Source organism: Ictalurus furcatus, chromosome 1 (assembly GCF_023375685.1).
Source record: "Ictalurus furcatus strain D&B chromosome 1, Billie_1.0, whole genome shotgun sequence".
Lineage (NCBI taxonomy): Eukaryota > Metazoa > Chordata > Actinopteri > Siluriformes > Ictaluridae > Ictalurus > Ictalurus furcatus.
The window spans coordinates 24,733,116-24,805,204 of NC_071255.1; the positions used below are offsets into that span (position 1 = coordinate 24,733,116).

Here is a 72,089-nt window from a genome sequence, read left to right on the forward strand (position 1 = left end):
TACCCTAATTACACATGATGTCATTACTCGGGTGAAAAGTAATTACAGAGTCCTGTTCATAATTTGCTATTATAAAACAAAGTTATTAGTTATTCAGGAGGTGGGCCACAAATTACCTGGTTCATTACATTTTGTTATTTCACATTAACAGGCGGAACCCTCTGAAAGCATCCTAACTAGATTATTACACTTGGTGCATCACTTAAACTATCCTCTAGATAACTGTACTGCACATTAGCAAGCCTTGTTGAAATGGCTGCTGTGTATTCTATTTGTAAACTCATTTATATGACTCTTTGGCATACACAGAATGGATATTCTTGTTTATACTCCAATTAATTTGTTCCTTATTTCATATTGCATTTTAATAATAATCAGTTGACAGCCTAGCTCTTAATACAGCTAGCATAGCACAATACAGAAGGCACATTAATAATTCTGTTGCCCGTCTCCTTTCTGTACACACGGTGTAAGTAAAGCAGTTCCCATAGGGCCGTAATGCACGTGGTGTTCCGATCCCTGAGGGACCTCAGTCACACTGCCGCTTCAAGGTTCACTGCTCATTTTAAAACGAAGTAAATACACTTCTTAAAATAATATTTGTTAGATCTGGCCATGTGTGTGTGTGTGTGTGTGTGTGTGTGTGTGTGTGTACACTTGCAAATGCAGCATAGAGAAAGTGAAAACTTGAGCTTTATCCTTGCTTCCTCATTCAGCATCACATAGCATAATTAATTACCATTTTTTAAATAAGACTTTAATCCTGATTAGTTGCTTTGTAAGTGTCCAAAAAAGTGGGTTTATACTCTTGGTATGATTGATTCCTTCATGCTCCAAAGAAGTGTAAATTTACACAATACATTTTAGTTGCTGATCAAATTTTCTACTGAAATAATTGCAATTATATTTTGGGAAGGATAGCACAGTAGTGCAGAGGGTAGCACTGCTGCCTCTCAGCTCCAGGGTCCTGTGTAGAATCCAGAACTTGGGGTGTTGTCTGTGCGGGGTTTCAGATGTTCTCCCAACGTGTGCGTGGGTTTCCTCTAGGGTTCTCCAGATTCCTCCCACTGTCCAAAAAAATGCAGGTAGGTGGATTGGCTATGCTAGGTTGCCCCTAGGTGGGAATGAGTGTGTGAATGTGGATGTGAATGATGCCCTGAAATGGATTAGTGTCTCATCCAAGATGAATTCTCCCACCTTGTGCCCAGTGTTACCAATATAGGCTCTGGATCCAGCACAACCCTCACCAGAATAAAGTGGTTACTGATGAATGAAGATTTTTGTATTAGAATATATTTTATTATGTATTTATTAAGTGTTTTTGCGTTATCTTTCAACACAACTTAGTTATTCGTCCTGTGAAGGTACCTGATCAGTGAGTTTCTCTTGTTATATGACACTCAAAAGGAATTAAACTCGGACATAATTATTGTTTTGTTCATATCTTTTTGAACAATAGTGCAGATGGATTTGTAAGATGGCAGTAGAAATAGTAGAATGATAATATGATATTTATTATATGTTATGACGATATATGAATTTCATATTCTGCATTAGATATAATTGTAATTCTTTTGTAACTATTCATACTCTTCACCATGTTCTTCTTCTTCTTGTTTGTGTGCTTATTATTATTACTATTTCTCTTTTTATTATTAACAGTAAACATGACAGTAATACTTTAAATGAATCATGGTATTAGACGGATCCTAAGTTGAGAGGAAATATATTTTTCTTTAAAAAAAGGTTCAGATGGTACTCTATGTGGGCACGTTTAGAAATGGAAGGATTCACTGTGCAGATTTATCTGTCGCTCCAGCTGTTGGCAGTGTGTTAGCACAAGGTGGATGCGTCATGAGGATCTCAAACCAATCACCTTCACGCCACACTAACTATTTGAGTTGGATCAAGCTGAATATTAACACTGAGTTTACTTTCAATGCCAGCTAAGCGTGTCTGCCAAGCTGGGGACAGCAGACATTAGCATCACAAAATATTTCCCCATTGCCTTTGCATGGGAAGTGTATTTGTGCAGTTTTCCATTTTTTTCATAAAAGTCACTGTAATATCTTTAAGATAATGAGGCATGAAATTGACTCCCATTTTTGCGTGACCTGTGTCTCCAGGTTCAATCCTTCACGTCCATAATGAATAACCACAAGACAGAAATCAGACTATGCGACACCAAATGGAAAAAAGCAGAGAATTCAAAGAATGTTCTACAAAAATGAAAAAGTCATTGTATGCTCTATCAGAGCACTCTAGCAGTAATCTAATTATCAATGCAAGTTGTTTGACAGTTCTAAGTTATAACAGCACTAGCTTCTGTTCCAAAGATGTGCCCATATGTTACCTCATATAATCATATCAAACCCCTGAAATGAATCTCCCAGTGCAGGCCTGGTCAAGATCAACCTCTCTCTTAATCCATTTATTATCTCAGCCACCAGATTCACAGGGATCAATGTACAGTCTTTTTTCCGTGAGCTCATGGTCACTGTGAGAATAGAGACATAGATTGACCGGTAAACAGAGAGCTTTGGCCGCAAACTGAGCTCCTGCTTCAACACCACAGACTGGTACAGTGACTGTAACACTGCTGTCGCTGAGCTGATCCATTTGTCAATCTCATGGTCTCTTTTTCCACCACACGTGAATAAGATCCCAAGATACGTAAACTCCTCCTCCAGGGGCATGGGCTGAAGGGAGAGGGGAGAGGTCTTGTACTAGATGGAGGAGTTTTTACTGGTCATGAGCAATGCATGGTGACTGAAAGAATAAGGTCACGTGTGCAGGTGTTGGAAATGAGGTTCCTCTGCGGGGTTGCTAGGCTTATTCTCGGTAAGCAGCTCAACAAATTAGAGTAGAGCCGCTGCTCCTCCAAATTCAGAGGGTCCAGTTCTGGTGGTTTGGGCATCTTAAAAGAATGCTACCTGGTCAGTTCCCACTACAGCTGTATTATCCAAATCCCACTAGACAGAAATCCTGAGGCAGACCCAGGACCCTCTGAAGAGATTATATATCACAGCTGGCTTGGAAATGTCTGGGGATCCACCAGAAAGAGCCGGAAAATGTGGCTGGGGATAGTGAAGTCTGGGCTGACCTTCTCAGCCTGTTGCCACCATGACCCCCCCACCAGGAAACATGGAAGGAAAATGAATGAATAAATGAGTGAATTGTGGTTACTGTGATGATCATGAGTGATAATGAGTCTTTATTGGTCACATATACATTACAGCACAGTGAAATACTTTTCTTCGCATACCCCAGCATGCCATCAAGTTGGGGTCAGAGCGCAGGGTCAGCCATGATACGGCGCCCCTGGAGCAGAGAGGGTTAAGGCCCTTGCTCTGGCAGTACTGGGGAACCCCCAACCTTCCAATCAGTAACCCAGAGCCTTAACCGTTAAGCCACCACTTCCCCATGAGGGTGAGTGTTCATAGTTACACTGTTTAATTCCACTCCAGATCAGCAGTCACAACACTGTATCTTTATTGGGCAACTAACAAGAAGCTTACAGCCAAATGTCATTTAGATGATAAGGAAGTGGAACAGAGACACTGTTATAGTTACCAGTCTTGTCAATCTTGACAAGACTGGGTTAAAGCACACAGGCTATTTGTCTCGGTGCTATCAGTTAGCTATCATTCCGTTATCACACAATGGAAGTCAAGCTGTACAGGAAAGTTGATCTTTGTCTCAGCTTAAGTAGGTAATGAACTTTTTCCAGTCACCTCTAACAGTTTACTGAGGGAGCTCATTGACACTGCAACTAGCATTGTTCTGTGCACCAAAATACAACAGAACTTTAAAGTTATTGATCCTGAACAAAAGATCAATAACTTTGTAGAGCACAGTTAGAAAGTGAGGTAGTAGTTTGTAACAAGATACCCGGAATGGGGAAGAAGGCTAATCTAAGACACCTGCTGTTATAGTACATTAGGATATATCTTACATTTTAGGTGTCTTAAAGTGACATTTATCTGTATAGATGAAGCACACTGCTCATTATCACAGCGAGTACTTTTCACATTTCCTCCTTGTTTGATCCCAGTGGAGGCTGGGAAAGTATTCACAGCTGAAGTGGCACTGATGTCATCTCAAATCTGTCTTTATTTCTGAGGATGCTTGTTTAATAAAGCTCAGCGGGGAAGAAAGAAATAGCACACTAATATGTCGTATCATAAATCCAAATTAGGTAAAATGAGGCTCTCCCACTGAGAAGGCCACAATACAGATACACATGCAAGGTAGAGTATGCAGTAGGGTAGGGTCTGCCTTGTATAAGTGACATTAATTTTGACCAGTATTTTTTATTTGTTTGTTTAAAAGAGCTGGTCTTTTCATATAAATAGTAGACTTACTCCCATCACCTAGACCCAGTCCTTTTATGGGAATCATTATAGCTGTCTCGTTTTGAAGGTTATTCGTCTTATGTCCTTGGCCATTTTGCTCAGTTTTCATGGCCTTGCAGAGGGAGACAGTAATGAAAATCACTGGTAACCTAATAACAAGCCTCAATCCCTTGCAGCAGAAAAGGGTTAGATATTTTACATGGTTTCAAACCCATAACCGAGACAAAATTGGCAAGTGAACATGAACAATACCAATTAAGTCTCAAATAACTTTGTCTCATGATCTATTTCACTCATTAACCTTTCAGTTGGATGAGAGGGTAAGTGAATGAAGTACGTGAATAAAAATAATTGAATAAAAGCCCAGTACAAAACATCATTATAATAAAATGATTCCCTTACACAACACATACACACAATATTTGGTGACGCCTCCCCTGCAGAAAATAACAGCACTGAGCCTCTTTCTGTACATATCTAGCAGGTTTGGACACTTGTAAAGGGATCTTGAACCACTCCATATAGAACATTTCAAGCTCTTTTACAATATATTCTCAGGTTTGAATATGTGGACTTCCTGCTTCAATTTAGACCACAGGTTTAAACCCAAAGACTGAGGTGGTCATTGCAAACCACTGATTTTGTGTTCGTACAACCATCTCTGTGTTGATTTGGCTGTATTTATGTGGTCACAATATGCTCATGCTCCATCTTCTTGGCAAATTTTCAACTTCTGAAACTTTTTTTATGGCCCTGGTTGTGCTTGATTGTTTTTTGTTTTTTATATATACACTGTGCAGGTGCATCTTGTGTAACTACCAATGGGAAAAGATAAAAATAGGGCTGCTGTAGGCTGACAGTAATAAATAAAGAACAGCAACTTTAAAAACTTTAAATTCAATTCACCATATGTTTGCAAGAGAAATGAAGTTCTCATGAGAATGATTTTGGTTTGAGGTGAGTCATTTCAAAAGGGAGTCAAGGGTAAAAATTTTGAATCAGCAAATTTTTTGAGGCATTGAAAGTGAAACGTCTATCATTATTGTATTCCTCCTTGTGTGAAATGACCTTTACTTTGGGCTACTGTCAAATTATTTTTGTATATGTACATAATGTACAGTATAGCATTTATACACCAGGCCGTGGGGCAGGTGGTAGAGCGGGTTGTCCACTAATCGTAGGATTGGCTGTTCAATTCCCGGCTCACATGTCTCCACATGCCGAAGTGTGTTTGGGCAAAACACTGAACCCCAATTTGCTCCCGATGGCAATCTACCACCTTGCATGGCAGCTCTGCAGCCATTCGTGTGTGAGTATGTGTGTGTGTGAATGGGTGAATGAGACCCAGTGTTAAGCGCTTTGTAGAGCTGCTGAGGTTAAAAAAAAAAGCGCTATATAAGTGCGTTTACATTTCCATTTAGTGCGTTTGCATTTATCATTTACATACCTCAGCCACCATCAATACTTACGTACTCACCTTACAGTATTACGCTTAGAAAACCACAGCTACAAACAGCTGTTTAAAGCATTTTTTTTTTTAAATGCATTTATATAAACTGACAGTCTGAAAGATTATTTAGTCTATTTGGAATTTTAATAGGCACTATAAGGAGACTGCGGTCTCTAGTGTCTTCCACAGCACTTCTAAACTTTTCCACACAATGCTTTATTGTTCGCCCTCTAATTACACCTGCTCAGGCAAGCATGGCCGAGTTACGCTGTTCCAACTTGTTAATAAAAGTCTACCGTCTGTCTCTTTCCACACAGCTAGTGCAGCAGGGTCAAAATGGTTGTGGTAGAAACAGAAGACAGTGAGCACCTGTAAAGACTCTAGAGAGGGAAGCCCAGGTTCTCTCCTGTGGGAAAGGAGTGATCCAGTCTCAAGGGGTCATCAACCACACTGTTACGTTCAGCACAATGAGCCATTGTTTAAAATAACCACCAGCCTCTACTAATCAACCTGGCTTTATGCTCACTTAGTAAATCAAACAACAAAATAACAGATCAATATTGCAGAAGGAGGGTAAGCATGGATATGTTGTAAATAAAAGATTTTTCAATAATAAGTCAGTTAAAGTGCTATTCAGATTTGTATTAAGTTGTGTAAAAGTACAGTACTAAAAAAAAAAAAAGCTGAAGGACCTATAGTCAGCTTGTACATACTGTAAATGACCTGAATTGACATTTTCACAAGGAACTTGAATAATTATCAAATGAAATGTTTGATATTTGGATATCAAAACCACTGTGAAAAAAATACATAAATAGATGCGAACATAATAACCACCATATTTTAAGACAGAACGAAGAGTCAAGCTTTAACAAGCTTTAGGGCATTCTTCAAAGAATAAGCTGAAGGGCCTACTGGCAGCTTATTCAGATGACCTTATTTGTCAGTTGTTAGTGAATGTGGCTCCAGGGACAAGCTTTAAAACAGCATTTCTATAAGCCATGAATGTCACTCATTTTCGGCATGGGAAGGAGGCAGTGCTCCACAACATAACACTATGGACAGAGCAGATTGTGTTATGCCTACAGTTTAACCAGCTTTACAGAGGATATGGGAGACTCCTGGAAACCAGCAAGAACACAACACATGTAATAAAGAGGTCTGACTCACAGCCTGAGTAATCATAGATGCCCCCCCCCAAATACTTTTAGGCCAAAGTCATGCCAAAACATCGGATCAGTCATTACATTTAAACTTGACATGTGGTCCCAATCTACAATGTCCAAACAATCCAGCAGACAAAGCAGGACTCATCAAGTATTAATCATCACTAAGCACTGACAAAGAGTGAATTGTTATCTTTAGTTAAAAGCGTCACATAAACATTTCAGTGCACCACTAAAGAGCATGGAGTAGGAGCAATTTAAGACCAAGATGTTTGTGTGTGTTCACCCCTTTGTGTTGTCTGTACTATTACTGACATACCTCCTTTGAGAACACTCTTTATGCAGTTACATTACGTTTTCCCTGTTTGCCTGATTTTATCTTGGTGATTTTATTACCTTTTTTTTTGTAAATTTTGGGTACAATTCATCTCCAGATTACTCACCCTTATACTTATCTCTATACATTTATGAGATGACATAACTGGACACATTTACTTCACCTAGAGGCCACATTTAAGAAATGGTGAAATGAGCTAAAAAATGTATTATTAAAAGAGCACCCACTATACTCCTTCTTGATCACAACCAAATGCATTTCATTTTATTTAATAACAAATCCTTCACTGCTATGTTTTACTGTTCAGATATGTTTTACTGTTTACACACTATTAGGAGCATATGAATTCTGAGTCTAGTTTTGGAATGGTGTGGTGTGATTTAAATAAAATTATTGACAGGATTGCAAATTTAAAATGCAAATTTTAAAAGTAAATTTAAAATTGGGGAAACTGAAATCCAATAAATTATTTATCCACTAAGCTTTAATACTGTGTGAGTATTTCAATAAAAAAATATATATATAGTTATGCATGTTTATAAAATTTTATTCTGTATCTGGATAGTGGCTGAAACACGAGCTGTGCATCAGTGTCCATTACTAACACTAGCCACGTCAAGGGCTTACATACAAATGTGGAAATAAGATGAAAATTTAGATTCAATGATCAGTCAAACCCTTAAGGACTGTTTTTCGAACATATCCACTCTTCCCCCATGCCTAAACAAAAGCTGTTACAGGGATGCTGAAAATATATATAGGAACTGTAAATAAAACACCAGTAAAATGCTGGCTATTAAGTCTATTTCAGGAAGCAGCTCCAGTTCCACTGTGTCTACCTGCTCTGGTAACGGCCAAATATTATTCGGGTAGCATGTCTTATAAAATTATAGGTCTGTAGTTACATCGCAGGCCTTCAATCTATACACATTACTAATAATATACAGGGTACAAAACAGAATGAACCAATTACAAATTTTACATAAAATGATAACTGTTTATATTATAATAACACATAATGCTGAATTGGAATTGATGTTCATGTATTTGTACAGATGTATCTGTGTCTGTGTGCATGTTTGGGTCTGTGTGTGTGTGTGTGTGTATGTGTGTGTGTGTGTGTGTATGTGTGTGTGAAAGAGAGAGAGAGAGAGAGAGAGAGAGAGAGAGAGAGAGAGAGAATATGCCTAATCCCTGCTCCTGTTCCAGCAGCTTTGGATTCCTCTCTGGAGTTCAAAGCACCGGAGGGGAGATGAGGGCTCAACGCAAGACCTTTTTATTCAGCAGAATATATTCATAAGAAAAGTTGAGCCATGTCCATGGAACAAATGTGAATATAAAAATGGACAGCTGTGATCATTATATGCAAGTTGTATGATATTATAACCACTGTAAAAGTACATAAACACATGCAAACATGGTAACTTATTATTCAAGGGAAAAAGTCAAGCATTAATGAGATTTAAGACATGTATAATTCTTCATTTCAGTCATTTTGCAAGCAAAACTTGCATCCATTAGAAAGATCCTTGCATCATACTTCACACTGTCCCAAAATCACGTGTAGATTTTTTTTTAGAAGAAGAAACACTTATGTACCTTTATGAGTTCTTGATTCATGCAAGCATTGAACAACATCTAAACAAGACACACCATAACATAGCATGCGGCGTGTACCGAGGCAGATGCCAGTTAATCTATCTGGCATGGCAAAATGCATATTACGGTATAAGCTTGTGAAAACTATACAAATGTAGAGCTGAGTCACTGTGCGTAAATGTGGGAAACACTTTTCCCTATCTTCAACCAAGAGCCACACCTCCTTACACATCCGAGTTAAGACTGAGGTTGGCCAGGCGTGGATCCGAGTTGATCTCATACCTGTAATGGTAGCCCTCCATGTGGTCCCTGCATGCATCACGGATATTATAAATCCATCTCTTGATGCCTTTTCTGTTCAGGTAAAGGACTAGCAGGAATATGACCCCAATGAGGGCCAACACCATACCCAAAAAGACATATGAGGTCTCTAGGGTAGCCTCCATGTTTCCAAAGTCAGTGCACGGCAGCTCTGAATGCTTCAACTGCAAGAGCTGAGTGGTTCTCAATTTTTCAGGATGAGTGCAGGTCAAGTTCTGCTTGTCCACAACAACATCTGAGCTCTGTAACCACATCACCATGTCCTCAATGTTGCAGTCACAAACCCACTGGTTTTCCAGCAGGTACACCTGAAGCCCAGGTATCTGGTTGAACTCCTTCAACGTCCCATTAGACAGCTTTTTCAGAGCATTGTTCCGCAGGTCCAAACTAATAAGTGCTTGGTTTTGGAAAGTCACGTTCTTAATCGAAACTAGTGAATTGTTTCTCAGATCCAAGGTAGTGAGGTCAGATAAGCTGATAAACATGTCATCTGGAAGGACGACAAGGTCATTGTTTGCCAAGCTGAGATTGGATAGTTTAGGAACGGAGAGCTTTAGAAGATTAGAAAAAACATCAGCGTAGGAGAAATTATACAACGATCTGCTCAGGTTCACGACCTGGACCATGTTGTTCTGTGGAAAAGCATCAGGGCTAAAATTGAAGATTTGGTTGTTGCTCAGGTCAAGCAAACGCAGTCTTGGCAAGTTGTAAAACGCCCCAGGGTCCACTTGCTCTATTCGGTTTTCAGACAGATAAAGCTCTGCCAAATAGTCCAGGCGAACAGGAAAGGACTTGTCAGATAGATGGGAAATATCATTTCCAGTAAGGAGAAGGTTTGTTGTGTTGACGGGAATTGGCTGTGGGACGGATGTTAAGTTCAGGCGTGTGCACTGTACTGTAGTGTCTGTGCACACGCATTTGTGAGGGCATTCCAGAGACGCAGCAGTGCCAAAGCATGTAAGGAAAAGCACCACACAGGGAGTGGAGACGCGCCGCCTGGCCTGATTCTCCTTCACTAGCAGCAAACGCAGCGAGGCTCCTGCACGCATTTCTGCCCGGCTGTACACTGTGTCAAGAAAAGTACCGCTGCACTGAAACTAACGCTTGCACAAATTCAGAGAAGTCTGAACCTTACACCTTGTGTGTTTACCTGGATTTCCGGTGGACACTTTCTTTCATTCCTTCCACTTATTTTCGGCACACTTTTTTTTGTCTTACGTAGTTACAGAAAGAAGCCAAAAGCAATATGCAAATTGCACAGGGACCTGTTCAAACGACTCTCAATGTCACATACCCGCCGTGAAGCCTCCGCTGTGTCCAGCTCCAGAACTGACGGCACTCATTCCTGTGTTCAAGCACAAAAAGTTCAATCTCCAACAGCCTACTTGTCTCGCGCCGGACAAAATTCACCTCCAATACAGAAACTGTTCAGGTTTTAGACGCTGTGTAGCGGTGATATGTATCCAGGAACTTTTGATTTTTTCATGTCCTTGATGTATTCTGGGTTCTTTTCGGATTTTCATGTCAGCGCCTTTGGACACATAGCAGACTCGTGCTGAGTTCAGATTCCTGCTCCGCTCCCCGAGTCGCGTCCAAACCTCTCAGTGGACTGTACCATTACGACACGGTGCGGGGGAGGACGACGACGCCGGCAACGCCACAAGAACCATAATCCACGCAAAGCAGCTAGTGTGCAAGTGAGGTGTAATATATTGTATGTGGTTACAGAGGTTTGCATCCTGTTCGTCTTTACGTCTGTTTATTATTTATTTGTTTGTTGGTCCTTATGAGTGATTGTTCCTTAAAGAAAATCGTTTAACCCGTCGGAAAACAAACGTCAATGCTCTGGACACGGGCCTCCCTGCTTTTCTTTGTGGTGTGTATTTAGCAGCATTTGTTGTCTTACTGGGGAAAAGTGAACGTCAGAACTTTTTCAAGTCTGAACAAAAAAAAAAAACCCAAACAGTAGAAACCCTCAGAATTTGTAATGGTTATAATGGAAACTGTAATGGTCCCTCTGTAATGGTCTATTGGTCATTTGTTGCCTTCTGTTGGTGGCATGTTATGTCTAGTGGATACCATTAAGGATCAATAATGTTAATGGTTTTAATGGTTAGCTGAGGATTTGTAATGGCATTTGTAGTGGAAACAAATATAATATTTCAGTGATGTTTTCTTTTGGGGTTTTTTGTTTGTTTGTTTGTTTGTTTGTTTGTTTTAAACAGGGATGTTACTGAGCCCTTGCAGTGGAATGGCTTGATAGGAGCAACAAGGTTTATGGATTAATGTCACAAACAGAAAGTTTACTCCAAAAAATATTCAGGTAGGTAAAATGACATTTTATAAAGTTGTTATGACTAATATACAGTACAATGCAAAAGTCTTCAAAAAAATGATGAAATTAAAAGTTTCTACAAAAAAAAACACTATAAAGTGCAGTAACCAGTAATAAATAATAAAATCAATATTTCATGTGATAACCCTTTACTTAAAACAAACAAACAAAACAAAACCAGTAGTCTCAGGTAGATTAACTGAGAATCTGCCACAGTTCTTCTAGAGACTCTGATTGTTGCACTTGCTTCTTAATTCACATGCAAAACCCAGCAGCCTTCATTATGTTTTTTGCATGAGAAGGCGTCTGTTACGTGATATGTTGTTTTCTTTATTGACATACAAAGTTTTTTTCTGTAACATTTAAATGTTTTGTTGGAAAAGTAATGGTTGGAAATATCAAATGTTTTTGCAACTAACTCAACAATGCAGAAGTCATTAAATAAACATCTATAACAAAATGTGCACTGAAAAATGAGGTGCCTAATACTTTTGCAACAGTACTGTATAACACATACTTATGATGCCTATATACATAAAAAGTATTCTGTAACAAAATAAGTTGGTTCAAATAATGAACATATATTTATAATTTAATTACTTCCAAGATTATGGCAGAATTCAGGTTAATTGGGACAGTCCTAAAATACAATAAGCGGAGAGAAGAAAACTGAACGGATGTAATGCATGCATGCATGAATGGATACATGAAACACCCCACAACTATGGTTATCTGATCCACTGATGAATTTAATGTGTATTAAAAGATGTTTGTATGAAACCTCTTAATAAGTAGGGGAATAAGCTAAACTGGAAAATACAGACTGTTACTTAAGCCATATGTACTGTGTTCATATGATTGATGTCAGTGTGTGTGTTTTTTTAATCCTGTGTTATGCTATACTGCAAGAAATAAAAAAAAATTAAATTTACTTATCCTTTACTGGCATTTTTACTGTCATTTTTATTCAATGTGTTCATACAGAATTGAAGAACAGACTGCTTATGAATTTGGATTATACTGAAGATTTTCTAAACTATTTTATTGTTGTTATTGCTGTAACAGTAATTCATAGGCCCCTTTAATACACGTTTATAGTCACTTTGACTTAGTCTGCTGCGTCATACAATATTAGAATATGTTGATGGTGAATTTGCTATTAAAATTTGATTAATTAATTCCATGAATAAGCATGTTAAAAATGAACTATGTTTTAAATGTCATTGAGGATGAAAGTAACAGACTATACCAATGACATTGTGTGTCCCAAATGACCAAACATGTCATTAAATTAGTTTTCAGTCAGTGTTGACAAAAAAAGTAAACAATGTTTCTTCAGAATAGAATATAAACATTTTTCCATCATCACCCTGAAATCATGTGTTGGGTGTTTTGTTTTATTAATGGCAATAAAGCTTAGAAAATGTGGAAATTCAAAGACTATCCCACCATACTGAATTCACCCTTCTGTGTAATTGTGTAAGGTAAGCAAACATTTCAAAAACTGCAGAAAGTTCATTAGCTGTGCAAGCAAAGTGGAAGCTGCAGGAGATGACACCAGCTGATATTCAAAACTAACAGAAGCTGTTATGTCACCAATAGTATAATATATATTTTGGTAGCATTTATTATTATTTAACTTTGCATGTATAATAACCCAGGGAATGCCTGGGTTATTTTATCTATTTTATCTATGAAAGCAATTATCTGCTAATACTTTTTTAGTCCAGGGTTTATGCAGTTTCAGGAAATTAACATTCATAAAGTAAACATATTAAACACTTTCTTGCTTCATTCATTAAATGATTAGACAAGTAAGTTAATACTTTTTCCAAAAGCAATTGAGTGTTTTTTTAACACGAGCAATTTAAACAGTTGATTTACTGCTATTACTCCCACACTCCGAATACATTCGGCATTCTGACTCATACTGTTTCTAACTCTGGCTCAGTTACCCTGAGTGTCAGACTAATGTCAGTAGATCAGCGCTGGTATAAATAAGGACTCTCAAAGTAAAATTTTGGTCCTAAGAGTCCAAAAATTCTAAGACATCATTCTTAGAAATTGACTCAAATATGTAGGCCTAAGAAGAAGAGTGTTTCAGAGGGGACTCAAACTGTTGTGAAGAGTAGTGCAATGTAGCACTGAGACAGCACTCTTGTAAATATGTAAGTATTGCAATTGATGCAGAGCTTATTACAATATTATGCTTTTTAAATTATAGTAATCAGTACTCAAATATCTCCAGCAGCACTTTAATAAAAAAATGCAATAATGTCTAAGGCGCAGGGGACACCAAGGGAAGATGTCCTGGGCTGGGCCGGGTGAAGGGCCCAAGATAGTTTAATTATCCAATTTAATTCAGGATAGGACTGTCTGAAATATATCTGTTTGATAAAACGATGACCATCAAAGTCTATATATTGTTTGCAGCTCATCAAGTAAGTTACTATTTCCTATATTTTGTAAAATGGTTCCTTCTGTTGAGTTTACACATTCACTGAGACTTTTGAGGCTAATTACAGACATTTTATCTTATGGGGGTCTCTGGCTGTTAGTCAGCCTACTTTAATTTGTGCAAGTTTGCCTAGATATCTCGTACGTCAAGTGTACAAAAAAAGAGAAAAGAAAAAAGGGTGAATATATGTATACACATAGAATGTCAAATTATATTAGAGTTATAGTTGAGGACTGAGGACCTTCTTAAATGGTTTCTCCTGTGCCAGCAATATGCATGTTGGGCCTGGCACAACCATGAAGGACACTCAATTAGAAAGAATTATGGAATATTATACATTATTCTTCACTAACCGCTTTATCCTGGAAATGCTCTGCTGGAACATTCGATCATATAAAGCACAATTTCAGCCAATGAGTCTAACCCCATCTGTGGCAAATCCAATACTGATATTTAATAAATTTTATGTATTTGCTTAATACAGTCAATTGTTACATGTAGAAATAATTGTCTGGGGCTTCTTGTGATTTTTAAAATGCTGTGATCTACATCTAGGACATCTACATCGAGGAAAAATTGCCACCCAAATCCACTCTGTATGCTGTCCTATTATTCCAACTCAGTTATAGGGGTTGTATATGGTTCCAGTTTAGTTTTTTGTTTCTTTGTTTGTTTGTTTGAACAGAGACAATACAGTAGCATGTCTGCATTTCATTTTGAAAATACATTTTCATAAAAATATATGGAAGCTGTAACTAGACACCATCACTGGAAGAAGGTTTAAATCCATTATCACTGTCACTGTGGCTTATTAAATGCATGTTATTAATTATTTATAACATTATTTATTAATGTTGGACTTCACATATATAGGGCTATGTGACTCTATTCACTAAGAATTGCTCAGAAAGCTTTTATAACATATTTTTTACTCCCAGTGCTTACCTAGAAATTTTTTGAACCTTTATACATACTGGACCCACTCTTGCTTTACTGCTCCACAATTGCTTGGCCCTGTAACTGCAGTACATCTCTGTCACACAGCTGTGGGTGGGCTCAATTTACACCCAGCTTGAGCCCTGAATGATGTACATGCCAAGGCCAGGCAGTGAATATGCTATGAGGGATTAAAAAAAAAAACAGCCACATTTTTCACCCCTTTTATATTATTGTATTTTATTTATTGCACACAACATTTATGATTGTGCTGATTTCTTTCAGCGTCACTCCAAAGGCACCTAGAAAACACATATAATAAATATCTTAGTTAGGTTTTCACAGTTGACTGAAAAAAAACTAATATGTTTTAAATCAACTAACTACAGGCCCTGAAAATACCCTTCAAACTATGTTAGTATGATGTGTAAGATGATAAGGTTAAGGCTAAGCTTGGATCTGCAGCTTATGTGTTCAAGTTGCAATAAATTTTTAGCAGTGCAGCATTCTCCTCTGTGAAATATTCTTCTTCTTCTTCTTCTTCTTTTTTTTAAAAAAAGAAAAAGTTTTCACTTCTGTTCATAGCGAAAGTGTTATATTACCAGTGTTTGCAAACATTTTGTAGTCAAGGACCCCTTTAACTGTAAAATAAATTCCACTGACCCCTGCAGCACAGATGTATTTTACAAACCTATTCAAACGTTTTAAATATTAGTCTCATTATTTAAATTTGTACAGTAATATACCCAGGGCATCCCAAAAGTCTCCATACATAGGGGTCAGTACCATGTTGGTTGTGCCTTCATCAGTGGCTGTTTGTAGACCTTCAGTTCTCTGGTTGGTCTGCAACACTTCCAGTTATTGACATTTGGATTAAACAAATTTAATTCAAGTGACCAATCAAAGAGGCTAATGACTATAAGAACTTGTAATCATATAGCAGTTCTCAAAGTGGAGTCCCCAGACCCCAATTTGAGAATCACTTGTCTATGTCCTTGTGTTTATTATCTTATTGTAATGTGTAGTATCGATAAGCACAGCAAACGAATCGAATTCCTTATGTACTCTAGTGCAGTGCTTCTCAAAACTGTCCTGGAGGACCCCCTGCACTGCACATTTTGTATGTCTCCCTCATCTAACACACCTGCTTCAACTCATTAGCTCATTAGTACAGACTGCAAGGCCTGGATTGGGTCTGTCAGATAAGGGAAACGTACAAAATGTGCAGTGCTGGGGGTCGTCCAGGACAGGTTTGAGAACCCCTGCCTTAATGTACTTGGCCAATACAGCACCGTACTGACTCTGAAAGCATCAGGGCTCCATGTGTGCGGTGGCCTACAAGTGATGACGTGTAAAGGGGCACCGGCGCGCGCTATCAGTGAGGCACACACACGGTAGGAGAGGTTTCAGAGAGACTATCTGCGTATCAACCTCATGCAGGACGCAGATATTATTGGGCTGAATATGCATATTCGTTTGCCTTAATTAGCGCAATATAATACGTATATTCCCATAAACATCCCATAGCTATATAGCGAGCTATCACCGACCAATAGAAATTGACGATACATGATTCCGGGAGCCAATCAGCGTTCTCCACCTTTCCGGGTACTACCAGGCTAGCTCGCCTTGACCGTGGCTCTGCAGAATATCTGTACAAGCAGGACTATTTATTGAAGATGTGCCTCCAGGATTTTCATGCCGAGTCAAGCTCAAACACTGCTTCCTATTTCATCTAGCGGCAGGTGAGACAATGAGATGGCCGTCAGGTTGTCTGGTGCTCTGAAATCGTATAAGCTAAGCTGGTTTTAGCTCGCTAGCTAGCTACTCTGCTTAAGTTTTATTTCAGCACTTCTGAGTTTCCAGCTGAATTCATAAAAAAAGACATGAATACAAAATACAGAAAATGTCACACACCCATAGCCAATGCTGGATTAGCAAAACCAGTGAGCTAGTGCTGCTAATAATCCAGTGAACAAGCTGGTTAGCTAAACATACTTTACAAACATACATTACCCTGATAAGTAATAAGCCAAACAGATATTTGTTAACAAGAATGTCGGTTAATATTAATTAGTAAGAATGTACAGCTAAAACTTGACACCTAAAAGTAAGTGTGTTAGCAAGATGTGTGTAGTTTGTTGTTTCTAAAGGTGTATTGCCTTCTGCCATAGCAGCTGACTCCTTTGCAAACTATATCAAACTAACAACTTCTCAGAGAGAGAGAGACACACACACACAGAGAGAGCCAAAGGCATTTAGATATTGCAAAACTTTTGGCTGAAAAGACTAAACTCTACAATAGACAATAACTTGTATCTAGTACTCTGTATTTCAAATGCTCTTTATTCCATGTGAAATATGTTGAAGTATATGTGGTCAGAAGGTTTAAACCATCATGTGTACACAAGTACATTCTCTTTCTTACATGCAGCAACTAAACCTTAGGATTTGGGTACTAGCTAATTAATTTCACCTCATGGAATATACACACAATCATAGATTCAAACACAATGCAGGATGTTTTAACTTGAAGAAAGAAGCTTGGAGGTGGTTTATGACAAGTAGAAACTTCATAATGTTCTGTGACCTTTTAAAACCACCAGAATGAAAATGATTAAACTCTTTCTTGAAAAACAGCTCTTGGGTGTTGGCATTTGAAATGTTTATGCTGTGGTAAACTATTCAAAGAAAAATGTCACGAGTATCCAGTGTTGATCAACCATTTAAAAAAAACAAAATAACACACATGCCAGTGGTGAAAATGAAAGCAAATATTTTCATTACAAAATTCTTTTTGCACAAACAAAAAGCATTGCCTGAATATAGTGTCTTCACAATGTACATGTTGTTGTCACAATAAATTTAGATGTATTACATGCATTTAATTTAAATGCAGACTGATTACATATAAGTGTGTTGTAGAGAGAGTGCCTGCGCAAGTTGCACTCATGACCATAAAAAGTATGTAGGCTAAACCTGTGCTAAGAACATCATAACTTGCCTAAAACATCCCGGAAGTATTGTTTCACTGACAAGTCTTTTTACATACAGTGCCTGCCACTAATATTGGCACCCTTGGTACATATGAGCAAAGAAGACTGTGAAAAATTGTCTTTATTGCTTAATCTTTTTGATCTTTTGTTCAAAAAAAGTTCACAAAAATACTCTGCTCTCATGGATATCAAACAATTGCAAACAAAACACAGCTTTATCCAAAAATATCTATGTTAAATATAGGTGTGCAACAATTATTGGCACCCTTTTAGTCAGTACTTTGTGCTACCTCCCTTTACCAAGATAACAGCTCTGAGTCTTCTCCTGTAATGCCTGATGAGGTTGGAGAATACACGGCAAGGGATCTGAGACCATTCCTCCATACAGAATAGAGTCCATGATGCCATGTATCCTAACAAAGTGTCCAAGTCCTCTGGCAGAAAAACAGCCCCAAAACATTAAAGAGCCACCACCATATTTATCTGTGGACATGAGGTACTTCTCCATATGGCTACCTCTCTGTGTGCACCAAAACCACCTCTGGTGTTTATTAACAAAAAGCTCTATTTTGGTTTCATCTGAACATAGAACTTGATCCCATTTGAAGTTGCAGTAGTGTCTGGCAAACTGAAGATGCTTGAGTTTGTTTTTGGATGAGTGTAGAAGCTTTTTTCTTGAAACCCTTTCAAAAAAGTTGTGGTGATGTAGGACACTTTAGATTGTAGTTTTGAAGACTTTCTGACCCCAAGACGCAGCTAACTTCTGCAATTCTCCAGCTGTGATCCTTGGAGATTTTTTGGTCACTCGAACCATCCTCTTCACAGTGCACTGAGACAATATAGACACACGTCCTCTTCCAAGTTGATTCATAACATTTCCAGTTGACTGGAACTTCTTAATTATTGCCCTGATGGTGGAAATGGGCATTTTCAATGCTTTTGCTATTTTCTTATAGCCACTTCCCATTTTGTGAAGCTCAACAACCTTTTGCCGCATATCACAGCTATATTCCTCATTCTTACCCATTGTTATAAATGACTAAGGGCATTTGACCTATGTTTTGGAAGTCATAGTTGAACAATTTCCTGTTCCTAGTCACCCGGGTGTACTAAACTTTTTTTAAATATCAATGGGAATATACTTCAAATATATTTTTATCATATGAATTCATAGGGGTGCCAATAATTGTTGCACACCTATATTTAACAAAGATATTTTTCTGGATAAATCTGTGTTGTGTTTGCAACTGTTTGATATCCATGAGATCAGAGTTTTTTGTGAATTCTTTTAACAAAAGATCAAAAGTTTAAACAATAGAGACGATTTTTCACAGCCTTCTTTGCTCATATTTATCGAGTGCCAATATAAGTGGAGGGCACTATATTGACTAGGCCTATATTTTAATGTTCTTGCATTTTTAACTTACTCAGTACTTGGTTTCAATTCGAGTTCAGTTGGAGAACATAAGAAAGATGGAAATGTCTGTGACGAAAGACAACTAAGCCAGAAAAAAGATAGATATGCATTTTAATCAATATTTTAAAGAGTCAGTGGTAAGATTACTAACTGTAAAAACCCTAGTCCGTAAAGGAGTAATAGTAATGCCATGCTTATCAGCCTGATGTTGTAATGTTACATGAGATGTTGATTTGTCTTTATTAAGCAACTTTTTAATTAGAGAGCTAAATATCCAGATAGCACACCCATGTTTATTAACTAGTTAATTTAACTAGGGCTGCAGTCTGGCGGAGTAGCCTATATGTAAAAATACAGACTAAACCTAAACTCACAAGTTAAAGAAAATGTAGCAATGACTGAGTGTGGACTAGCATTGAAGATAGCAAGATAGCATTGAAGAGTCTCTTATTTTGAAATTGATTATTTATAAGCTGACAAGTGTGACATTTTCAGACAACTTAAATGTTTTTAGTTGGTAAAACGTTGAGATTTGTTTTATTGCACTTGTGTTACTATAATAAATGAATATGTTTGACAACACATTTTGGAGGAAAATTTATGTAGTAGATTAGAAGTAGTACTAATTTGTTCTTTTTTTTCTCCACAGGTAACATTTACAATTATGGAGGTTTAAAAAGGTAATGTGCTTTGGGGGGAAGGGGCTTTCCCCCTCAAACTGGATGAACTGTTTGATGGACTTTTCAGGTGGTTTGAGAATTTGCCTTTTGCACACTAAGCTAAACTAGAGAGCTATTACAAAGAAAGTATTTTTGCAAAACTGTGAATATATGTTTGTAAAATTTTGTACAGAAAAGAACTAGCCAAATATTTATCAGTTAATGATGCCTGTGATGCTTCTTCTAGCACTGTGTTGTGTGGGTCACGTTGTTGATATGGTGGACTGAGGCAAGGTTGACATTCACCCTGGGGTTGCTAGGGTGCGGTGGAAACCCAACACTTGCACAATTCTAGCACCCCAAAGTTTGGACAGGGAGCACTTTTTTTTTGTTTGTTTTGTGCTCGTGTTGTATGGCAAGTTTAGGTTTTCAGTACAGTTTTATTCAGGACTTGTGGCATAACTGATTGTTACTTGTCTTATTAGCAGGCAAGACTGTGGCAGAGTAGGGCATATTTTTAATTCGGTGGGGGAAAAGAGTATAATAAGGTGTTGTGGGAAAGGTAGTAAGATGAGTCTGATAACCCCAGAATGCACACCAAAATGCCATTCACCACGTCATGCCGAGGTGATTGTGGCTGCTCTGACTGGTGGCTCAGAAGGACAGCTGAAGACCTTCCTGTCAGCTTACTGCCATAATGCTGCCACTCTGAAGGATGAGTTTGGACGCACAGCACTCCATCTCGCTGCTTCACTGGGAAAACGAGCCTTGCTTGAATGGCTTCTGGACAGCAAGAGTGCTGACCTGTTGTTGAAGGACAAGGAGTCAGGATGGACAGCTCTGCACCGCAGTGCATTCTATGGACATATTCACTGTCTCATGGCCCTTGTCAAGGTGAGCTTCAATTGGAACTTGGTACAAATCTAGAATTTTTGAGAAATTAAACAAAATGTCTGTATCAGAATGATTTGTGCTTTGCATGTGCAAATGCCCATGTTAATGACAAACTGAATGTAGGAGTGGGTGATCTGATGATTAGCTGCTGTGTAGCAATATGCTATTTTCGATGATTATATAATTATATAGTACTGTCACAGCTGTGCTGTTATAGGAAATTTATCAACTCCATCTGACCAATCAGATTTGAGAATTTAACTAATAATCATTGCATATTGTATTTTTGGCTTGCAGCATGGCGGTTCACTCTCTATTCTGGATAAGGAGGGACTCTCTGTTCTGGATATAACTATGAAGGATCGCCCAGGTCATGTTGTGTTTCAGAACAGTGGTAATTAAAATTAAATCATAATCAGTGAACTTTCTCTATATACACCATTTTGGCATTTTTTATAGAAAAATAATTTACCTGCATGCTATCCTATATAACAATCGCAATAAAGATCAAATCATAATTATTTCAGTGATGCTTCACTCCATAATGTTAATACATCATACATTGTGTTGTGTAACATTTAAAGATTTGGGTACGCTTCTCTGCTCTCATCCACCAGATCCCACTGAGGTGTACACCTGGGGTAACAATACCAACTTCAGCCTTGGACATGGAAACCAGGAGAGTAGACACAATCCTGAGATTGTGGACCTGTTTCCCAGATCTGGGGTTTATATTAAGCAGGTAATTTTTTAACAAATTCAGGAAGATGACATTTTAAATTCTTGCTAAGTTATTTATGGATGCTATATTATGACATTCCCTCTTTAGAATTCCTTCCCTCTTTTTATACAAATATCTTGTATAGAAAATGCCTTGCTGTCAATTTCTGGAGTTGTACCTTTTTTTTTCTCCATATATATATATCAACAAACAATCGACCCCAACTATTCACCTTTGAGATGCACTAATACTAAATTTCTCAGCTGATACGATAACAGATTATTCGGAGTGATATCAGCCGATACCGATAGTTCTGCCTTTTATACCTTCTTTTAAATTAATAATAATTAATTCCACAATTCTGAAAGAAATGCAAATAAATTAAATAATATATATAAATACAGATTATTGGCCCATACATCGGTGCATCTCTAATTCACCTGTCCCTTGAGAATATTTTTTAAATGATTGTAACCTGGTTTCAAGGTTAGAAACTGTAGATTAACTTCTATTAACATCTCATTTTTCTTATAAGTATTTCAAAGTAATGCTTGTGCTGAAAGATGATTCATATTTACAGAGACAATAAACAGCAGTTTAAAACAATTAGACAGGCCTCATTAGTTCCACTAAGTCTCATCTCACAGATATGTATACGTTCATTTTCTCTATTTTCAGTAATCACAGGGACTCATTTACAGTTATACAGTGTGTGTTTGTTTGAAATTGGCTAGTATGACACATAACATAGCTCATTATCCTCCTTTCACTGCTAGGGTTTTAAGTGAAGCAAGTTGATATGGATGTTGATATGATGGCCACTCTGATTGCTGCTAACATAATTTTTGTTATAATATTTTTGTTGTTCGATCATTGAGCCTGAAAACTGATTTATGTCGTTTGAATTGATTACATTAAAGATGCACTATGCTTTTTAGTGTACATTCTGTTGTCCACTGAACATGGCAAGTAGGGGTATGGGACCAGATAGCCATGATTCTGTTACTCCTGCTGCTGAATAGCATCATTTTATTTATTGATTAACTGAATCCTTGAAGTTCATTTGATACTAGTGCCTACCATAACTTTATCCTGTATAACAGAAGCACAAAGCTGTACTGTGCCGAGATTAGGGATGCGTAAGTCTAAGTATTGGTATCGGGGCTTTACTGGCCTGACACTGACTCAGATTTCCCACATGAACAAAAATTGCCTTGGATAGGTCACAAAATTTTGCAACCTGAATCTAGTAGTAGATCAACATTTAGACCTCTGATATTGGTATTGTATTGAAATTAGACAAATGTGATCAGTTCTTTTTTAACAGAGCCCTTGCCGGTGCCCTTACAGAACAAACCTGCTCAAGAAGCACTAGATAGCACAGTTTTATTTGAAGTTCTTGATAAAATTACTTGATTAATTTATAAAGGAGTGAGCATTTACTTTTAGGCTACATTGACATTGCTCCATTAAGTACAGTTGTGTAAACTTACATAGAAATGAGCGCACATTTGAGCACACAAAATGATGTACAAACAAATCTGCCTCTGTTGTCCATCAGAACGAGCTGTGGTTTGAATAACAATAATAATAGCGAATTGCTAACATAGGTAGCAGTAAAAAAAAAGTCACAAAAAATGTATTTATTTTTCCTTTTAATTAAGATCAAATTCTCAGAATAAAAATTAAATATTAAAAATGACATTTTGTACTTTAAGCCATGGCACTTGTACCTTACTTGCATTAACTTGACTTGTGTAGACTTTGGTGTACAAGAGGAAGCACATGCATCTCCATGCTCTTGAGCACTGAAGAGTTCTCGCACACGATGCTCGCTTCGCTGCTCCACACATGTGAAAATCTTTGTGAACATGCAATCACCTTGTTCACTGATACTGCTGTGCGTGCTCAGGTCGGCTGCGCTTATGTTGTTTAAATGCCATAAAGATAGAAACATGGGGGTAATTGTGATTTAAACGTTTTCACAGATTTGACATGATCCTGTATTTGATTAATTTTTTTTAAATATACATTGGCTGCAAACAGCCTCCCCCATGTTTTGTGGCTCTCATTGGTCACTTGGTTTAAAACCAGAATAGTTCTATTTTTTAAGTTGTACATCCTATATTGTACATACAGTGCTGTGAAAAAGTATTTGCCATCATCTTGATTTCTTTTGTTTTTGTGTAGATACTAAATTGTTTCAGAAATTAAAACCTAATTAAAATTAATTAAGATTAAACAAAGGCAACCTGAGTAAACACAAAATTCAGTTTTTAAATGATAATGTTATTTATAGAAGCAAAAGAAGTTTTTCAATATCAACTGGGCCTGTGTGAAAATGTATTTGCCCCTCGGTTACTAATTCCCAAAATCTATGAATCGCCATTCATAATGGGGTTCAGCTGGACTAGACACAATCAGGCCTGAATACTGCAAACCCTGTTCAATCAAATCAACACTTAAATAGAACTTTTTCAACAGTGTAAAGTTGGTTAAAGGTCTTACCCAGTTACACTCTGTGTTCCATCATTTCAGAAATTATGAGGAAGAAGGTAAGTAAATAGGTCAGTCTGGGATGGGTTATAAAGCTATTTCAAGTGAGAGCCATTATCTCCAATTGAAAAAAACAAACTCGGCACAGTAGTGAACCTTCCAAGAAGTTGCTGACCTTCCAAAATTCCTCCAAGAGCACAACAATGACTCATACAGGAAGTCACAAAGAGCCAAGGACAACATCAAAGGACCTACAGGCCTCTTGCATAAGTAAAGATCACTGTTCATGACTCCACTATCAGAAAGACACTGAGCAAAAATGGCATCCATGGAAGAGTGGCGAAGTGAAAACCACTGCTAAAACAGAAGAACATTTAAGGCTCGTCTGAATTTTGCCAAAACACATCTTGATGATCCTCAAACCTTTTGGGGGAATGTTCTGTGGACTGATGAGTCGAAAGTGGAACTGTTTGGAAGACAAGTGTCCTGTTACATCTGGCGTAAACCAAACACAGAATTCCACAAAAAGAACATCATACCTATGGTCAAGAATGGTGGTGGAAGTGTGATGGTGTGGGGATGCTTTTGCTGCTTCAGGACCTGGGCAACTTGCAATAATTGAGGGAAACATGAATTCTGCTCTGTACCAGAAAATCCTAAAGGAGAATGTCAGGTCTTCAGTCTGTAAATTGAAACTCAAGCACAACTGGATTATGCAGCAAGACAATGATCCAAAGCATAGGAGTAAGTCCAAGTCCTAGAAGTAAGTGAAAGTCTGATCTCCAGTTATCAGAAGTGTTTGGTTGCAGTTATTGCTGCTAGAGATGGCACAACCAGATTTTAAGTTTAAGGGAGCAATTAGTTTTTCACATTGGTGATAGGTGTTGGATCTTTTTTTTTTTTTTTTTTTTTTTTTTTTTTTTTTTGCTTCAATAAAAGAAATAAATAAAAACTGTATTGTGTGTTTACTCTGGTTGCTTTTGTTTTATATTGTATTTTGTTTAAAGCTTTAAAACAATTTTTAGTATGAGATATACACAAAAACAGAAGAAAAAGACAGTAGGATACTATTTGTATAGACTAATCCACATCAGAATACCGCAACATCGCACAATGCCCAGTCTCCCCAAGCCCTTTCAATCAGCTCAGCTCAACAGCCGCATTTCTATAGGGCTTGGTCAATAAATGTCCTATTACTGTAGGGTATTTAATTGAACTAAAAGTTCAGTTATATTCATGTGTGGGAACACTATTGTCTTATGATGACTGGTTGCTGATTAATAAGGAAACTGTTGCTGGATTTATTTATTTTTTTTACACTTGTTTTACTGTCAGATTTTTCCTTTTGTAATTTTGATAAATAAGAGCATGTGTACTTGCACTGTTAAACAGCCTGTTAGTGACTCAGTTTCCTGCATGAACTGACTCTGCAAATGACTGAATACGGTTCATTTCAAATGGTTTCTGTTGGCAGATTTAATTTCTGAAAGCTGCTGACAAGAACATTCAGACAAGGACAAGAGGTGGCTGTTGCTCAGGTGGTAGGGCGGGTTGTCCGTTAATCGTAGGGTTGGCGGTTCGATTCCCGGCCCACGTCTCCACAAGTGTCCTTGGGCAAGACACTGAACCCCAGGTTGCTCCTGATTGCAGGCTAGCGCCTTGCATGGTGTGTGTGAGTGAGTGAGCAAATGAGACACAATATAAAGCTCTAAGGTTAAAAAGCGTTATATAAGTGCAGACCCTTTACATTCATGTTGACGTTAGTTTAACAATGTTCAGTCTGTAGGGGATCACATTCCCTTTCATCAGCTCTCTGGTGCCCTATACATGTCACCAAGTTTCTGTTCTCCAGGTGCTTATAGTTAAACATTAATTCGCGATTAACATGCTCAAATTCAATAAGCTCAGCATGTGTGACGAGAGACTGTTCTGTATGTGTGTAGGGGGCACTTTTGCCCATGCACAGGATGCTATACAGGACATCTCATTACTTGTTTGGGCTTTGAAGAGCTTCTTGCATTAATGATGAGGTTGGCTTTGTTTCCTCTTCTCCAGTGCACTCTGAACCTCAGCAGACAGAAGATGGAAATAAATGGGCATGAAAGAAAAGTCTAACCTGCGTACATATTGAATAGACCACAGCTAGAACATAGTATTCTGCAAAGTATCTGTCTAGATTCCACTTAAGGGTTTATGGCCTCTTCCTGAAACTAAACACTCCAGCATTGTAATAGTGCAACATTGTTTTTCAGGTTGTGACGTGTATAATTATTCAAGTCACCAATTTATATAATTCTGTTGCTTTTTAATGTATAACTTGAGTGTTTTTGTTTTCCCAGGTGGTCGTGTGCAAGTTCCACTCTGTCTTTCTTTCTCAGAAGGGCCAGGTTTACACTTGTGGTCATGGACAGGGAGGACGTCTTGGACATGGGGATGAACAGACGTATTTGGTGGGACTTGTTTCTTTATGGTGTGTACTGTATTGTTATTCCCTTTTGCTCTTTTTTTTTTAAACTGTGTTTCTGTTTTAGGTTCCCCGTGTAGTGGAGGGGCTGGTCTCTCATCACTGCTCTCAGGTTGCTGCAGCCAGAGATCACACAGTAGTTCTGACTGAGGAGGGTTATGTTTACACTTTTGGTCTTAACACATACCACCAGCTGGGTCTGACGCCTCCTGCTGCCAGCCAAGTGCCTAAACAGGTGAGCAAACTGCATACCTGCTTCTGTGAGAAAGCCTTGTGTCAGGATATGGTTCGAAAGGATGATGAATGTGCATATCTGAGCTTTCATTTATTTTTGGATGCAGGTGACTTCTAAGTGTTTGAAAGGGAAGAACGTGGTTGGTGTTGCTGCTGCAAGGTTTCATACAGTTCTGTGGACGAAAGATGCAGTCTACACTGTGGGACTGAATGGAGGACAGCTGGGTAGGAAACAAATTAGAGAAATGACACGCAGTAATTGTTTATTTGGATGATGTAAGACCATGGCAAGACCCAAAACGTTTAACCTTTGCAACACGTATATTTTTCAGTAATTTTTCAAATTTAATGTGAAGCATTGTAATACTTTTTCAAATATTTAACAAAATGAAGCATTCCCTTAAGTTAATTGTCTACAATATTCTTACTGAACACTAATAAAAAAGCCCAAATATTTCACATACAATACAGTAGAGCCTATGATTGTGTAGGCTGTTCCTCATATAATGAGCTCTGGTCTGAATCTGTGTACACACACACACACACACACACAGGCTACCTGCTGGACCCAAATGGAGAGAAGTGTGTGACTGTGCCCCGGCAGGTGTCTGCCCTACACCACAAGGATGTCACCATTGCCATGGCTGCAGCCAGTAATGGGGCTACTGTGTGTTTGACGGAGAAAGGGGATATCTATTTGCTTGCTGACTACCAGTGCAAGAAGTTGGCCTCCAAGTGAGTCATTTTGCGATGCCTCTGTCTCCTTGGACTAAAAACCTCAAGCCTGATGGGTGTATTTCTCATTAAAACATCAGCAATGTATTGTGAAAAATTTTGTTAAGTGAACCGATATAATAAATCTGGACAGTCGTGGTCACGCATCATATTATCTCCATCGTAATCTTTAGTTTTGCTGGTTTTGACTGATAATTATTAAACTTGATAGTATTATAAAATTAATTAGTAATAACTGTCTTGTTTTTTTTTCAGTCAAATATTAGTCCTTTTGTAAATACTAAGATTAGATGTCCTTTAGGCAGCTGAACATCAAGAAGGTTCTTGTAACTGGAGGCACTTTGGACCATCGGGTAGACCCGCACCTCCTAAATGAGAGTGGGGGAGAGAAGATGTCTATCTTAGCCCTGGATGAGATTGGCAGGGTGAGGTTTTTTTTAATTATTATTTATTTATTTATTTATTAATTATTATTATTATTATTATTATTATTTTAATAAATATATACAATGGTGTAAGCACTTGAAAATATATTGGGTGTGCTTAAAATAAGAAACTTAATTTGTTACTGTATGTACTGTATGTACCTTTTTTTTTTTTTTGCCTCTGTCCATCTTTCCCTGGTCTTGTTTTCTCTCAGGTGTACTGCTGGCGCTCTGTGGGCACTTTGTTGAGACAGTGTAGGTGGGCCTATGGGCGACAGGTCCTTATGTCTGACATCGCCATTGGCAAGAACAAAATGATGTTCGTCACGCAGGATGGAGAGGGCTTTAGTGGCCAGTGGCTTGGTGAATACAAGAAGGGTATGGATAAAAAAGGTAAAAACCTGGAAAAAGCACTAAGTTTGTACTTCTTACAGATATGACATACTCTAGCCTGTGAAATGATTTGATGTCAAAGTAACTGTTGCAATTTGTCTGTTTGTAGAGGTTTGCAGTCATTCTGAGAGTGGAAGTGTGTATGAGCGCATTCGACTGGAAAGGCTACCCTACATCCATCGAGCTGTCAGCATTACCATGGACTCTAAGGGCCGTAACTTTGGGGTGCTCCAGTCAGATCCCAAAACCAGGTACATGAATCTAAAAAGCATACACATTTTACATTACATGAATATTACATATGTATCCTTTTATCCTGTGTCTTTCGAAAGACATGGAGAACATTCTGCCAGTGTACAATCTTGAGCATTCTTTATTATGCTTTGGCTTAAATCCTTCTGTAATTCCAACTTTTTGCTGGTACACTCAGCAGTTAAAATGTTGGTGGGGAAACATTGATGGCGAAGAACATACAGTGGGTTCATGCTATCTCAGGTCCTCTAGAGATACTTATAAAATAGCAAAGACCTGATGTAATCAAAACGTCATTTCTTCTAGAACAGAGAATATCAGGTTGTCCAGCGCTATAAATTCAGTGTGTTATTAAATTTGTGGTATTGAAACATCTTACTTTGCTCTGGCCTTGCAAAACATCAGCTGAGCAAGTGTTCCAATTGACAATATGTTGCTTTTGCTCATATTAAAGAGCTTGAGTTTTGCAGAATTTTTAATGCAATAACTCTCATTCATGTAGAGATGCTGTTTAACCAAAATGCAACAATTGCGCCATCAAATATCAGTCTGAAGCTTTATCAAATCAAGTCACTATCATTGTGATTTCTATGAAGTTATACTTCCGTTCTCATTAACAAGTTATGGTCAAATACATACTGCTGCATGAGTTATACAGGACATACAATTTGACCTTGCAACCTTACACATAGCACATACATAGTACACCCATACACATACATTCATGTGTCTGCTACTTTTGGAAGCTGAACAGAGTCTTGTTTTTCCCCCCCCTCTCTGTAGCATATATGAAGTGCCCACTGTTTCAGCCTCCTTGTTCCCTCAGCATTTCCAGCAGCTCCTAGCTGAAGCCGATGAGACAGACAGCATTCATGACGTGACCCTTCAGGCTGGTGATCGTGTCTTTCCAACTCACAAGTACATCCTGTCTATGCGTTCAGAATTTTTCCGCAAGCAGCTCCTCCCAGAGGCCGGGCAGGGAGACGAGGCGGATGGGGAGGTAAGGAGAAGTGTGGACGCTGTGGGTTGTGACCTTCTGGTGCTGGATAAGATCTCCCCTGATATGCTACAGCAGGCATTGCACTTCATCTATACAGACTCATGTGAGATGCTAGTGCATGGAGCAAGGCCAACAATCTCACGCCTCAGCCATGGCCCTGAGCAGGTGCAGCAGCAGCTAATATGCAACCTGCAGGAGCTGAATGTCAGTGGACGCTCTGCTCTGGAGATCTACCGATCGCTGCCTGCCTCGGTTCCCGCACAGGGAGAAAAGCCGAAGAGCAAAAGTGCCAAATCTGGGAAGAAGGACAAGGGCGACAATACTAATGAACCTAGCCACAATCCTGTAAAGATGCTGCAAGGAGTAGCCAAGAAACTGGGCTTGGGTGGTCTCTTTGCAAGGTGGGATTTGAATTTACTGTATTTTCTGTAAGAAGCACATTTCCTTGCCCTCCAACAGGTCCAAATGATTATTTTTTACGTTATGGTAATTGCAACATTACTGTAACTTGCAACATTTTATTAATATTTTTACATTAGGCAATCAGGATGATTATAGAGAGGTGCGCTATTATTAATTTGGTACAAATCTATCATTGAATACACCATAGCCACTCTAGTGAAACGTAGAATTATAGTAGCAGCAGTGATGAGACACAGCAATTCAAATAAAAACTGACATGGGTTCCATCTCAAGAAACCATATACACTGACCCACAAAAACAGGATAAAAACGAGCTAGACAATTCCAGTAGTAGTGTCTGATGTGCTGTTTTATAGGGTCTATAAACTATACATATAATAAAAGTTCCTAGTAGCTGTATAGATTGTTTTAATCGTCCAGAAGCTATACCGCATGATTGAAAATATACTGCAGAAAATTTTTAATTAAATTAGCATTTACTATATTTCTACTCATTCCTTTAGGCTTGATGGAGTGAAGTATGAAAATGGGCAAATCCGTGTGGTGCAAAAGAAGACTGGCAACAGACCAAGATTCTACCTAAAGAAATGGTGAGTGATGTCATGTAAAACATACAATCTCTCATTCATCATTATTTTCTGGTAGTATGGTTATTTAATTTACCGTTCATAAATAATAATAAAGTTCTGATATCACAGCCCCTACCTCTGTGACGTCACCTTGCGGTCTGAGGACGGGAAGGAGTTCCCTTGTCACAAATGCATTCTGTGTGCCCGACTGGGTGAGCTATACTGACTTGATTTATTATAGTCCCGTACCTTTAAAGTGTAGAAGCAAATGTCTATAGTATAATGCAAAGCTGTACTGAGGAGTACAGAAGGCCCTGCCTTTAAGAAATCTGATCTAAATCAAATTGTAATTAAAATGTAATAGTAACTATATGGTTAAAGGGCAGACAGTCTGTGTTTGTCCAAGAGTATGTATGTATGCATGTATGTCTGTCTGTCCAGATTGGGTGAAGTGTGTACAAATAACAACCTGTAAGTTATTGTGTCTGTATGTAATTTAACAAAGTGTCATATCCTTTACAAACTATAACTGCCAAAAGTCTGTGGACCACATCCTAAATGCCCTATAGTGTCTTTACAGAGGTGCTAACATTTACAGTTTAGCCATAGTGTTTATGATATTCGACCCCCTGTTACAGTGGTACAAAGGGAAACCGGAGCTATGCATTTCTGCTTTCTCAGCTAAAGCAGCAGTCAGATGTAGATGAATTAAACACAAATGCAGATAAATTAAACCAGGAAAGCTGATTCACTGAAGGGGAAACGACATGAAACCTGGTCATTTGCTTCTTGTAGCAGTTATTTTCGCTTTGCACCAACTTTAGGTAAATTGACCTATAAAATCATGAGCCACAGTGGTGTGAGCCAATAGAGAACAAGAGGGTGGGACTGTGGATAGTTGCATACTACCGTTTTAATGGTAAAATACAGTTTGTTTGTTTTGTTTCTTTTTCTTTTTTTTCTGCCTGCTAGGACTTTCTTGTTAGCATTGTTGGTACCTCTGCTTTTATTGTGAGATTCACTCCTTGTTTTTCCTCCAGTGAAATGTGTGCTTAGTCCAGTTTGAATGGATGAGTGACTTGACTGTCAAGTCTTGAGCCTCCTTTTTTTTTCTCCTTTTTTCCTTTTTTTTTTTTTTTTTTTTTTCTTTTCTTTTTATTTTTTTTAGCTCTGAAGAACTCTGTAGTTGCTTTAGTGGCATGTTTTGAGTCGTTGCCCTGCCGTTGCCACATTTGATACATTTGGCTTGATCTGAGCAGATAAGCTTCTTTTGTGCAGTTCAGAATTCATCTTGCTACTTCTGCCATTGGCAGGCGCATAGTGAATAAAAATACTTGACACTCAAATTTGGATCATGAGCTGTTCTGTCCTTGTTCCTTTTCTCTTTTTTTCCCCCTTCAGGCCCTTCAATATCTTCCCCATTCATACCTGAAGTACCAAATCCTCACCCTTTTTTCCACAAGAATTAAGCTCTACAGCCCTTTAAAGCAATCTGTAACCTGGATTTTCTGTTCTCACATTTTGCTGGTTTGCATGATGTAAACACTCTTGAGGTCATGCAGGTTATTTGCATCTTCTTCTTTGTGGTAGTTTTTGTTGGTTATCGCTAAGCTCAACTCCACATTAGGTTTGTTTTTATTTTTCTAACTGTATGAAACAATTGATTTCCACACATTTAAATGTATCTAATTTTATTCAGATTTTTCAATTGTTGAACGACTACAGGAACAAATACTAGATGCAAATGCTACATTTTGAATGAACTGCAGACTTTTTGTTTGGTCCTCTAGGGCAGGGATTCTCAAACCTGTCCTTCAGGACCCCCAGCACTGCACATTTTGTATGTCTCCCTTATCTGACCGACCCAATCCAGGTCTTGCAGTCTGTACTAATGAGCTGATGAGTTGAGGCAGGTGTGTTGGATGAGGGAGACATACAAAATGTGCAGTGCAGGGGGTCCTCCAGGACAGGTCTGAGAAGCACTGCTCTAGGGCATGCAGCGAGACACAGCTGGCAAACAGACAACTGAGGAGATAACTGTTTCCTTGAAATGGGAGACTATTGAAAGAGAGGTGTTATTCCCATGTTTAAGCAGGTTGCACTTGACATTCTACGCTTTAACCTCATGGTCAAATGCAAAGTGCTGTATTTAAAAGCCAAAATGACAATCTCTCACTGTCCAATTAAATTACTCATTGTAACACGCACGTTCAAATGACGTGGTAACAAAATAAGCTGTTCTCAGCCTGTGGCAGTGGAGTTACCTAGGTGTTTTGTCCATGTTGTACTGAAATGTTGTCTGATATTTACACATTGTAGCTCAGCAAAAGTCATCCTGTTTGCTACTCTCATGTTAAGTAATAAAAAAAGAACTCCCAATCGTGTAGCAATATTTCATTATCCATAGAGCCATGAGATTACCTTTGAGTTGATCAGTGCATCTAAAGTTTTCCTATTTCTTTTGCAGAGTATTTTAACAGTATGTTGGGAAATCCCTGGATTGAGGTACGAAAACAATTAACAGTTAATTGTTAATCCAATTAACTAGTTAGTCCAGTTAATCCAATTTGACTAAGAAGTGCATCTGGTTCACATAAGTTATTTGTAGCAGCTTTTAGGATTGTCATGTGGATCTTTTCTGCCCCCTTCAGTCTACTAGCTGTACTGCACTGGAGATGCCGACGAGTGCCAAGGTCTTGCAGGTTATTCTGGAGTACATCTACACAGATGAGTCTCCCACTATCAGAGGTATTAGTCTGTACTGCTTTGAGGACTGATTTTAATCATCATAATAGTCACATGTGTATATATAACTGAGTTATACGTCTCTGTGTGCTGCAGAGTCTCTGAGTGTGGAGTTTGTGTGCAGTGTCCTGGTGGTGGCTGATCAACTACTCATCACTCGATTGAAGGAGATATGTGAAGTGGCCATCACTGAAAACTGTAAGCCTGAATTGTCTTTTTACCTTCCAAGTCTTTTTATATGTGCATATGATGTCAGAATTTGCAAGCATCCCAGAAAAAAAGGGAAAACCTGGAAATTTATAGTCTTCTAGGGATGAAATTTATAAAGTCCTTAGAAAATGTAAGTGGGCTGTTAAGACACTAGGATTGCATATCTTAGCACATGAAATGGCACACATTAAATTCATTTTAGGTAATGGGTCACCACGTTAGACTTGTCAAATGGGCAAACCAAAAAAAACACAGTTTATTATACCAATACCACATCAATATTAAATGTGTTAATTTGTCTGAAAGGTACATTCTGAATGCACAAATAGATTGAAAAATTAGACTGAACATATACTGCAACTATAAATATTTTGGAAAGAGACAGAATTACAGCATGAAATTTTCAACATGCTAATGAAATACAGTTTATTGCTCTCTTTTGCCCCCTAGTGGAATAACAGAGACGACCCCCCCCCCCCCCCCCCATGACCTAGCCAAGAAGCATACATAGTATATTAACCAGATTTGGGGTTTTATGGGCTATTTTTAGGTGTCAAATTATTAATGTTTTTATGTAATTCTTGAAATTCTCTATTATTTTAAACATAACCAACCACTGGTCCCTAACGGTGAGTAAGACTGTATACTTTACCCATTATCATTTTCGTCAAACTAGTTATCCAAATGATTACTGGTCAAGAAATGGCTTGTGTACATGTGTATTAGGTATTGCATTCTTACCTTTAATGTTGTGAATGTGAACAGATGAAAATCACTCATGCAGGTGCAAGTGGGAAATGATTTCATAACTCTGAATGTGCATCCCATCATTTACGGTAGTGATGTACAGCTGTAGATAAATGATGTATGTGTTGTATGTCTCTGTGTAGTGACTCTGAAGAATGCTGCAGATCTACTAGAGTTTGCCGTGATTTACAATGCCGAGCAGCTTAAACTCTCCTGCCTGCAGTTTATTGGTCTCAACATGGCCGCCTTGCTGGAGTCCAAGTGAGTAGTTATTCACCCTGTGGATTTTAAGTCAGACAAAATAACTCAATGTTCACTTTTTTTCCCATTTCCATGGCATTACAGGAAGGAAATAAAAGTTTTCAGCCATGTAGTGGGTTTAAATGTGTTTTTCTAACCCACTAGTTGTAAAAATGATTTGTTGAATGACCATATTGGCTAAGCCAGGACTTGACATTCCCCGTGTTTATTTTAGACAGACTTCCTGTCTTGTATTAAAACAGAATATTAAACTTTTATTTGTCCCAGGGCTCTGGAGATCTTGAGTGATGATGTGTTATTGGAGCTCTCTGAAGCATATAGGAAAATGGTGAGTTAATATCAACAAATACAGTTCTAGCGCCATAGACTGGTCTAAAACTCTTGCATCATGTTGTACCGGGTACGGCTCGGGGCCCATCTTTATGATGGTAGCCCATGAAAGGAACAGTGGCATGCTCCTTCCCTCCGTAGTGCTACAGTCGTGTGCTAGGGTTGCCTCCTTGGGCAAGAGAGAACAACACTCAAGCGACCCATGTTGGTGGAGGAAGAGATCCTGGTCCCTGAGGAATGTGGTTTGCTGCAGCTTCCACTATTTCAGCACGGTACTTTGGCTCCTACTTCACCTAGGCGGGAGGTTGGAATGGCTCGATCCTATCAATTGGCTGGTCAAGACACGCCCTGTGTGCAGCTACAGCATATAACTGCAATTATTAACCTTCTAGCCATATGTCTTCAAGAAACACAATTACCACCAGATGGTACTCTCTCTTTTAAAAGTTTTACAAGTTTTAACATCTGCTCCCAATGACGAGCAGGCTTCTGGTGGTACAACTATTTTAATAAGAAAAGACGTGATTCATAGTCATATAAATCTTAGTAGCAACCTACAGGCAACAGCAGTACGCCTGACTTTGCAGAAAACTATTACAGCCATCCCTATCTACATTCCTTCAAATTTAAACCTGATACACGTGGACCTAGATCACCTTATTACTCAACTCCCATCTCCTTTTATTCTCATGGGAGATTTCAATAGTCATAACATGTTGTGGGGCCATAGTATCACTGTAACACAAAAGGAAAGGAGAGTGAAGCTTTTATAGATAAACACAACTTATGTCTTTTTAAATAATGGATTGAATACCTATCTACACCCAGGGCATGGAACGTACTTTGCAATTGACCTGACAATTTGTCAGCCTGAAATATTTTTAGAGCTAGCATGGAAAGTGTGGAAGTGACCATTTCCCAATTATTGTAACCATCAAAGGCAGAGAGGAAGAAACAAGTGTACAAAGATGGAAATTTAATAAAGCAAATTGATATCAATTTCAAACCCTGTCATGAGAAACTGGCACGGTTTCCAGAAGACAGCCCAGATGCCATACAGAATTTCACTGAAATGCTCAAATCTATAGTTAACGATACAGTCCCAAGAACATCTTTAAATATAAAATATAGATGACTTCCATGGTTTGATGATGCATGTAAGGAAGCTATAAACAAGAGGAAAAAACTTAAGGACTGTTCTTCAGACATCCAACAACTGAAAATCTTATCAAACTCTAGATGAGTAGAGCACGAGCAAGAATTATTATAAATGAAGCATAAAAGGAAAGCTGGAGAAGATTCATCTCCAGCATGACAACAAGTTCTCCATCATAGAAAATATGGAACCTGGTACTGAAAATGAAAGGAAAAACATCGGACCTCAAATACAACACATCAAACAGCATGGCACACTGTTGACTTCAAAACAAGAAATTGCAAACATTCTAGCAAAAACTTTCGAAAACATTTCATCTATTGAGATCTGCCCTCCTGCTTTCCGAACTTTTCTTAGACTTCGGCTCCGGTAACACAGAGCCATATAACCAACCTTTTACAATGGAAGAACTACAGCAAGCCCTTTAAAGAAAATCCCACAATATAGCTGTTGGACCGGATGAAATCCATTACTAGTTCTTAAAGAATCAGCCCCACCTTTTTAACTTCATCTGGATATTGTGGGAAAAATCCCACCCACCTGGCATGAAGCAGAACTAATACCTATACCAAAGCCAGCAAAAGACCATAACGACCCCATAAACGACCGCCCTATAGCTTTAAGCAGTTCTTTATGCAAAACAATGGAGAGGTCAATGATTGCCTGGTCTGGATACTAGAATCTAAACACCACATAAGTAACACCCAGTGTGGTTTTAGGAAAGGTCGAAGCACTACAGATCACCTTATTTGCCTTGAAAGTTACACTCGTGACACTTTTTTAGAAAATAACACGTTCTTGCTGTCTTCTTTGATTTGGGGAAAGCCTATGACACGATATGGAAACATGGCATTTTAAAAGATCTTTACCAGATGAATTTTAGAGGTCAACTGCCAATCTTCAATGAAATTTTTTTTATTAGACTTTTTAGAGTTAAAATGGCAAACGCCTTGTCTGACCTACATAAACAAGAACATGGAGTACCTGCAGGAAGTATCCTGTCAGTAACCTTCTTAAATATAAATATAAATAGCATTGCAAAAGTTCTGATGTCCTCTGTAGTTTATATGTAGATGAACTCTGCATTTGCTACAACAGCAAGTACATAAATACTACCAAGCGAAAAATGCAACTGAAGATTACCAAAATGCACTCCTGGTCAACACAGAATGGTTTCAAGTTCTCACAAACAAAAACCACCTGTATGCATTTCTGTTGGCTTTGTTCGTTACACAATGAATCAGAGCTGTTTATGGATGGAGTCCCCATTAAAGTTGTTAAAGAGAATAGGTTTCTTGGTATCATTTTCGACAACAAACTGTCTTTTATTCCTCCTATTAAATCACTAAAAAATAAATGTTTAAAAGGTTTTATCCAAAACCAAATGGGGAACAGACAGCTCAACTCTCATAAACTTGTACAGAACCATGGTATGCTCAAAGCTGGACTATGGAAGTATCATTTATGGATCAGCTAAAATCATACATGTGACTTTTGGACACTACACCACCAAGGTATACGACTAGCTTTGGGAGCCTACAGAACATCACCAATCCAAAGTCTCTATGTGGAAGCCAACAAATCTTCCTTGGAAATCAAACGCCTAAATTTGGCACTGCAGTATGCAACCAAACTTAAAACATATAAAGAAAACCCAGCCTATTCATCAGTTTTCTCACTCCAGCGTTCAACAGTATTTGGTGGAAAAAAGTTTAATTGGTCCATTTGGCCTACGTATAAAAACCCATCTGGAGAACTTGAAAGTGGATTTATACCGTTTGGAACAGACACTACTTCTGCAAAATTCCTCCATGGGATTTCAAAAAGCCTAAAATCCGTCTGGATTTAAAATCCATCCGAATGATTTCCATCAACAATTTCTGGACATGAGCAGTATACACACACAACATAATCCCACTGTGCACAGATCGATCTAAATCTGGAAATAAAGTGGCAGCAGCTTTTGTGACAAACCAACTGTGTCGGGGTATCTGCATCCCTGACCAAAGTTCAGTTTTCACTGCAGAGGCAAACGTTCTACTACTGGCACTGAAGTTTATTGAGACTGTGCCACAAAAACCCTTTTTTTTAATAATAACTGATCCAAAATCTTGTCTTGAATGGAAGCTACTAAAACTGATCCCCGAACAATAGTGAAGATTTTAATCAAACTGTCGTCTCTTGAAGCAATGAGTTTAATGTTATTTTCAGCTGGGTACCTGGACTCTCGGGAATCTCCGTTAATGAGCAAGCAGACAAAGCTGCCAGAGAAGCCCTATCTACTAAACCAGTAAAATGCCCTATACCTTCCACAGATTTGTAACTAACTCTGAATGTGTGTATCAAAAACAGATGGCAGTCGGTTTAAACAACAAATTAGGCTACAGGAAATAAAACCTGTTGTTGGGACAAGATATGTGTTCCCTTTTAATAATTGCTGGGATCGTCATTTACACATGATGCCAGATAGGACATACAAGAATCGCACACCAATTTTTACTATCAGGAGAAAATCCACCAAAATCCACTGAAGCCACTATCCATTAAACATATTTTACTGGACTGTCATATCTCTACACATCTGAGGAACCTGTTTTTTTCAGCTGATACTTTTGAAAAGACTTTTAATCACATGAATCGAAAGTTAGTTTTAAAGTATTTAGGAAAGTTTTTAAAAATGAATCTTAAACACCTTATTTAACTCAAATTTAAATAACTAAACCTGAATATGAATATAACTAAACCATGAATATAGCCATGAAAGCTGGCATGGTGGAAAAAACAAAATCAAAGAAAGAAAGTATCATGTTGTGATTTCCTCAGATTCCAGCTATGCAGAGACGACATATCACTCCCTATCTCAGTGCCCCTAATCTGAGTGCCTATGAGGACATGAGCCTGGATTCAACCACCAGCTGTAAAACCAGCTTTGAACAGGAGCAGTCCTACAAGTATGTCTATCGCAGCTCACTGTGGTGTGTGTGAGACCAGACCTAGTGATACAGTGTAGTATTGTGACCTTGCTTTGATTTTTTTTGTTCAGTGATGGTCCGTTGAAGAAACCCAAGGTGAAGGCTAAGAAGAAACCACGTCGCCGCTTGGATAGCTCAGGAGGGTACAACCTGTCTGATATCATCCAGAGTTCACCCACTGATGTCATTCAGAGTCCAACCTCTGTAGGTGAGCCGCATATAGTAATTAAAGCCAATACTGATTCATCCATAAACCAAATGGTGACATTTACTGGATAGTTTTGCTTCATGCAAAAATGGATTCCATTAATTTATTTGGATTTGCATGTATTAATTTGGCAGATGCCTTCCTCAGTATACAGCCTCAAATGAAAACTGTTTTTAATCATTCCCAGGTTTGGTAGACTCTAGGAAAGCTTGCTCAGTGGAATCTCTGCATGAGCTGATCACATCTGATTCTGAGGGCAGTTATATTGGAGTGGGCAGTCCTCGAGACCTTCAGTCTCCAATCTTACAGGACACACCTTATGTACAAGTAATGCTAATGTAAAAACATTCCTACATATTTACACACGCAGTAAGTGAAATTTAATGTGATATTTATTCACTAGAGGAACCAAAATAAGGTATTTTGTGTTTTTAGGAGGAAAAGTCAGGGCATGTTGGTTGGAAGACTCCTCCCAACACTCCAACCTGGAGGAAAGGATCTTTGCCTGTTAAGTGCTCCACACCTGAACCTATTCCCAGGGTTAAGGCAAGGTGAGCCCTATTTATTACTATCAAACCTTATCAGGGATGGGCATGATTTAATTTTTCCCCCATATACCTTTGGGTCACTCAGATTTAGTGTGGGGCACACTTTGGAGTTAAGCCTTATGTACAGTGAGGTATTTTACAACCTTTGCATATTAGAAATTATGTCATTTGTTTATTTAACAGATCCTTTTCTAATGTAAACAAACATTAAAATTGTGTTGTAATTCTTTGAAAACGGTGAATGAGTTGCAGTTGTTACTTTTGTAAAGTCACAGAGAGGAAATACCATTAATTTTTGGAGTACAGTTAAATCCAATGATTCATTCAAGAACTTGTACAAATTGTACAACAAAAATGTGTAATATTGAAATATATTTCAATATTTCAATATTATTTCTATATACATTATTTCTATATACATATAGAAATAAAAAAAAACATACCAATTTTTTTATTTTTATTTTGTGTAACTTTTTATTTCCTTTATATAAAGATCTGTGTACCTTAATATAAATACAATGCACCTGTTATCAGCCATCTTTTATTGAACTGTGATTCTGACCTGTTCAGTCCGACTCGTCCGGCACCTGTTCTGGATCTCCGGGCCATTATGGAGATGGAGGCCAACTCTCTGAACCTTGGAGCCACTCCGAAAAGCCCTGGCTCGTAAGGGTTGCTACTTCTGTACTATTTACGCTAAAACCATGATGCATGATGAGTGTCACCACTTTATAAGATTCTATAAGATCGTTTTGAGTTCAGTGGGTTGAAATGTTACACAATATCCTATACTCCTCCTCCTTGTGTGATTTATAGGTCTGGAAACAGCAGTAAATCTTCAGTCATCCCCACTAAACTGTCTCAGAAGCAGAGGAAGATGATAGCCATGGCTAACAGAGAGGCCAATTTTGATGGACCATCTGCCAAATCTCCCCCTGGAGTCACTTCAGTTAAGCTTGCGAAGGGCTGGTGTGTATCTGGCCACTTTGTGCTTTATTTTTCTTTTTCCAATACTTTTCCCAACCAGCTCTTACACAGTAAGACAATATGAACCTGTGTCTATGCATACTCAGGGCAACAGCGGTGCAGTCCTGTCCTTCATCACTGTCTTTTCGGGATTTGTTAACGGAGGAAGAGCAGCGTGATAAATCATCTGCAACTGCAGCCATGGCTGCCGGGAGTCCAGCAAGTACTACTGGCACGGCCACTTGTGCCAAAAGAGTGACCTTTAAGTGTGCCGAGCCTAGCAATGCTGGCAAACCTGCAGGGTGAGAGAGATGGCACTTCATTCAACTCTATACACACAGAATATGGCGGACAAGCATACCTACCATCACTTGATAACTAGCTTTTGTCATCACAGTACTGAGTTTTGATGCCCATGTAGAGTCACTTGGGTACCTCCAGGTGGCACTCTTACATTTCAAAATGAATTTGGTTGTGTTCTGTGTTACAGGCCTCAGGTAGCAAGCTTTAGCAATATCAGTAGGTTATCTGCTGTCACCTTGCTATGAACTGAGATTGAACAATTGTAAGAGAGTTTCTGTAATGCCAAGACTGAAATTATTTACTACACTTTGATTTTATTGACAGTAGATGTATGGCTTTTTTAACCAGACACCTGCATGCCCATTATCACTCTTATTTATACATCTTGGATGTCCATCTGCATGAGCTAGAATCTTTGTATGTGGTTAGTTAATACTCTGCGTGTCCTGTGTAGACAGTGTTACCAAGAATCTCAAAGGCAGTTTCTTTCAAATGCTGCCAGTAGTGATGTAATATAATTTTACAGATGAGCCGCTCTGGCAACCTGCTCTTTCACTTCCTTGACGTGGCAAGCAGTTAAGTCTGTAGCTATAGCTCAAGTCTGGTTACTTTCCCCTGGTGGCTTATTAGAATGTTTTTCCTCTGACTGTATCTCCATTGATTAGGTCAGACTTTGTCATCATCAATCTTTCACTCTGGTCAGCACATTGAGTACAGGTGCATCTCAAAACATTAGAATATTGTGGAAAAGTTAATCTTTTTCTGTAATTAGATCCAAAAAGTGGAATTTTCATGTATTAAAGATTCATTACACAAAGTGTAGAGTCGATGAGTCGATGGAGTGTCTACCAGGAGATTTTAGAGCACTTCATGCTTCCATCTGCTGACAAGCTTTATGGAGATGCTGATTTCCTTTTCCAGCAGGACTTGGCAACTGTCCACAGTGCCAAAACTACTAGTAACTGGTTTGCTGACCATGGTATTACTGTGCTTGATTGGCCAGCCAACTTGCCTGACCTGAACCCCATAGAGAATCTATGAGAGAGACCAGACCCAACAATACAGACGAGCTGAAGACCCTATCAAAGCAACCTGGTTTTCATAACACCTCAGCAGTGCCACAGGCTGATTGCCTCCATGCCACACCGCATTGATGCAGTAATTCATGCAAAAGGAGCCCTGACCATGTATTGAGTGCATAAATTAATACTTTTCAGAAGGTCGACATGTCTGTATTATAAATTCTTTATTCTAATATTTTGAAATACTGGATTTTTGGATTTTCATGAGCTATAAGCCATAGTCATCAAGATTAAAACAAAAAAAAAGCTTGAAATATTTCACTTTATGTGTAATGGATCTAGAATATACGAAAGTTCCACTTTTTGAATTAAATTACAGAGGGGAAAAAGACCTAATTTTTCCACAATATTCTAATTTTTTGAGATGCACCTGTATATAAGTATCCTGGAGTGTGGGACTGTCAAAAGAGAGCACATAGGAGCTGGTTATAGGTGACTCCAGCGGCACTCTTTAACTTGTGACTTAAGTGAACAAGCTTCTCAAGCTTTCAAACTTTAAACATTGCAACGTCAGTCTGAGTTCTACAGATATTTTGTATCTTATTTCTTCCAAGAAACAAATGTCTGGATCGGAAAATCTCTAACGGTGTCCTATATTTGCAGCATTTCCCTGTTCTCTTTATTTCCTTCTCTTGCTTTCATGCTCATTTGAGTGTGTGTGTGTATAAACAGCTTGTAATCCTAAAGGTTGTCTTGGTGGATTTATTTATTTATTTTTTAATTTCAGGGTAAACTAAATGGTAACATTCCCTTTCTCATTAGGCCATGGGTGCTTGGACAGATGGGTAGTCCACCGGCTACTACTGCAGTTACTTTTGCATCCATCATTGAAGAGGAGAAGCAGCAGGAAGCTGCACTCATCCGCAGTCGAGAGAAGCCTCTGGCATTGATACAGGTAACTGAGGGTGTTTGAAAGTTACACCTGCACATTATGCTGGAAAGTTAGGAGGAGACACCCAGAATTGCCTGGGTGAGCAGATGTTTGTGTGATTTCCCAGCACAGTGACAATAATAATAATAATAATAATAATAATAATAATAAACTGGAAAAACTGAAAGTTTTCGGCACGATGGATCAGCGGTATGTCTGGAGGAAGAAGAATGAAGAAAGAACACTCTGTCCACAGTCAAGCATGGTGGTAGCACAGTGATGCTCTGGGGCTGCTTTGCATCCTCTGGCACTGGAAACCTGCAGCATGTGGAAGGGAAGATGAATTCATTGAAGTCTCAGGAAATCCTAGGAGTAAACTTCATGCCGTCTGTGAGGAAGCTGAAACTTGGGCGTCATTGGACCTTCCAACAGGACAGTGATCACAAGCATACCTCAAATTCCATCAAGGCTTGGTTGCAGAAGTCATCCTGGAAGATTCTACAGGGCCATCACAGTCACGTGACTTGAAACCCATAGAAAATCTCTGGTGGGATTTGAAGGCGGTTGCAGCACGCAAACCCAAGAATATTACTGAACTGGAGGACATTGCTCATGAGGAATGGGTTAAGATTCCTCAGAAACGTTGCCAGAAGCTATGCATCTCGTTTTTAGCAGGTCATAATAGGAAAAGGGTGCTCTACTAAGCACTAAAGATGCTTGCCATGAATGGGGTTGGAGAAGTCATTATAATTTGCATTTTCAGTTGAATTTGGGGAAACCACTTGAAGCATTAGTTGTGTTGAACTATTTCAATTGCTTTTGTTTGATTTGTTCAGTGCAAACAGCTGAAAGTCTGTACTTTTTGAGGTCAAACCTGATTTGCAATAGGGGTTGAATAATTTTGATTGCAACTGTATTTTTTTTTTATTATTGTCACAATATGGAGATGAAGATGGATGCAAGTGCAGATTAAGTTTAATATAAATCCAAACAAAACAGGATCTATAGAAATTATGGCAAAAACACTAAGGCTAAGAATAAACATAAAGACCATAATCACAGCAACAGAAACAACAGCAAAGAAAGACAATCAAAGCAAGACAAGGAGTTCAATGCAAACTGTGACTCTCTCTCTCTCACACACACACACAAGTGCTCATTAACATGAATGTGAATCAGGTGCAGGTGGTCATGTGACAGTGATGCAGTGTAGTCCTTAGTTCCTTCCGGCATATCCATGACTATTATTAATTATAATTATTGTTCTATTATATTGTGATATAAATTTCACTTCCTCCATCGAAGAGGAAACTGAATCTAGGTCTTGTCATTACAACTAAATGTGTGGGGAAGACGTGCATTGGTAAGATGTTCATCTTCCTCAGCTCTTTTGTTCTATGTGTGTGTGTTGTAGATTGAGGAGCGAGCAATACAGGACTTGCTGGTTCATTACAGAGCTTTCAACAACCCTGATGAGTTCATCATGGTGGAGAGATCCCCCCAAGGCCCTATCGCTGCCCCTACCTGGAACAAACATTCAAATTAGCACACCTACCGCCCATCTCTTGTCTGCTATTGTCTTGTCTATCTTTGTGTGGTCCAGTCAGTGTTGGCGTGTACCATGGCTATGTAACTGGATCAATAGGGCTTTTTCCTTCTTTTGCTTTCATGTTAGGAATTTTTCAGTGCTTCATATTTTTGCTGTTAATTAGAGTGAATAAGGACTGAAAATCATAAGTCATGGTCATAGAATTATGGACTATAAATTTGAAGAAAATGATGCCCCCGTGTGGTGTGTTGCAGTTTACTATGAGATCGTGTATTTGATTAGAAGAAATTAGTTATTTTTTTGTTTTTTTGTTTTTTTTTTTTCTTTTGCTTTCTTGCATATGACTTACAGCAGTTAGCAGAAATGGACACTGCACTTGAAGTCTAAGGTTATTACAAGACAGAGTGAATGTTAACCGAGGCTTTTCTAGAGTCTTTGTCTTTAGGGTTTTTGGCAATGATCATTATGGGACAGTTTATTCTGGAAGTGGCATGCAATAAATAAATAACTCATGCACCAATACTTCCTTTACGTGGTATCTTAATTTGAATGAAATTCAGTACACATCATTTACATGTTCTTATTATACAAGATTTTTATTTTTTTTCCAATTCATGATTGTTCCACAAGGTTAATGAATTGAAAATTATTCTCTATAAACACTAAGTCAAATTGGTCTATAGTTTTGTAGTAGATTGGTGCAGGTTCCCTGACATTCATCAAAGGATTGAATGTGTGTGTGTGTGCATGGTGCCCTGCACTGTTCTGGCATCTCATCCAGGTTGTATTCCAGCCTCATGTCCAGCCTTCGCAGGATAGACTCTGGATCTACTGTAACCCTAAGCAGGATAAATTGTTTAGGGAAAGTGAGTGGCCATGCATAATTAGAAAATACTTTAGTCAAATGTGTATTTCTCATGACATTTTACTGGTTTATTTATGATGAAGTAAGTGTGACTACTAATACACAGCATGACCAAAGGTTTGTGGACACCTGAGAATCACACTTGTATGTGGTTCTTCCCAAAACTGTTGCCACAAAGTTGGAAGTGCAGTTGTATATGATGCCTTAGTATGCTGTGTCTTTACAATTTCAATTTACTGGAACTTAGAGGCCCAAATATTTTCCAGAATGTATATTCTCCTATGCACAAAATGAGGTCCATAAAGACATGGTTTGGCAAGTTTGGTTTCGAAGAATTCAAAAGGCCTGAACAGAGCCCTGACCTCAATCCCAATGCACACGTTTGGGATTAATTATAAAGCAGACTGTGCCCCAGGCCTCCTCATCCAACATCAGTGCCTGACCTCACTAATTTCCAAAATCTCATGGAAAGCCTTCCTAGAAGTGTGGATATTATTATAACAGCAAAGAGGGGACTAAATCTGGAATGGGATGTTTAAAAAGCACATATGGCTATGATGATCAGGTGTCCACAAACTTTTATCCATATAGTGAATGAAGGCTATATACATTGTTAGTAACGTAAAAGGACATTGAAATGGTTATTAAATAGAATGTGTTATAAACACAGACAATGTGTCATTATAAATGACTCATTCTTGAAGTCAGTCTTATCAATATTAATGCAATGGTTTATCCACACCTATTCCTGAAGAAAAGTTAAGTGACATTCTCTCCAAAATAAACCAGATGAAACCACTATCAATTCTTTTCCATGGTACCACCTTTATTCCTTTAACATACTCATTTGTGCACTCCTTTTGATTTCATATTGATGAATTTGATACTTACATTCAATCAGGCAGATGATTCCTCTCTAAGAGATCTCTCCCTTTGCATCCTGAGGGTTCATTATGTCATTAAATAGGTGTGATTTTGAAAGCAGACTGGATGACATCTTCATAAAAAAAGTGCATTGTGATTAAGGATGGTAATAGACTATAATTACTAACATGGTGCCATTTAGTCATCTGACCTGAGTACTGTGAAGTGAATAGAAATTACTCATTTGACTCCGTTAGTTCGAGAGCAGATGTTCTATGGGGCTGGCAAAAAAAAAAAAAAAAACACTGGAAGGTTGCTAAGACATCTTGACATCCATGCACACCAAAGTGTATTTCTTCATTAGGAGAATTATGCCTTATGAATGAAACTGACTTTAGTGCCATGAGAACCTGACTGGAGAGTCAATATCATGACCGTAAGGAGTGGGACATTTATGGCACTAAAGAAAAATAACTATTCTCCATTGCACTGTTGGAGCTGTATTGTGAACTAGTTAACGAAGGCTATGTATATACAATATGCCACTATAATGCTTATGTGATTAACTGGTTTATTTTGTACTTAGCACTGTTTAATCTAATGTTTTCTCTTAGAAAAGTATGAGGAAGTACTAAGAACCCAACAAGAGCATACAGGTGAATCTCAAAAAATTCAAATATCATGGAAAAGTTTTTTTTCCCCCTGTGAACTGTAAGCCGTAATCATCAGGATTAAAACAAAAAAGGATTGAAATATTTCACTTTATGTGTACTGAATCTAGAATATATGAAAGTTCCACTTTTTGAATTAAATTATGTAAAAAAAAATGAACTTTTCCAGGATGTTCTAGTTTGAGATCACACAAAATCCATTACATGATCCAGATGTTCAATGAATGTTAATTGCAACCTTGTTGCTGTGCAGCAGTTTATAAGATGTATTGCCTAATGTCCACTGTAAAATATTCTTTGCAGAATATTTGTACTTAAAGTTGGAGTCTTTGTTGCGGTAGGAGAAAGTAAAAAAAGATTCTGTAGAATACACAACCGTTTAAAATTGTTGTATCATGGAAAGTTGCCTAAATAAGTTGAGTAAATGTGTTTACCTAATCAGTGGTGTTATTTTTTGTTCACAGTAATGGCTTTGGACATCTGTACTCTGAATTACATTTGTCAAATACAATGGCCATCAATATATTATATATTCAGCAGAGAGTAGAAATACCATGGTGTTTGCTTTGACAGTGTCTTCTTTCTCTAATCAGAAGAGATAGACAGTTGTATGAAAACATTCTTTACTGAGTGTGGTAAAAAAAAAAAATTCCCACCTGTCACCTGGAGAAACCATCTGGAAGCCCTCCAGCCACCTAAGATATCCCAATGTGTTTACAGCAAGACTGTGAGAAAAAGAGACTATTCATTCAGTGAATTCCTATTTCACACCCAGCCTGTTCTGATGGCAACACCAGAGACAGATCCTACATGCATTAAGGATCCTTCAACCATTTCACAGCTGATCTAGTCCAGTTCTAGATGTTCTGGTGTGTGAATTGAATAAGTCTGGAATACAGCAATGGACAAGGAGCTGAGCCCAGGTTCATGGTTATAAATAGTTAGTAGCAAAAATGGCCCTTGATCAGCAATCTTACACTCTCAAAAGGTTCAATCTCAGTGGGTAAGATGTTGGACTACTGATCAGAAGGTCAAGAGTTCAAATCCCGAAGTCCTTGAGCAAGGCCTTTAACCCTCAACTGCTCAGTTGTATAAATGAGATAAATGTAAGTCGCTCTGGATAAGGGTGTCTGCCAAATGCTGCAAATGTAAATGTTCAAAGTACAAACCCCTTAGGAAATCAAGAACAATTGAGGAACATTTTATACTCTTGTATTCAATTAGGAAAATAGATAAAGAAAATCTAGACCTTTTAATGAGCAAACATGTCACTGAGGTTACCTCAAGGGTTTTTGTTCCTTGGAAATTAATGTAGCATACCCTCAACACTTATTTAAGTGTTGAAGGTATGGTAACTAGACCCTAATGACTACTGTGCTATCTTTTAGGGAGCATTGACTAACATCAAATGTACCTGACTTTAGGGTACATTTAACTTGTACATCAACTGTACAGTGCCCTTTTCCTGATTGCATAGATTAGTGGTTCTCAAGCTTTTTAAAAAATTTGTATTATTAATATTTAATTTCAGTGGTGGAAATCCCAACCCATTATTATAAAAGCTAGTAAATTCATTAATGATTGTCATTAGCTGGCCCCTTTAATTAAAAATAAAAACAGGTTGGATTATAAATATCATCAACTTGGACCTAATGACAATTTTTTTTTAATGTTCTGTAAATGGAAAGTTCAGGAATTGAAAGCTCAATGGCTGTAAGAAATAGACTAAATATTATTGTACACTTTTGAATAATGTTCCTTATATAAATCTGTAAATCAGGGGGTCCGTGGAATTTAAAGGGGTTTGGGGAAACCCCTGAGAGAAGATTGGGTAAAGTAGCAAATGTCTATTTAACATTGTGGTGTGCTTTTCTCTGCAAGCCACTCACTTCATTTTTCTGTAAGCCAGGAAGTGGCAAAATAATTAAGCAAACGAACAAATTGATGACAGGAAGTAACACAAGCCAGATAAAGTTTATCAGTGTATTTTCAGCCAGGCTAAGAATCACTGTTCAATGTCATTTTACAGCAATAAGTGAAAGTGAGAGGCATTAAGCCCAGACTTTCTTTTCTTCAATCCTGAAAAGTTTGTTCTAGCTGATTAGTCTCTCTCTCTCTCTATAGCTAAGAACTCAACCAGGCCAGCCTTCTTAATGTTATTTGGCTGTCATGGAGCCATTAAGCATGTATTATGAGCGTGCTCTTCATCAGCCCCCAGCTTTAAATGATTAAGGCTAGAGGTTGGAGAGGATCCTGGTCATGCTCACTGTACCGTGTAACGTCAATGTTGAATGAATCTCTTTTACCTGTGGCGTAGTAAACTCTTGTGCTGCATGCCGATGGGCATGTTGTGGCGCACTGCCAGGTTGCAGTGTGGAGAGTGTTGCTCAGGACAAGGGCTTAAACATTGTTGCTAGGGAGGAGTAGATACTCCTACTAGAGTAGGAGTAGATAAGAGAGTTTGCCAATACATTGCTTATTGTCCAATCTATATAAAGACGACACATTTTCCCTTAAAGGTAATAATCTAAGAGTAATTCATGAATAAGTTTATTTCTCAGTTGCTGGGTTATTAATTATTCCACACATCTGAAGGTCTTTCTAATGGATTAAAAAGGTGGGAGTCTGTTACTGAGGATGACGAGCAAATCTGCTCTGCACATCATCAGCTAAAGCTCTTTAGCAGCAGTATGCTTTGCTTGAAGCTGCGTGCCTGAAAAATAAACCACGAACCTAGCATAATCAAATTGATCAAATCTCCCAGAGGAGTACAAATACCTCAATCTGTCAATTGTCCTGAGATAAGAGTGCATGTAATGATCCACCTCTGTGTACAAAATCAATAAGCTTCAAGTACAGATTCAAGGATCTGTGGTCCACCATATCTAAGACTACAGTCTCTCAAAGCTGTCTCTTAAGTTAAAGAAAAGATAGAAACCCCATTTTAACAACAGCTCCATTAATTATCCATTATGTTATGTTTATTTTTAAATCTCCTCTAATTCTTCTTATTTTCTTGAATATTTTCCCCCAAAAATCTAGAAATATGCATGAGGCATTAAACAAGTTTTTAGACCTGCAGAAAACCTATTTTTGTCATCAGACATTTTTTTTATCTTCTGGAACATTTTTTGTTTGGTTTGGCATTTTGCTCCCCGTACTGCCTTTTCACGCTGACTCAGAGTTTCATTACTGATTCAGACTGTGTTACCAACAAGCAGAATAGGTTTTTTTTTATGTTAAAGGGGTATGCCATGCATGTATGTATAAGAATGAGTCAAATAAAAACTATAAAAGTGTGACATAAATTACATAAAGTTATTATGTAGAAAAATAGGTTTAAAAAAAACCCCAAAAGATTCCTTTGTTTCCTAAACTATGAAATGAAATAAATAAAATGCACACATCCTTGTATAGTTGCAAGGGTGTGTTCTAAAAGACAAAAACTTCTCCAAGGCAAGGAACACACTGGAATCTGTAACTAGTTAGAAAGTAATTATACCTCCTATCTGTCCAAATTAATATCAGCTGGGTTTGTAAATTGATAATATATAAAAAGGCTTCTCATTACCAAAGTGTCACACAAGAAATATCTCATGATGGGTAAAAGCAAAGAGCTCTCCCAAGACCTTCACAACCTTATTGTTGTGAAACATATTGATGGAATCATATACATTTGAAAACTTCTGAATCTTCCAGTAAGCACCATTGGGGCCATCCGCAAGTGGAAGCAACATCACTCCGTCATCAACCGGCCTCACACAGGAGCTCCTTGCAAGATTTCTGACCAGGGAGTCAGAAGAATAGTCAGAAGAGTAGCCCAAGAGCCAAGGACCACTCAGAAAGAGCTCCAGAAACACTTGGAGGCAACAGGTACCATCGTCACAGAGAAAACAATAGGCAATGCACTCCACTGCTCATGCTCACCCCACAAGACCTCATTACTGAAGGAAAGGCATGTCGAAGCTTGTTTAAAGTTTGCTACAACTCATTTCGACAAGCCTATGAAATACTGGGAGAGTGCAGTCTGGTCAGACGAGAGCAAAATTGAACTTTTTGGCCGTTATACTAAACACCATGTTTGAGGAAGAAATGGCACTGCACATCACCTTAAAACACTATACCAACAGTGAAGTTTGGAGGTGGAAGCATCATGGTGTGGGGCTGTTTTTCATCACATGGTACAGACAGCCTTCATATAATTGAAGGAACAATGAATGGAGCCCTTTACCAGAAGCTGCTGCCATCCACCAGGACGATTAAGATGAGACGTGGGTGGACCTTCCAGCAGGACAACGATCCAAAGCATACAGCAAAGGAAACTCTCAATTGGTTTCAAAGAAAAAAAAAAAACAAGGTGTTAGAATGGCCCAGTCAATCACCTGACTTGAATCCAATTGAATAAGATCTAAAGATAATATGTTTAGACGAATGGGCCAAAATCACACCTGGATACTGTGGCCGATTAATTTCTTCATACAGGAAGCGTCCTGAAGCTGTCATTACAAACAAAGGCTTCTCCACTAAATATTAAATACATTTTTCCTGTGTCATTCCACTTTATTACACATAACTTCATTTATGGACTTTGATGTTTGGATTTCTTTATATGTGTGGATTTCTTGAGTTAATACCAAAGTCTGGTGAAAATTTTATGTGAATAGCCTCATTGGAAACATATTTACTGAAAAAAATGTTGACGTGTTCAATACTTATTTTATTATATATATATATATATATATATATATATATATATATATATATATATATATATATATATATATATATATATAAACACACATGCACACAGTTGTGCATTGCATACCCCTTGCAGATGTGCTAAATCTTAATACTGTTAACAAAATAAGAGGGATCATAAAAATCCCATGTTGTTTTTTTTAATTTAGTCCTGTCTTCAATAAGCTATTTCACGTTACAGATGTTTACACATAGTCCACAAGACAAGATAATAGCTGAATTTATAAAAATTACCCCGTTTAACAGTTTATATACGCTTGATTCTTAATACTGTGTGCTGTTACCTGGATGATCAGCAACTGTTTTTTGTTTTGTAATAGCTGTTCATGAATCCCTTGTTTGTTGTGAGCAGTTAAACTGCCCACTGTTCTTCAGAAAAATCCTCCAGGTCCTGCACATTCTTTACTTTTCCAGCATATTGTGCATATTTGATCCCTTTCCAGCAGCGGCTATATGATGTTGAGATCCATCCATCCAACACAATACATTAAGAGCCAGGGGGATGTAAACTTTTGAACAGGATGATCAGTGTAAATTGTTATTACATCATCCAGGTGGATGCTACACACTAGTGGGGGGGTGGGGGGGGGGTTCAGGAGATCCCCCCTCACACACACACACACACACATACACACACACACTATGTAAAGCGCTCTGAGTGTCTAGAAAAGCGCTAGGCTATATAAATGTAATTGTAAATTTAAAAAACAAATTATTTTCTTTTTTTATGGCCATAAATCCCCTGTCTTGCCAGTTCATTGGTGTCCTACATTGCTGAAGTCCTGGTTTATTCTCCTGTGTATCACTTCCAGTTGAGAGATTCAGATATGTGAGCTTCTTTTAAAAGTTTGAAGTCAATAAGTCCTGTCATTACACACTACACCTCTGACCAGGTCCTTACTCAGTTTTCAAACTTCGAGGGTTGTTCTTCACTTTCAGATCTATATATTGCTTTATTGTGAGACAAAATATCTTACCTGTAATAATGGGTGGACACAGCTAATTAATGGTAGCATCTACATATAGCATCTATTAAAAAAAATAACTGTTTACAGTATTACTATTAATAGTGCTAATACTATTAATAGTATTAATAGTAATCTAATTAATACAATTAGATTAGAAAATATTGCATTTAGGTTTTGAGACCAAAAGATTAATGAAGAATTTAGAAGAACATTTTGTGTTCATGATTCTGCAGACTAATTACTGTTGTTAAAATGACATAGAATTAAATTATGTTTATTATTTTAGTACTGTTTGAAGATTTCTCTACTTTAACACATCTAACTTATCTCATCAGTTAAGGATCAGGTTTAGCAGGTGTGTTAGAGCAGGAAAATATCCAACCTATGCTGGACTCCAGCCCTTCAGGACCAGATATAAGGGTAGGTGTACAGGCCCTCCTGTCTAGGCTAAAACTGTGTTAGAGTAAATGGGATAAGCTGGATTTAAAACAATACAGGTCTTGTGTCTTAATGGAGCCTGACAGCTGCTGCACCCTGACACTACAGTGTAGCTCTGACTCCTCCATTGGGCCTAGAGAGCACCTGCGTAGCAGCTTATCTCCCACCGTCACTTTCTGACGTACATGTCTAAGAGTGTACTTGTCAAGAGATGTCAGATGCTCTTTAATGCAATGTGGCATGGATATTTTTAGAGAGAAAAAATGTTACACTGAATGAACACTCTTGAAAGCTGCTCTCCAAGTAGTACTGACAGGTTGCCACAGGTTCTGCTTTATTGCTGTATAGCACTTGTATACCTCCACTGAAGCGATCATCGCTGACTAGAGGAGCTTAAATGTGTCTTCTTTTTTCAGAGCACAACAGAGACTTTGGAGCAAAACTAAAAAAAACAAACAAACAAACAAAAGCTAAAATAACAGTTTAATTGACTAATATTGGTTTGGTATGACCCTGGTAAAGTAAATATTTTTCCTGAATTTCATAAGATGCATGTTTAATGAAACTTTTATACAGGGGTAAGGCCAAACGTCCTAGATTCTTTACCCCAGCCTACCCCTTAAAACACTACTTCAATGGCTTCAATGTCTAGCTCTGAGCACTCTGAATCATTCAGGGTTTCACTGCTAAGGTTTGGACACATCTGCTCACACTATTTTAGAACAATAATACATTTAACTTTGTACTAACCAATAAAAGTGTTAAATAAATCAAAACTATGCTAAATGTTAATAGTATTAGTAACAAAGCTTTGCACGCTCTTGACATCTTCTCATCCAGCTTCCTGAGGATTTTCTTAATGTTGATCACTGCTTTTTCTTTGTGTAAAGCTACATTTCTGGAGAAACACTTTAATTTTTAAGTAAAAACTCCTTATTTACAATATACTTTCAGAATTTCAGGATTCAGAAATTGGTAATCACTTCAAAATGTACATTTATCTTAAAAACAAATTTCAATCATAACCTTTTTTTCTTTTTTTAATCAAAATGTTTTACATACATACATACATACATAAATACATACATACATATTTAGTCTAATGTGTCCAAACTTTTACCTGGTAGTGTATACACACGGTTTTGATTAAAATTTGATTGAGATTAGCTGTCTATTAAACTACATGAACGTGGTCTTAAGGTGCGCCTGTTTTCCAGACCTCCTGTAGAGGGCAGTATACAAACACCAAACTAAGTGCACTAGTGAACTAGAATTGTTTTACAGAAATATAAATATTTATATACTATATATTGACATTATACACTTGTGTTCAGTTAAAAAAAATGTTTTAAGCTTATTATTACAAGTAGACCTTGGATTCCTTCATCACTTATTCAAACAAAGTGCTGTACATGGTGCATAAGCTACACGCACCTGCTCACGTGTATAATATTTGCTTAGGTAATTATGATTGCTCTTTAAATGCAATGCAGGTAAAATGTCATACACGTTGTGCCTTTTTATATACTGAAATCAATCATTTTAATATAGTGAAGTTAAGAATTGCACAACAAACTACAATTCTTTTGCAAGATTGCAAACAGCTGGCTATTTTTCACAACAATTTCAGGAGGTAGGCCTATATTATATTGTTGTGCCTCCTCCCAGCTGACCATTAACCATGATGCACCGGTGTGATTGACAGTGCTCATTAGCAGCAGGATACTACTGGTGAACTGAGCTGTCAGTCAGAATGCCCATCACTGAAGCCAGTAAGGAGATTTCAGAGCTCCTTTGGCACACCAGATGCTGAACCTGTAGGACATACTGGGGCAGTAGAGAAGCCTAGCTAATTACGCTATTTAGATATCTGTGGCACTTTAATAGACAGTAATGATGAGGATGTATATTATGAGGGGGGAAAATCGGGCATGCAAAGCGTAGCTGAGGCACGTAAAGATTGTTAGAAACCTGGGAGAGGAAGAAAAAAAAACATGCACATGCTCGCCTCATGAGCGCTGCGTGCCAAGTGCTACTAGAATATTCATGTAAGTGATAGGCGTTCCCTGCAGCCATGCCGGAACTTTGCAGCGCGTCTTGCTATGCAAACACTCAGCCGCCTGCCAGCAGCAGGACTGCACACACACTCTAGAAAGCACCGGATTAAAAACCGTTTAAAACAACGGATACTCAACCGGAGGGGACTGAAAAACAACGGAGAAGTGCTGAAGCGACAGACTCAACACAACTTCTTTTTCTTTTCATTGCTACCCGCAAAAGCCAAGCTGAAAGATACAGGAAATTAGAAATGCAACAAAATTAGTGTAGATCAGTGTAAAGACTCGGAGGATAATCGGGGTTGTGCTTATTCTGATGAAGGCAGTTTCTCCTTTATACTAACACACTATTAAAACAAGCCCTCGAGTTCGGGAGTTCTCCAGGCTGAGTACTATTGCGCGCGCGCTCTCTCTCCATCTACATCCATCCATCCATCTCTCTCTCTCTCTTTCTCTCTCTCTCTCTCTCTCTCTCTCTCTCTCCCCCCGCTGTGATGGCTGAGGAGGACGGCGGCATGGCGAGTCCCGCGGAGTGCACCGCTCCGACCAGCAGCAGCTTCAGCGTACTCAGCTGGGAGCAGGTGCAGAGGCTGGACAACATACTGACCGAAACCATCCCGATCCACGGCCGGGGAAACTTCCCCACGCTGGAGATGCAGCCGCGGCAGATCGTGAAGGCGGTGCGGAGTCGCCTGGAGCAGAGCGAGATCCGAGTGCGCGACGTGCGCCTGAACGGCTCAGCGGCCAGTCACGTGCTACACGAAGACAGCGGACTCGGCTACAAGGACCTGGACCTGATCTTCTGCGCCGAGCTTAAGGGCGAAGGCGAGTTCCAAACGGTCAAGGACATAGTGCTGGACTGTCTTCTGGACTTCCTACCCGAAGGAGTCAACAAGGAAAAAATTACACCCTTGACCTTAAAGGTAAGTATTCGTATTAATAATTAGATTAATAATAATAATTATTATAAGTAGGAGAATAATTAGATAGTTGCCATTATTGAGATATTATTAACAAATGTTTATAATAAATAAATGATGAACGTTATTGCAAATTATTTACAGCAGTTTTAAGTATGTGAGTTGTGTTAACTTCAAGTGAGCAAGTCAATTTTTTTTTAAAGAAGACAACTTTACCAGTAGGTAAACCCCTGGTTTTGTATTGCTAAGAGGATTGTTCTAAACCAGTGTAAAGCCAATCCTGCATTCTCAGCTCCTTTGGTCTTCCACACAGAGGGCTGAACTGTATTCTCCTTTAAAATGTAGTACAAAAAGCACTCAGGAGTGATATTTGTATGACGGTCCACAGCTGCTACAGTTGATATTAAGAAAATTCATTTAACTTCTGAGGTTATACTTTTTTTTATTCATTCAGAATACATATAGGTCATTCAGTATCTTTTTTTGTTTTATCTCACAGGAAGCTTATGTTCAGAAGATGGTGAAAGTATGCAATGACTCAGACCGCTGGAGCCTCATCTCGCTCTCCAACAATAGAGGCAAGAATGTGGAGCTCAAGTTTGTCGACTCATTGCGACGGCAGTTTGAGTTCAGCGTGGACTCATTTCAAATCAAGCTAGACTCTTTGCTTCTGTTTTATGAATGTTCTGAGAACCCAATGACCAAAACATTCCACCCAAGCATCATTGGCGAGAGCGTGTATGGAGACTTCAGCATGGCCCTGGAGCACCTGCGCAACAAGCTGATCTGCACGAGGAACCCTGAGGAGATCCGTGGTGGCGGCCTGCTCAAGTACTGCCATCTACTGGTGAGGGGCTTCCGAGCAGACTCTGAGAGTGAGATGAAGTCTCTGCAACGCTATATGTGCTCACGCTTCTTCATTGACTTCCCTGATATTAATGAGCAGCAGCGCAAACTGGAATCCTACCTCCAGAACCATTTTGTGGGCTTGGAGGATCGCAAATATGACTATCTGATGACGCTGCATGGGGTGGTAAATGAAAGCACAGTGTGCCTGATGGGACACGAGAGGCGGCAGACATTAGGGCTCATTGCCATGCTGGCTGTTCGTGTGCTGGCTGAGCAGAACGTCATACCCAATGTGGCAAATGTCACCTGCTACTACCAGCCTGCCCCTTATGTAGCCGATGCCAACTTCAGTAATTACTATATTGCCCAGGTTCAGCCAGTGTTTGCATGCCAGCAGCATACATATGCGACCTGGTTACCCTGTAACTGAGCACGTGGGGAATTCAAGAATAAGAGAAAGAAAAAAGGTTGTATATTCATGCATAAGCAGAATCAGATTTGCAAATTTGTCCAGAGCATTTTAGCGAAGCCCGAGCAAAATGCTTTCCCGTGCTGAATTAAAAACCCCATGATTTCCAAAGTGCATAATAAAGCAAAATTTGCATTGCAAGGGGTAAACAAGTCAGCCGACAGTACTCCTGTCTGATTGTAATTTCGACAAGCTTTGCTAACAGATGTCAGGATGGTTCAGTGTGGCCCTACAACGCCCATCTCTGGAAGGATCTTTAGAGCTTCTTCTGAAACAATCTAACAGTCCTAGAGAATGCAACCTATGGCCTGGCATCAGACTGGCTGACATGGACCAAAGACTGGCTTCATTAGTGCTGTTTTGTGGAAAGCTCCCATGCTGACCATGTGGATGCAGCAGGTTTTCTTCATGTGGTCTGTGTGCAAAGGTACAGAGGACAAAAAAAAAAAAGAGCTGGAGCGTTCTTTAAGCGCTTACTTTTTATCTTACACAAAAAGGTGAGGGGACAACTTATTTAAAATGGCAAAAATAAGTCTTAGAAAAAGGTCCTATTCTTGATATGTTTACAAAACCAAAGATTTTATGATTGTCTCTTTTTATTGCCCAAATTTGAAGATAGGTCTGTCTATATTTGTATATATGAAACATTCATTCTAAGTGCCTAATACAGAATGTTAAGGGAATTACACTGAGCATTCTGCTCTGGTGAATAAACTAATCAAGTTCATGATCGTCTCATGAACTCATCGTCTCATGATCGTCCTTTGAGTCCTGTTCATGAACAGGACTCAAAGGTTGTGAATGTATGGCTGATTAGTGTGTCATTTTGGTAGAAGGTCAATATGACATCAGCATTTCAGATGAGAAAAGGCTATTTTTTCAATTCATAGAAGAGAGATTAAGACAGAACATCTCAATATTTGTGGTGCTCTATTTTTGAAACACTGCATCAAAACTGAAGAAAATTAGTTAGCCACATTATCTATCTCTTAATTTATTGTTGCTTGTAATGAGCAGGGATCAAACTCAAATGACTCCCTTAACACACTTGTTACTGTATGTATCATAATTAATAATGGGAGATTTTTCAGATTTTTCATTGCTCATGCTTTTGTATGTTTGGTGAAATGCAGTCTTGCAGCATGACCTGAGGTTGTACATTTTGGTTCTCATCGACTATCACTCTTGGCTTATAACAGACAAATGTACAAAAACCCTGTGTCAAGTGAGAGAGGAAAGTCAAAGGCATGGTGCACTAGAAAACAAAGAGCCATGTTATTTAACAGATCGAGGGGAGTGTGTTTCCCCGCTGCCATGAGGGAACATATTTGTTGAGGCACTTCTGAAGGTGGGACAGTATTTGATGTAACACCCTAGCAGGGAATTCCTCAGTCGCCGCTGAAGCGCTGAGACTAAAACTGACTGTTCATGCTTCCTCGCTTGGGTTCACCATTCTGTGTGCTCAGTGTTAGCTCAGCATTCAGCTCCTGCAAGCAGAGCATAACCCGTTCTTGATTAATAGCGACAAGAGGAAGCATGTCCGGACGGCTGAGATATGTAAACTTGAGATGGAGAAGGCAGGGAATGAGAGAATGTGTGAAAGAGTGCATGGGAGAGCTGAGGAGGAGCAGGAGAGGGAGTGAGAGCTGGGGAGATGGGTGCAGCTGGTGAAGGGGTTCATCTCAGTCTGCATATAATCTGAACTGCCTGTTACGGCTCTAAATGATGTCGCTCTGAGCCACAGAAATTTAAAGAGACATAAACAGGAACAATGCTGACCCAATATACTTAAATATAGTATATTTAAGTGTAGCACTAAAAATACTTTATTCATCACCAGCATTTAAAAACTGAGTGATAACCAATGATGTGTATGCATTAAATACAGCTTTAAAAAAGGGCCTGGAAACATTTGTTGGACATTTAGTTGTGGTAAATAAGGCAGCATATGATTTGAGATTTGTCCTTGTCGTCTCCATTCTACCAGGTTTGGATTTGTCAGGTTGTTTATAGCAGCACAGTACAGTGATGCTGAGAAGAGCCTGTGCATAGACTATGATGTGTGTCTACTGCTAAATCAAGCAGAATCTTACACGATCTATTTTTTTTCTATCCTGCTATTTTATATGCTGATGTTCTCATTTGTCATTTTTTGTGATTAACATGCAACCTTGTCGTTTGTTGAGTAACATTTTTGTCACGTCCGTTGCTGGTGTCTTGTGGATGACACACACACAGAAGGAATTTACACACGCCCTATGAATGCTATAAGAGTTTAGTGTTGCTTAGCTGGGCAAAAAAAAACAAGTAGCATACCATCCCCTGTTGCACAGTGTTCTAAACCGCTTCAAAATGTTAAAAAATAAGACATTCTGTTCTCTGTGTTTGTATCATACTTGTTTTCAATAAATCTATTATACATCATAATTGTCAATCCGCTTTAAAATGTGTGATCAAGCTGCTAAATGTTTTTTTTTTAACCGCTCTTTTGCAAATATTGTTCATGTGTCCAATGGGTCGAACATTTAAAGGATTTTTTTTCCCTCAATAAAAGATGATAAACACAAGTAATCTCATTCTGTCCTTTTCACTGCTTGAACTACAGTGTCTTTGCTCTGTCACAAGGAAAAATGCCTCTAGCCAGGGAAGATTTATTTGCCTTGTACAAAAAAAGCTTTAAATTTAATTTGCTCTTCTTGTTACTAGAACTGAGACAGTCTAAATCATCTGCATGTGAGAAATCTAATTAGCTCTGCCTTTCATATACCTTAATTAGGAGAAACAAGAAATTTTGGGGAAAAAATATAACTGAATGAATTTATAGGGCATAATAATACATTTAGTCCTACCTTTTTTCTTACTCTTGGAAGTCTGTGTAAAGAATATTATGACTGCTCTAAATTGTAATTATTGTCTGTTTGTTTTGGGCATAATTCTTAGCAGACAAAGAAAAACCCTGGTCTGGAATTTCTACACCACAGTATGGTCGAGACCAAAGTGAGAGAAAGCGCACGCGTGAGAGAGCGAGAGAGCCAGAGAGAGAGAAAGAGCCACAGAGAGAGAAAGAGAGAGATTGGTGTGTTACTACTGCTGCCTAATCGCTGAATGGGAGGGATTTATTTATTTATTTATTTATTTTCTATTTAGCTTTTAAGCCTGCTCATCAACTTCTCACAGGAAAGACTCAAACCTAAGACACTCTGCACTGCACAGCTGATAACAGCACCAGTATGATACTGCAGTTACACAGAAAAGCATGCGTTACAAACAGACAAACAGCATAATGAACAAGTTATTTAACCCTCTATGGACTAATTTATGAAATAAAATATCAATTATGTGTTTTACAGTTCTACTACAGTGTCTCCCAAAATTCTCGGGCAAATTAAGACTTTTTAGCAAAATGTAACTTTATTTAGAAACTTTCCTCTACATGATTGAATGGATTACACACATGGAGTTGTCTCTCCCACTCATGATGAACTCAAGTTAACACATCTGGTGTTATGCATGTAATTGCATGTCCATTGCAACTTTGCAGCAGCTTCCTGATCCAGCCATGAGAATGATTTCAATATGTTCTGCTTTATATATATATTATATATATATAAACTAAGTATGAAAAATTTTGAAAGACATTTTCTTAAAAATAGCTAGTTTTCCCTATGTATGGAGACTTTTGGTACACCCTGTACATCAAGCATTTTTACATTTTAAATTTTAAATATTTTCTATAACATTCAGTATTTCAGTATGCAGTGTTTACTATTAACTCTTAAATTAAGAACAAATATTCTTGATACTCAATTGTTTAATTAAAAAAAAGTTGCCACCGAATGAACAGTGAACGTTTATTTCACTACCAGATTTTTAAAAATACCTGGATTAATCATGTTTATTATAACTGAGATTATGCTAACATGCACTTCATATATAGTGCCCTCCACTAATATTGGCACCCTTGATAAATATGAGCAAAGAAGGCTGTGAAAAATTGCCTTTATTGTTTAAACTTTTGATATTTTGTTTAAATTGACAATAGACAATACTGCTGTCATGTTTTTTTTTTCTGTTTTTTTTTTTTTTTTTTTTTTTTTTTTGCTGTGTTTGCAATTGTCATAACAAACAATTGCAAACACAACACAGGTTTATCCAAAAGCAATCTTTGTTGAATATAAGTATGCAACAATTATTGGCACCCTTTTAGTCAATACTTTGTGCTACCTCACTTTGCTAAGATAACAGCTCTGAGTCTTCTCCTATAATTCCTGATGAGGTTGGAGAATACATGACAAGGGATGTATGGTCCAGTAGAGACCATTCCTCCATACAGAATCTCTCCAGATCCTTCAAATTTCCAGGTCCACACTGGTGTCCTCTTCAGTTAACCCCACAGGTTTTCTATAGGTTTCAAGTCAGGGGACTGGGATGGACATGGCAGGACCTTGATTTTGTGGTCAGTAAACCATTTTTGTGTTGATTTTGATGTATGTTTTGGATCATTGACCTGCTGAAAGATCCAACCACGGCTCATTTTAAGCTTTCTGGCAGAGGCAGTCAGGTTTTAATTTAATATCTGTTGATATTTGACAGAGTCAATGAAGCCATGTATCCTAACAAAATGTCCAGGTCTTCTGGCAGAAAAGCTGCCCCAAAACATTAGAGCCATCACCATATTTAACCATGGACACACGGTACTTTTCCATATGGCTACCTCTCTGTGTGCACTAAAACCACCTCTGGTGTTCATTACCAAAAAGCTCTATTTTGGTTTCAGCACCATGGAACCCGATCCCATTTGAAGTTCCAGTAGTGTCTGGCAAACTGAAGATGCTTGAGTTTATTTTTGAATGAGAGTAGAGGCTTTTTTCTTGAAACCCTTCCAAACAACTTGTGGTGATGTATGTGACTTCGGATTGTAGTTTTGGAGACTTTCTGACCCCAAGGCACAACTAACTTCTGCAATTCTCCAGCTGTGATCCTTGGAGTTTTATTGACCACTCAAACCATCCTCTTCACAGTGCGTTGAGACAATATAGACACACGTCCAATTCCAGGTTGATTCATAACATTTCCAGTTGACTGGAACTTCTTATTTATTGCCCTGATGTTGGAAATTGGCATTTTCAATGCTTTTGCTATATTCTTATAGCCACTTTCCATTTTGTGAAGCTCAACAACCTTTTGCTGCACATCACAGCTATATTCCTTGGTCTTACCCATTGTTATAAATGACTAAGGAAATTTGGCCTGTGTTTTACCTCAGATTTATACCCCTGTGAAACAGGAAGTCATGGTTGAACAGTCACCCAGGTGTACTAAAACAATGTAAAATATTGGGAATGGGAATATACTTCCCAATATACAGATATATTTTTCTCATATGAATTCATAATTGTTGCACACCTACATTTAACAAAGATATTTTTTTGATAAACCTGTGTTGTGTTTGATATCTGTGAGAGCAGAGTATTTTTGTAAATTTAAAAAAAAAATAAAAAACAAAAAGGTTAAACAATAGACAATTTTTCACAGCCTTGTTTGTTCATATTTACAAAGGGTGCCAATGTTAGTGGAGGGCACTGTATATTCTCTAATTCAAAGAAGAGCCATTAACTAAATGTATTTGCTGGGTAGAGTTAGCTAAGTTATAATGTATACGATTATAGAGGATATTATACCGTTTGCTAACATATAATTATATATCATTATATTCAGTAAACTGTAGAAATAGTGTGATTCTAATGCTCTGGTACACAAAATGAGACACTTATGAGCTTGTACTTGGAGCATAGCCAAGAAATGGTACCCTTAGTCAAAGGCTATAAAACAACATAATAAAAATAGTATGTTTGTTTATAAATTGTGGGTTTAGACTATTTAACTGCAAGTCAGGTTTATATACAGTTTAAAATTCTGTGCAGTGAGAAGTTGAGTGACAGGGCTAAGAGTTCTCTAATGTTCAATGTATAGACACAAGCACACTTATAAGAGACAGTTTAAACTATTGTTTGATTAAGGTAGGTCCACTGTGAACACTGTATTTTACGGTGGTCATATGATAAGGAAGCATAGAGAATAGAGGATCTGTGTAGCAGTAGTCCTGATGCATCTGTTTTACAGTGCCTTGCAGAAATATTCATCCCCGTTAATTATGTTAACAGCATCACAAAGATCAATGAGTTATCAAAACAAGTCTAGTATCAATCGGGAAAAGTATCAATCGGGATTTATTTGTATCCCAGATCACCATGACAAGCATGACACAGTGATCACCTAAGAAGGCCATTCTTTAGAGAAGCAACCACAAGAAGAAACCAAGAGGCCAACGTTCAACACAATGATACCACCACCATGCTTCACTTTGGGGATAATGAGGAGCAGCATTAGGTTTCTGCCAAACATTGTGACAAGGCCAATAAGTTCCGTTTTGGTCTCATCAGACTAGAGAACCTTTCACAGATACACTTTTATTCATAAATAACTTTGCAAACTATATTGATTTTCACCGACATAAATATTATAGGCTATTTGTGTAGATTCCGCCATATAATCTCAACTAAGTCCATTTCAATTTGGTTAGGTTGTTACACAATAAAATTCAATAAAGTTCAATGGGGGTGCATATTGTAAATTAATCTTTAAAAAAACAACACATCAGCAGGGACTGAGTATAAGCACAGGTCTGGTGGAACATGCAGTCATCTGTGGCAAGACTAATAATCAACAGTGCAAAGTCAGGAATCAGAATTACTATCTGATGGTTGTTAGTTTGTAGGCCTTAATTTAATGATAATGCCACATGTGCTAGGAAAAACTACTGTAGTAATGCAAAAAACATGTGCAGCCCTGTTTTTTTAATATTTTTTTTTTACCAGGTTTAATTGGAGTTATACAAAATAATGCCCCTTCACATGCAAACCTCAAGTCAAGACTCTTGTCCTGTTTACCTGAATGTTACAGAACTTTCTCTCTCTCATATATATATATATATATATATATATATATATATATATATATATATATATATATATATATATATATATATATATATATATATATAATGTGTGCTATCGAATTAATATGGAGATAGTAAGTTTTCACATCAAATCTGAAAGGGTAAATATAAAGTTGTTTGAAATGCTCATTAAAAAAAATTATATGACAGAATATAGGAAAGCTGTGAAGAACAACTGATGAAGGACAACATTTAAATATTTCCCTGAGGTCACTATGGTAGTATTCGATTCTACGAAATTACAATGCAGTCCTTGACTATACTTTGCTACCACATGGTAAAACCATCATAAATGCACTGAGTGTTAATGCTATTGTGTCCTTTCTCCTGTCATGAAGTGCCTCTACCTCTTGCAGGCAATATCTATTGTCTAGATCCAAGATGACAATTACTGTTTTAAACCTATATGTTCTTGCAAATAAGTAGAAATCAATGTCTACAGTGTCAACAGTGCCAACACCCACAAGTCTAGTACTTCTTGTTACTGATTTGTAGGCCTCAAATACTGTTAAAAATATACTTCAAAGAGGTTGGAAGCTGTTAAAGAAAACCAATTTCTGACATTTGACCTTGCTGTGACTTTGATCCTGCCTGGATCAATTCCCAAATCTAATCAAATCATCTAATGTTTACAATTGCCATGTAAATCCTACAAACATTCAACCACTTGTTCTTTGGATATCAAGCAAACAAGAATTTCGGACGGACGGACGCACGGACAGCCTAAAAACCTACTGCATCTGCCACCTAGTGGCAGAGGTATAAAAATTATTGATTCCAACATCTCACATACAACCCCAATTCTGAAAAAATTGGGACAGTATAGAAAATGATAAAAACAAAGATGAGTGATTTGCAAATCTACTTTGACTTGCATTTAAACAAAAAGTGTATAAAGACAAGGTATTTGATGTTTTACTTAATCAACTGCATAGTTTTTTGAAGGTAAACGTTTATTTTGAAATTGATGCATGCAGTACATTCCAAAAAAGTTGGGACGGGAGCAATTTAGGACTAATAGCGATGTGATAAGTTGAAATAAGCAGGTGATGTGAAACAGGTGAGGAAATCATCTAAGCATAGTATATAAGGAGCTTCCAAAAAAGGCCTAGTCTTTCTAGAGCAAGCATGGGTCGAGGCTCACCAATCTGCCAACAGATGCATCAGCGAATAATCAAACACTTTGAGAACAACATTCCCCAAAGTCAAATTGGTAGGATTTTGGCCATTTCACCTTCAACAGTGGACAAAATAATTAAAAGATTCATGGAATCTGGTCAAATCTTGGTGCGTAAAGGGCAAGGCCGAAAACCGCTTCTGAATGCACGTAATCTCCGATGCCTCAGATGTCACGGTCTTAAAAACCGTTATGAGACTCTTCAGTTCCTTTTCCCGAAGTGCATGATGAAATATCAAGCTTCTGGGGAAAATCATACACTAGCCATATTTATAACACCATGACGTTGGATTATTTGGCCATAGTGGGGAATGAACAGCACAGCTATTTAGCTATGTCAAAGGTGGAGAATGCACTTGCGAGCTACCTCTCTCCATCAACGGCAGGTAATTTAGGGGGACCCGGCTTTACCATCCAAGCCATGTAAGGCCACCTTGGCATTGGTGGGCAAAGCCTATGCACCAGCAGGTCTTGTGAGTCACTGCATACAATAGCAGTGTTGCAGGCCTACCAAGCAGACCTGCTGAGTGAGCTGGACATTGGGGAGGGAATTGGGCCTGAGGCAGGCAACATGTACCAATTGCATGTTCTAAACTACCTGGACGACTGGTTAATTCTAGCACGATCCAGGAAACTGGTGATTCAACATCGAGATGTTGTTCTCACCCACATGAGGAGTTTGGGGATCAGGTTGAACCTATGCTTTCTCACGTGCAGAGGACAACTTCTCTAGGGTTATATGGGCTTCTACAACGATGCTACCTTTTATTGCTATCCTCAACACACATAGGATCAATCTTATCAACACTGAGCAAGATAAAGCTGGGTATGGGCATCCCCTCCAGTCTCTACGAGAGACTGTTGGGGCTTATGGCAGCAGCAGCCAACATCATACTGTTGGGCCTAATGTACATGAGACCATTTCAGTGGTTGGTGAAAAGTCAGGGGTTTTGTTCAAGGATGTAACCCCTGAGAGTAATCAGTGTCACATGGTGATGTCTATGTGCTCTGAGAATTTTGAGGTGACCCCGGTTTCTAGCCTCGGGTCACACTCTAGAGGCGTCTCCTTATTGCAAGACGGTAATGACAGACGCCTCCTTCACAGGCTGGGGCACGGTCTTAGACGGCTGTCCAGCTCATGGTCTCTGAAGCAGCCCTCATCTGGAGTGGCATATAGATCACCTACATATGTGGGCTGTATTTCTAGCACTGAAATTCTTTGTTCCTCAATTGAGAGGTCACCATGTGTTAGTTGTGACAGACAATACAGCGGTAGTCTCATATATCAACCTCTAGGGAGGGTTATGTTCACGCCCCCTGTTCAGACAGGTGTAACTAATTCTTCTCTGGGCAGAGGGAAAGTTCTGCCAGTGAGTGCAATGTACATTCTGGGTACATTCCCCCACCAGAATGTGGGGGCACACATTCTGTTGTGGCAGGGACTGAGGCCCGGGGATTGGAGGCTCCATCCACAAGTGGTGGAGTCCATATGGCGGAGGTTCAGCCAAGCAGAAATGGATGTATTCGCCTCCGAGGAGACAACACACTGCCCGCTTGGATGACTGAAAAGAATCATAGACATCCATAACAACAAAATTGCTTCACGCAGAGTATGCAAGAACAAAACAACAGCTGGGCAAGTGCTGCAAGAGCCAGGCTGCATCCTCCTCATAAACAGCATATCATCTTATTATACATTTCACATTAAAAATTTACTGAAGACCACTGCTGCTTTTAACAGATATTAACAGTTTTTTTTCCCCCTCATAACAACCCCTGTAATAGATTGGCATGTGCTGGTCTCAGAAGCCATCTGTCAGCAGACACACTCAATAAGCAATAAATGTCCTCTTCAGTGATGTGACATTTCTATAAAGCCTGGCTGTATTGTGTCTCTGACATCAGCAGTTGTCCAGGGCAATCGGTCATTTAGCCAAGGCTAAATTCAAAACATTTTAATACACATTTTGACTGACCTGTTTTGTTTTGGGTGATGCATAACATGAATGAATTACTTGCTGTTACTTGAGTCCTGTGAGAGATGCTGCAAATAGTACACCACCCACTGAACTCCACTGTGCCTCATTATAATCAACAGCTAATATTTGATCCTTTTTTTCCACAAACCTCAGCTACAACCAGAGAAAACCAAGTGTAGGCAGTGTAGGGACACAGAAAGACTCTAGCCAGCTGCTCAGCTTAATTTTGAAGTCAGCCACAGAAAAACATTGGAAGGCTCATACTGGAGAATACCATTTTCTCTCTAACTGCTTAAGAGGAAATGGTATTGGCCTAGAGGTATTCTGTACATACCCACATAACCTTCAAGTGCCTTTTCTGCTATGCTTAATGTGTTTTCCAAACATGGAGAGCTTTGAAATCAGACAGATAGATAGATAGATAGATAGATACTTTATTGATCCCCAAGGGGAAATTCAAGGTCCCAGTAGCTCAAAACATCACACACAATACGACATACAATAAAGTATAAGCAAGATGCTAAAAAAAATAACTAATAAAAAACAGTAAAATATACCAAATCAAGGATCCACAGACTGGGAAATAGAGGTAGGGGTTGTACATGTGGGCTAATATAGTCCATAAACAATGTAAACAGTATAAACAGTAAAACCATCACACAGTGAGCCAGTACACAACATTGTTGTAAGAGGTCATGGAAGTGTATGAGAATGTATGAAAAGGTGAAGAGGCAGATAGACTATGCAGAGAAGTCTATCTCACCTCTTCCTTTAAGTGAAGCATTGAAGAGATGTATAGCCCTAGGGACAAAAGACTTCCTCAGCCTGTCAGTTGTGCATGGTAGTGAGCGTAGCCTCCAACTGATCAAGCTCTTTTGCTTTATGATAGTGTTAAGGAGTGGATGACAGTCATTGTCCAAAATATTAATCAATTTGCTCAGGGTCCTTTTGTCTGACACTGAAGTGATACACTCCAGTTCCGCTCCCACAACAGAGCCAGCTTTCCTTACCAGCCTTTCCAGTCGTCCAGCATCCTTCTTCTTAATGCTTCCTCCCCAGCATACCACAGCATAGAAGAGGACGCTGGCAACAACAGAATGGTAGAACATCCAGAGGAGCTTGCTGCAGACATTGAAGGACCACAGCCTCCTCAGGAAGTACAGCCTGCTCTGCCCTTTCTTGTAGAGTGCTTCAGTGTTGAATGACCAGTCCAGTTTATTGTCCAAATGTATTCCCAGATACTTGTAAGTGTTTACCACCTCCACCTTTACCCCCTCAATGGTGACTGGCAGCAGAGCAGGCTTAGACTTCCGAAATCTACCACCATCTCCTTGGTCTTAGCAGTGTTGAGTTGTAGGTGGTTGAGTTTGCACCATTGCACAAAGTCCTGTACTCCTCCTCCTGCCCATCCCTGATATGCCCCACAATTGCAGTATCGTCCGAAAACTTCTGCATGTGGCATGACTCTGTGTTGTAGCAAAAGTCAGACGTGTACAGGGTGAACAGGACTGGAGAGAGCACTGTTCCCTGTGGAGCTCCGGTGCTACTGATCACAGTGTCAGAGAGGCAGTTCAGTCTGATGAACTGTGGCTGCTCTGTCAGATAGTCTGCAACCCAGGATACTAGGTGAGCATCCACACCCATCTGCAGGAGCTTGTCACCCAGTCGAAGGTGTTGAATGGTATCAAAAGCACTGGAGAAATCAAAGAACATGATTCTCACAGCACTTTTCCCCTTGTCCAGGTAAGCATGCATCCTGTGCAGGAGATATGTGATGGCATCGTCCACGCCCACTCTCTCCTGGTATGCAAACTGTAGCGGGTCTAGTGCAAGACGTACCTGGGGTCTAAGTATCCCCAAAACCAGCCGCTCCATGGTCTTCATCACATGTGATGTTAGAGCGACTGGCCTGTAATCATTGAGCTCACTTGGATGTGACTTCTTGGGGACAGGGATAAGACATGATCTCTTCCACAATGTTAGAACTCTTCCAAGACGAAGACTCAGGTTGAAAATGTGCTTCAATTTGCTTGAATTTCCGCTTGAATATCCACTCTTGCTCCCGTCGTTTAGTCCACACTTTAAGTCCCGCTCTACAGCCCCGAAAGCACCACAATTCCTTGGGGATGTTAACGTGAACATCACCAGTGTTCCTCCGTAGTGCGAGCAGCTGATTCCTTGTATAAACAAGTTTGCTGCCACCAGAGCGTTTTAATAACTGATCCATATCCATAGGATAGAATGAAAAACACTCCTAAAAATGTGTAATCCTAAAACTCCTAAGCATGCGAAGTAAAAAAAGTAAACAAAAGACAAAAACACACAACCCCCCCCCCCAAAAAAAAAAAACAACGGAGCTACATGGATTGCTGCCACTCTCGGCAGCGCATGCGTAGTTGTCAGCTAATTCAGCTAATTCAGGAGAGCTGAAGTCTACTTTCAATCTATGTGAAGCATTTTTTTCTACAGATTAACAGAATCAGCGAGAGACTGGAGAGGGGGGTGACATGGCCATATACAGTCCTCTCTCAGAGTATTCCAGGAGCCACCTCTGCAAATTACAGTATGACTCAAAGTATGTGAACACAAACTAGCAGCTTAAAAAAACAGAAGCTATGACCAGAACTCACATACTGTATATAACTACATACCACAATAACAAATTTTGTTATATCAAAGTCCAAATGTTTCTTTTTCTTTCTAAAAAGGTATATGCTAATTATGGATAAAATTAGACTTGCCATCCTCATATTTGTATAGCTTAATCATGGGCGAAAATGTATCACCATCCATACAATTGCAGTATGGTCATACTACATCACATACTACTGCACAAAAAGATGCTCAGTGTTTCCATACGCACCTGACACACTCAGCCCCTCATCTCCCTCTGTCTCAGCAGTCACTCAATGTCACAAAATGCTGATTAAGAATCTTACATAACAAAGCTTTGAAAATGAGTGCTGAGGGTCTGTGTGTATGCATGGCTTGTGCTCAATGTGTGTGTGTGTGTGTGTGTGTGTGTGTGTGTTTGTGTGTGTCTATGGGGTGGGGGGGTAGGAAGGTGAAGATGATCTCGTTGTCTGAAGGATTAGACTCATTGGCATTAGCAGGTCTAGGTTAGTAGATATAATAACAACAAGACACCAGAAAGGAAGGAGAGAGATATTGATTCAAATAGAAAAGAAGCACGAACAAGAGAGAAAGAGCACAACGGTGACAGTGGGAGAGCCGTGGTTCAATTTCACAGAGCCATGCCATACTCACATTAGTCCCATTTCAGAGCATTTATACTCTTTCAACTTCAAGTAGGGGAAAACCTGATCGAAATTGGTCTATTTTCTCATCTGTTTTTTTTTTTTTCTGAGGCCTTCCATCCAGACCATATTTTTTACTCTACTCTATATTTTTTCATGACATGGTTATCAAGAACTCTAGAACACTACCTGACTCATGGGGTGGAGAAGTGTTTGGCAAGATAGCCCTAATAACTGAACTGACAACCTCAGACAGAAATGCACCTATAAGTTGTCAAAAGTGCAATATATTAACACAAGTAACATGTTCATTTTATTATTAGCAATTTACAATTCCTAAGTACCACAACAACCAACACTGTGACATCAAACATAAGTTATTCTAATATTCTAAATTTGTTGTAATTTTGCTTTTTGTGAAAAGGAGATATATTGTTTCTTTGTGGCTCAAAAAAAAGTACTTGAATACCATAATGCATCTCAATTCTCTGAATCATTTTCACATTCGAAGAGAAGAGAAGAGATTTTGCAACTCTAGTAAGGACAGGGTTGACAGGGGTAAGACATAGACAAGGCATTAATGAGGACATTTCTTGGTGGCCGAGGCAGTCCAAGGCACAGGATACAACCATCACCTGGATTCAGATCAAGGCCACATTAAATATCCGTAAGGTGTAGAATGTGTGTGTGTGTGCGTGTGTGTGTGTGTGTGTGTGTGTGTGTGTGTATGTGTGTGTATGGACATACAGGTAGCAAGGTAATGAGTGGCTGGAAAGAAGTTCAAAGATTAAGCAGGGTGTGACTGCTTACTGTTTGCAACAACAAGCACAACATGGTACTCACGTCATCACCGACAAACAGAAAACAGAAACCAAACAAGCAACGCCCTATACATTATGTAAACATGTCACATTTTTGCTATAATTAGCTGTGAAAAATTAATCATCAACCGATTATAAATTCTTATTTAACCCTTGTATATTTTGATGCAACATGTGCCAAAGGTCCCCCTGTACATCATCTAAGACAGTGGCTCTCAAACTTTTAGTAGTCAGGGACCCTTTTAGCTGTAAAATAAATCGCATGAACCTACTCCATAACGATTTATTTAATGAACATGACAAATGTGTACAATAATAATTTGTCTATTTATTAGAGCTTTATTTACAGATATTTATTCCTCAACTTTCCACTGACAGTACACAATATGTCCAAG

At 38.6% G+C, this 72,089-nt stretch overlaps 3 protein-coding genes across 3 annotated transcripts; 2 read left to right on the forward strand and 1 right to left on the reverse strand.

The window, feature by feature from the left end:
• Positions 1 to 3,006: 3,006 nt before the first annotated feature.
• On the reverse strand, positions 3,007 to 11,064 carry tpbgb (trophoblast glycoprotein b). Its single transcript, XM_053633712.1, has one exon. It carries the CDS (start codon positions 10,275 to 10,277, stop codon positions 9,132 to 9,134), a length of 1,146 nt encoding a protein of 381 aa, XP_053489687.1. The 5' UTR covers positions 10,278 to 11,064; the 3' UTR covers positions 3,007 to 9,131.
• A 5,269-nt stretch (positions 11,065 to 16,333) lies between these two features.
• On the forward strand, positions 16,334 to 47,421 carry ibtk (inhibitor of Bruton agammaglobulinemia tyrosine kinase). The gene is made up of 28 exons (XM_053633626.1): positions 16,334 to 16,702; positions 20,020 to 20,923; positions 21,221 to 21,317; positions 21,541 to 21,665; positions 26,480 to 26,590; positions 26,672 to 26,839; positions 26,946 to 27,063; positions 27,393 to 27,573; positions 27,875 to 27,998; positions 28,214 to 28,391; positions 28,501 to 28,642; positions 29,427 to 30,044; positions 30,570 to 30,656; positions 30,765 to 30,847; positions 33,103 to 33,140; positions 33,287 to 33,383; positions 33,477 to 33,578; positions 34,481 to 34,598; positions 34,866 to 34,926; positions 38,908 to 39,035; positions 39,128 to 39,264; positions 39,452 to 39,591; positions 39,700 to 39,815; positions 40,383 to 40,478; positions 40,629 to 40,781; positions 40,886 to 41,080; positions 42,926 to 43,058; positions 44,449 to 47,421. The coding sequence occupies exons 2-28, from the start codon at positions 20,600 to 20,602 to the stop codon at positions 44,578 to 44,580; spliced, it is 4,002 nt and encodes a 1,333-aa protein (XP_053489601.1). The 5' UTR covers positions 16,334 to 16,702; positions 20,020 to 20,599; the 3' UTR covers positions 44,581 to 47,421.
• Positions 47,422 to 54,641: 7,220 nt separating this feature from the next.
• On the forward strand, positions 54,642 to 60,249 carry tent5aa (terminal nucleotidyltransferase 5Aa). Its single transcript, XM_053633680.1, has 2 exons — positions 54,642 to 56,127; positions 56,624 to 60,249. Exons 1-2 carry the CDS (start codon positions 55,699 to 55,701, stop codon positions 57,401 to 57,403), a joined length of 1,209 nt encoding a protein of 402 aa, XP_053489655.1. The 5' UTR covers positions 54,642 to 55,698; the 3' UTR covers positions 57,404 to 60,249.
• The last annotated feature ends 11,840 nt before the right edge of the window (positions 60,250 to 72,089 follow it).

Excerpts from the sequence above, each read along its gene's own strand:
- tpbgb (XM_053633712.1), bottom strand. The coding sequence starts at position 10,277 with ATGCGTGCAGGAGCCTCGCTGCGTTTGCTGCTAGTGAAGGAGAATCAG.
- ibtk (XM_053633626.1), top strand. The coding sequence starts at position 20,600 with ATGAGTCTGATAACCCCAGAATGCACACCAAAATGCCATTCACCACGT. Across the intron at positions 30,045-30,569 it reads TTGGGTGGTCTCTTTGCAAG|GCTTGATGGAGTGAAGTATG; the intron begins GTGGGATTTGAA and ends TCATTCCTTTAG. Across the intron at positions 39,265-39,451 it reads TCAGAGTCCAACCTCTGTAG|GTTTGGTAGACTCTAGGAAA; the intron begins GTGAGCCGCATA and ends AATCATTCCCAG.
- tent5aa (XM_053633680.1), top strand. The coding sequence starts at position 55,699 with ATGGCTGAGGAGGACGGCGGCATGGCGAGTCCCGCGGAGTGCACCGCT. Across the intron at positions 56,128-56,623 it reads TTACACCCTTGACCTTAAAG|GAAGCTTATGTTCAGAAGAT; the intron begins GTAAGTATTCGT and ends TTTATCTCACAG.